Source organism: Anarhichas minor, unplaced genomic scaffold (assembly GCF_050575085.1).
Source record: "Anarhichas minor isolate MPS153535 unplaced genomic scaffold, ASM5057508v1 ptg000074l, whole genome shotgun sequence".
Lineage (NCBI taxonomy): Eukaryota > Metazoa > Chordata > Actinopteri > Perciformes > Anarhichadidae > Anarhichas > Anarhichas minor.
The window spans coordinates 6,385,826-6,457,914 of record NW_027466520.1 but is presented as its reverse complement, the minus strand read 5'-3'; the positions used below and the strand labels follow the sequence as shown (position 1 = coordinate 6,457,914).

Here is a 72,089-nt window from a genome sequence, read left to right as displayed (position 1 = left end):
TACGTATAATTTAATCAATCGCTCCATATTTTTTGTTTGTTTTTTGTGAAAGATTATTTCTATTTCAAGTTATTGCAATTTGCTATAATATGAAAAACCTGCCTGGTAATAAAGTGAAAACCATAAATAACCTTTATGAGGTTTCCAGCTAATCACTGCCTGACATCCATGACCCATTCACTGCACACACACCTTGTTTTCAAGTATTTCGTGTGTCTGCTTTCAATTTTCCAGAACCATTAATGGTCACATTTTTGTATCATAAATGACTCATTTTACTGGGGGAACCCGGAGTAAGATTCCAGGCTGACGGTTGCTTTGCTGTTTAATCTCACAATATCCTGCAGGTCCTGTTTAAGAGCAATGATGACTGTGGATTTAGAGAATCTCCTCGAGGATAACTTGATCACTTTATTTACTTTGTTTAATTTCAGAACGCCATCTGTTTTATTTTTATAGCCTAAGATCAAACCATGAATAGAAAACAGAAATAGTTTCAGGTTTAATGAGAATGTGCTTAAAGAGACGCTATTAGAGCATTTTTACTATCAAGGCTGTGGTTCTTAGCAACATTCAGCATTCCCTCTGGTGCTTTCCTCAAACAATTTTTACTGATTATATAATGAATGACAAAAACATGCAGTTAATGCTCGAGTTTCAGAGAGAAATGCAGACTGCAACACCGCCAGAGTGTGCAGAGTGCCAGCATGGAAAAAGACATTAACACAGTGCACGTGTGGATGTGTGTGTGTGTGTGTGTGTGTGTGCATGTGTTTCAGAGAAGGGTTGCACTGAAGTACTCAGCTGGGAGCATCCAGTCAGTGACCCCTGTCTTTCCAACTGTGTGGAGAGAACTCTTCAGTGTACATGCATGAGTGTGTGTGTGTGTGTGTGTGTGTGTGTGTGTGTGTGTGTAGCGCAGAAAGAGAGAGACAAAGAGAGGGTGAGTTAGAAGTACAGCACAAAGGACAGAGGAGCATTGTGCGGTGGTGAGGCTCCTCAGGTCCACTCCGATCGTCAAAATTCTGCAGCTCACGAAGTCCGGCCTGAGGAGAAGTCCTGAACCACACCAGCCTTTGCGCACTTTGCGCCGACGCACGGCTCACACAGGGCAAGGTGGCCGCCTCGCTGTCTCCGTCTGGTCAAGCCAGGTTAGACAGACTCCCTAAGCCGTGCAGAAACAGCACACTCACTGTGCACATGCAGTCCTTCCTCATTTAGCATTCAATCCTGGCGCACTATCCTCGGCACACTTATGGAAACGGAAATTACAGACATTTGAATTTGAAAACTGATGCGTCCTAAGAATGTTTACAAAAAATATTGAAAATAAATTAGTAAACAAAAAAATAAAAAAGACTAAACATTGAATTGAAAATTATTATTATTATTTTTTTTTAATTGTACTGAATTTGCAGATGTAAACTGCAGAACATGTCAAATGTTATGTATTTGAGCATCTGTGGTCATCGGCATGTGACATTAAACCCTGACTGAATATCTAGTCATTATCTAGAACTAGAATATGGATATGTAGGCAAAGTAAACAAAGTAAGAGGTGAATTGGTGAAAAGTAAAAAAATAACCTAAAAAAAAAATGTAGAAACCATAAATCATGGGCCATTCTGTGCCAGTGCAACTAAGTTGATAGTTTTCAGCAGAAAAAGAGTCTGCCATTCAAAATGAAATCCTAAATATTGTCATAAATCAAGGGTTTTGGAATAAACATAAAAAAATGTAACGTTATTTAAAGAACAACGTCTTTCCTCTCTGCTGTTGCAACCAAAATTTGAAAATAAATTAAAAAAAATTCAGATTTGTCCATGAATCATTCTCAGCGTGATGGTGTTTTCCACAGTCAAGTTTTACGGTGTGCCAGCAGGACACCTTGTCCACGGGGACTCTCCGTAGAACGAGGTCAGTATGCTGCGGACCCACTCATGTTATCACCACCAGACTGTCATGGCTTTCCGTCCCATTTTACCTTGCATGCGTACCTCCTTCCCCCCTCCCCCCCCAACCTCCCCCCTGAAACACGCAAGACAACGAGATGGCACCGCAACAGCTGCATGTTCTGCAGCTTTGTCCATTTACAGCACATTTCATAGTCTTCGTGGATGTATTTCGTGAAATGGAGACCACCGTGGAGCACAAAACATGGGAGGACTCATTTTGTGCAGGCAACTTAGCGAGCGTAGAGGCACAAAACTAAAATGGAGAGGGTGATTTCATTTTTTTTTTTGAAAAGGGGAAGAGAAGGCGGTGGTGTCGAGTGCAGAGTTGCAATGCACTGTACGCCATTCTGCTCAAACATGGACCTGGAGCACCCTCTACCCATCACAAGTCAAAATGCAGGCCGACTCCAGAGTCCTCCCCATTAATTGTCTGGGAGCCAGGTCTCGCGCCTGCTCTCCAGAATTTTAACAGAAACCATGAGAAGGGAAGCTTCTTTAAAGGCTTCATCAACTGTGACCAACCGCCGTCAGCAGTAACCCATGTTATACAGGCCGCGGTTATGACACCCTCAAAGGGCTGCCCCCGAGGAGGCAGGCGACAGGGAGGGGGGTACAAGGGGAACAGGGCCTCAGAAGTTTCCCACCTTCCCTTGAACCGCAGCCGCGAACCCTCGGCAGGAGGTGGACAGGGCCAGCTTTGAAAAATAACACCTTAGTGATCCCCAGTGTTTTGGGGATGGCTCGTGGTCTGCAGATGGCTCCGGATACTCTCACTATGGAGGGATGGGACAAACAGGGGGAAGGAAAAAGAGAGCAGAGTTGCCAGTTAATATATCTAAATATGACCTAATCTTGCCACGTATTTGTATTATTCTATTCTAATAATGCTGTTTCAAGATCGAGCATCTAGAGACTGAAAAAAGAATGTAAAATAGTAACAAAGCTGTCAACGTGCGCACTAAATTGCAAACCAAGATGCTCCACGTTTAGCAGTTTTACAACGGTGCCTCCTCTAGTCATGATGATCTATGTGAGCTGCAATTAAGTTATACGGAAAAGCCGCCATCAAAGTTCACACGTGTCCTGCATGTGGCTAGCTAATGTGTGCGCGAGAGCGCAGACGTACAGGAACGGGAAGCCCGAAGAGTTTTGTACAGGGGGGAATAAATTACTCCGGGCCCGGCAGCAGTGACAGCGGGTTTTTTTCTCTCCAGCAGTCTGGGAGAAGAAAACGGTGCGCTGAACTTTTAACCCCAGGATTCTGAAATCATTTTTAGCTGCAGCTGACAGTCGGTAACCGGCACTTGACAGCGAGCTCACGAAGGGCTGGTGACACTTTTCCTGCGTTCTCAGCAGGGTCCTCAAATGATCCGGCCCTCGGTGAAGGTGTTGTATCGTTTGGCTTGGCTCTCACTATGGAATAGAGCATCTTTCCCTCGTCTTGTTCGGCTGCGAGCATCAAATTAATCAAAAGGAAAATGTCACAGTATGAACGTCCTCTTTTTAGCATCCAGCTAAGGGCCAAAAACAAATATCACTGACAAAAATGAGGGATTTCATTCAAGCGAAATAGGCAGACTTACTCTAGGAATATTCGTTTTCTTCTTAAACTTTCTTCACATGTCTCGGAAGGTTTTGTGATGATTGTGTTACAGTATTTCGTATAACAACTCAGCTTACAAAGTCAGCGTGAGTGCCAGTCTGGGAGCTCGGTGCAGAAGACAGTGCCTCGTCAAGGCTTGTGTTGCCTCCAAACAGCTGTGGTGCCTCTTTTGTGTTATTTGGAGGGCCTGTTGCCCCTGCTCTATTCAGGGCTTTCACACCAGTCTCACTCACTTCTCACTCCCTGGGCTCCTCCTCACAGGTCATAAATTAAGCGGGGAGGGAGGGGAGGCTTGAGATCAGAGAAAAAGATCAGTCAGGACCTCATTTCAGTTCAGTTTTTCTAAAAATCACACATTCTGCGATACGACGGCGCCGAAAGACTCAAAAGTTCCGTAAGCAACAGTAAGACGCGAACCTGCTGAGGGGGGGGGGGGGGGGGGGGGGGGGTGCAAGACAAGTCCGTGGATTAAGTTAAGTCAGAGGATTTGGGGACTTATCCACTTGGGGGCCACACTGCTGTTGACACTATATGCTACTTTAATGAGTGTTGTGGCGTAGTGGTTAATGTGGCCACAGCTCATGGCTCAGAGGTGTTGCTAGGCTGTGCATATGTGTATGTGTGTGTGTGTGTGTGTGTGTGTGCATGAGAAGTTGGTGGGGGGGGGGGTCCACAATATGGTTACGGTGACAAGCGCTGGGATAACTCATACTGCCTCTCCTGTCAAAACAAAGACTATTGGAAGTGAATGAGGCTGGCAGAGGCGTACTTTAACGGGGGGAAGCTTTTGATGCCGCTGACTTTTGTTTTCCGTCATGTGTGGAGATGGACTCCATTCTCATTTTCACTATTCAGAATTCTTTTTTTTTTGATGATGGACATATTGTATTCAGTATGGTCGACATACTCAAGCCAGCAGTGCATACTGTGACAATGACTTAATGACATGAATAGGGGGAATATTGCACAGCTCAGTAGCTGTATTGCGTGCCATTATCCCTTTGTGGAAAAGAAAGATCAAAATTATGAAATATCATGCGACACATGTGGGACCCATTCAGCGGTATCACAAAACTCCCATTGAAAAAGCGGTTAAATGGCGTTGCATGAGGCTGTGTACAGAACCATATGGACGCCTCCACAACTCCTCATTTCATACATGTTTCTTTTGACATCAATAATGCCGCGGTATCCAGTGGCGCTTGGAACACATCCAAAACAATTATAAAGTTGCCGTGGAAACTGAGGTCCTGTGCCAGGGCGAGGCATACTGTCTCTGCTCAGATAACCGCATGGAAAGTCACGGCAAACAAAGCACTTGTCAGGGGCGCAGAAATGGGAGAAATAAAAAAAAGGAGGGAGGGAGGTGAGGGATGGGCAGAGGTGAAGAGACAGAGACGGAATAACAAAAGCGGTGAATGTGGCAATTTTGGACATCCACAGATGATGAAAACATGCAGAATAGATTTGCATTTTTTTGTGTGTGTGTGAGGGTGTGAGTTACAGAGATAATGTATTAGAAAACCCTTGTGATGGGGACGTTCGTAAGCCCTACTGTCCTAACACCCCTATAATAAAAAGTCAGATTTAGGCTGAGAATCTGAGGTTCAGATAAGGGTTCAATTTGGGCAAGTACAGTAGTACTATGCATGCTTGTGTGTACATAAATAAATATTATCATGGCAAACTAACACACAAACCCCTCAGTGACACACGCAATGTTGTGTGTGGAACATCGGGACCGGTGTAATGTATTGTAACCTTATGCTAACCTAATGAACAAGAGGAGGAAAGCGGTGTAATGGAGGCATTTTCACATTCATCTTTAGGCTCCTCATTATGCGCCGAATATGACAACCTCGTTAGGAGTGCACGAAAGATTACCCGTGCGGGTAAAGAGCACCACCTTAACGCCCCCCCCCCCCCCTAAAGAAAAAACACAAACACACAGACATATTGTAAAACAGGTAGGAATGTAGAGAGCAGAGACTGTACAATTGGTGAGCGCACACACACACACACACACACACACCCCTGGTGGGAGTAACTGGGCTCTTGGAGTCAGGAAGACAATCTGACGGGCTTCAAAGACCCCTGACTGTCCGGTCTGTTTATTCAGATGGGAGCACAGAACGCCACCATTTCAAAGTCATTGCAGTACTTTGTTTTGATCTCACTGATGAAGAACATGAAGTTTCGGGGTTCTGGTCGGGCAGTTGGGGGTGATAAGAAGGGCCCTCGACGCTACCAATGGTACAGCTTCATCTTACGTGTGATGCAGTGTGTTTGAAGCGTAATTAAAGACACTAAATAGTAAAAAATGTATAGCTAATGTAAAAAAATACATAATGTGTCTGCACAGCAGAAAACACACTACTTATTATAAATGCTGTGCTTTCCAGGCTATGTGAGGTCACTGTAAGCAATTACAGCAACAGAAATCAATTAAAACGTGTTTTAGTTGTCTGTGCCTGAAGTGTCAGCAGATCTGTGTGCGAGTCATCATTTGTTCTCATTAGCGTTTCTTGGAGAAATCAGTAGCGCTTGAGGAAATCAGGTAATTTGTATTCGCAAATAAGGATACTCGGCCAAACAACGTTGTGTCATTTGTAACAGGGTAGTAAGTGTATCTGTGGGTGTGTACTGTGTGTGCAGCCTATTTCGTTTAACAATGAAAAAGGCAATTCCTGCATTAGTCTTGGTAATGGCCATGAGGCCGAGAATCGTTAGCTCAACACTGCTCTCCAGTGGATACAAGGTATAACAACACACACACACACACATGCAGTTCAAGTGTGCATCAGTTGTGTGTTATGAGGATTGTAACAACTTTTATTGAAAATGTGAAACTACCAATGTCACACTTTAGATTTTATGTGATGCAGTGTAAGACTGTGAAAAGGATTTTTACAATCAGAAAAAAAAGCTCATCTTTCAGTTGTCTTTGAGTCGACATTACTGTTTGCATTGAACTCATCAGATCACAATGGTGAGCCTGCAGCTGTGTTTTACCGTCATGTCTGTATTGCTGGAGTGTGCAGCTGAGTGACATGGAGCACAGCGTTGTGGTTACCGCAGTCAACAGTTTTTCTCCCACTGCACAAAACTATAGTGTCTCTCATAACAAGCAGTTTGCCAGAATAGATGCAACACAAGCACTGCGGGACATCAGATAGTATGAATATAACCTTCACAGAAGCACAGTGCTATTCTTGGAGGGTTGCATTCATTCAGTGTTTATGTTTATGTATTGTGTCTAGTCCATATTTTTGTTGCCATTATTTACAAATGTGTTTTTACTGATGTATACGTGTTGTTGTATGTGAGTCAACTCTTCATATTTACACTTGACTCTTTAATAACAGGTTTATTTTAATGTACTCTTAACTTGTTTGTTTATTCTATTGTACATTTTTCATTATTTTTCCATTATTAAATTTCACACTGTTTATTGTTATGCACCAATCACCAAGCTACATTCCTTGTATGTGCAAACGTACTTGGCAATAAAGCGTTTGATTCATATGTATCCTTATAATCTGCACAGACTCATATTCTAACTGTTAAAATGGGTTATAGGGATGACCACAGGATCATTAAAACTTAAAACGTACTATCTTCTTAAAACATTTGATTAGGGTTGGAAGTCTGCTCATGTTGTCTGTCCATAATAGTATTCATGTGCATGTATAAAAGGACATGTGTCCCCGGAATAATGTAAGAATAGGTTTTTCAGCAGACTGTGACGTGCACACATTTAAACACACTGAGTACTTGATATTCACACTGCAGCTGAGAGTTTACTACACAGGTGAGTTACTAAACGTCACAGATTACATGGTGCAGGGACAATGCTTGTGGTCAATCTCACTGTGCTCACATCTCCCACCAAACGCAATAAAGCTATAATGCCAGAAATGAAAGTGATCACAACACTGAGACATCTGGCAACTAGAATAATGCAAGTGTTTGGTTTAAAGGTTTACATGCCGACCAACGCAGCTATTTATATAGAAATCGATCAACGAAACCGTTAATATCAAGTGCTAAAATTACCAGCATGGTAAATAAACATAAGTAAATAAATATTACAACTACCAGCATGCGAATGGGTTACTGCACAGGTAGGCCTGTGTTTTCAAACATACTTTTAAAGTAGATAGTTATTCATTACATAAAATAGTATTAGTACCTTGCTCAGAGTTGCTCTGAGAAGTTTCCTAAATCACTCTTAAGCTCCTTGCTAGAACATTTTAGGCAGAGTTAGGAACTTTCGGAGAGTATTCACAGAATGTTCGTGAATGCAGCCCCTGATCTTTGGGTGGATGTTGGATTACAGCTTATTCTTTGGGAAAAAAATGAAGAATCAGTCACTATATGTATTTTCAAGGATACAAAAACTAAGTCACAACATTGAGCAAAATGACACTACAATTATCTGTACTAAAATATAGTACATCATGTGTAGATGTAAAGGTTTATTATAAACAATGAAATACATTTGGTAAAAACTGAATGTAGTAATACAACATATGATAATATTAAAATACATTGGAGGTATTATGCTTGCTTGTGTGAGAGGAGGGAAAACTCAAATCTGTCAATTGATCAATACTGTAAATAGTTCTGAAACACGGCCAATAAAACCTCTGTTCAGCTTCTAATGTGGGTTTATTAATCAGAAATTGCAGGGGAAATGTTAATTTGAGCAATGAACAAACCGTGTGTATGTTTTCTACACGGCAGGCTGCGTAATAAAACAACTCGGCCCACACTGATAGTCTGCTGTGTTCTACTATATCTCGTTCTAGCTTTCTGTTGAGCGCTCTTCTACACTGCCGTCTCGTCATTGGCGCATGACAAAAGGGAAGTGCGGTGACGTCAACCAATGAGATTATAGCTTTATTCCGTGGGCTTGGTTCCGGAGTGGCCTGTTATTATTTGGAGTAGCAGGTGAAATCTCGGTGAGTAATCCCGATCGCGATGAAACGGCTGTCTGTTTTGGAACATAAACTGCACAGGCTGTGACGTAAGGAGCCTTTTGTCGGTAGTTCGTCGCTTCTAACAACTCGCCGTCTCCCTTGAATGTTTTAGGGAGGTAGATCCAAACCTCGGGCGCGCGCTCTCTTCTCTCTTTACTAGCGGACGAAACATTCACAGCTTGTAAATATCACACGCTTCTTAAAACAATCAGTTCCAGAGATCCGCACTAATGCCCTACATATTGGACACGAGAGGCGCTGCGCGTGTCGGTTTTAGGCCCGTTTGTTTAAAGCCAAACTGAGTCAGCGCTCTCGTGTTGTTGTCTTCCCGTCAGAAGCCCCCGTCACTTCCAGATACAACCGAGATTATCTGTGTCGCCCACCGTGTCGGTCCCTAAAGAAGCACACGATGGCGCTGTGTCTCACTCTACTAATCATTCCATGTATCAACAGATGTCGTTCCAGGCTGACAACATGAATATGTACGCTGTGCCCAACCCTGAAATACCAGGCTGTCCACCGGGATTAGAATACCTGACCCAGGTAGGAAAGGAAGCAGTTTAAGTCTTTGTTTTCTAAATGTTGGTGCCATTTAGTCCACGACCCACATGGAGTCTGTTCTTAAGGGCAGAGGAAATGAGCAAGTATCACTGACTCTTTTCATTCTCTAATTATTTAACATCATCGTATCAAGTTTAGGATACAATATCATCGAATAGTCCAGTGACAGTAGAGTCGTTGGTCTTAAAACATATTTCACACCCTAAATCTGAATAGATGGATACTATAATGCAGTGATGCTGCACGAGATGGGCCTTTTTTTCCCTGTAAAGACATTTTAATAACATGTCACAGTAGGAAAAAAAAAAAAGGTGTAAATAATTAAATAGAAGAAGCTGCTTCAGTTTCAGGGCCCGGCTATTGTGCATGCTGACTCACTGTCACGGCTCACTTCAATAGAACAGGGCCATCTTTACTGTCAACAATAACAGCTGTGCTATGACAAGTGAACTGGTCCACTGTAAAAAAAAAAAAAAAAAAAAGATCTGAAACCCAGAAGCTGTGGGCCTACTGCAATTCCTCTGTTGGAGTATTTATACACATTAGTGGTGCTTTAGAAGTACATAATGTCCACACAAAAAAAAATATATACAAGACTAGTGACAAAAACTCCACTCCCTTCCCACTACACCCACTGAACTGCTGCATTTAACAGACAGAAATGAATACAGTTGAATCCAGTGCATGTGGTTGTGTTGTTTTCCAGGTGGATCAGCTGCTCATCAAACAGAAAGTTGAGCTTGTTGAAGGTATGTAAACACGCATCGGCTTCTGAGACAATACATAATTCATGCTGCTAGTTATGTTGAGTACACATTGGGTCTGGATAGCGATGACATCTCTTTATGCGTGTTGTTCGTCCACGCAGCCCTCGTCGGCTTCGAAAGCAACAACAAATACGAAGTCCGCAACAGCCTGGGTCAGAATGTGTTCTACGCCGTCGAGGAGAACGACTGTCTGAGCCGACAGTGCTGCGGTCCCTTGCGCTCCTTCAACATCCACGTCCTTGACAATTTTGGACAGGAGGTCATCACCGTCACCAGGCCGCTCAAGTGCATGTCGTGCTGCTTCCCTTGTTGCCTACAAGAGGTGGGTGAGACCACGTTTTAACATGAGATTATAGTGTTCAAGGTGTTTTTGTGTTCACCATTATCAGTTTCTTGCGAGGATGTGGCCACAAATCACACTCTTGTTACAATCCCTCACTCAGCTGGAGGTGCAGTCCCCCCCTGGTAACACAGTGGGCTACGTTAAACAACAGTGGCACCCGTTCTCCCCCAAATTCATCGTCACCGACGAACACTCCGAGCCTGTGCTGAAGATCCACGGGCCCTTCTGTGGATGGAGCTGCCTGCCAGATGTCGACTTTGAGGTGGGTTTATCTAAACACAGAGATCCATTAAACTTGTGAAAACAGAACGGGACACGGTAACATTCTGGCCCTCTGGACATTTTTGAAAGGGATCGTCCTCGTGCTCCGAAGCAGGAAATATGTTTCCCATCAGAGCGTGCTGTAGCTGGGATGAAGCCGCCGCACAGGGCATGCTCTTGTGTGGCACAGTGTGGCCATTGTTGCACGGCTCAGCTGGTTTTATTAGATTGAGCAGTGAAGGGGATTTGGGTCAGTGACACAGACCTTTTTACCAGACCCACAGGAGGGGGAAGTGAAGCATGATATTACCATCCCGGTTCTTCCCTCGCTGCTTTGAAGTCATTACTGGGATAGAAAATTCAAGTTACTGTGGCAGAGGGCAAAAAAAGCTGAAATTGGATGGGATTATGAATTGTTCCATGATCTCCCTCCAATACAACCAAAACCGGTTCAGGGATTGATCTTCATCCTAATGCAACACATGTCTGCATTTTGTCCTCTCTGTAAACTCTTTCCGCAGGTTTTGACGATGGATGAAGTCAGTAAGATTGGGAAAATCAGTAAGCAGTGGACAGGGCTTCTTCGGGAGGCGTTTACAGATTCAGACAACTTTGGTATCCAGTTCCCCATGGACCTGGACGTGAGGATGAAGGCTGTAATGATCGGTGCATGTTTTCTCATTGTAAGTAAAGTAATAAGCGTTTTTTTTTTACTGGGTCTTTAGTTGTTCGTCAACGTCAACAAAATCAAATGTCAGAGTAGCCATTGCCGTGGCTGTTTCAAATGCAGTAGCCTCATATGACCTAACTTTCTTGGGGAATGATGTCGTTCAGTTCAATGCTAGTCGGAGCTTTGTGCACTTACCACTTAATGCACCACTTACTGTAGCCTACAGTTTGCGGGAAAACATGACATGAAAGCATCACAATCACCACAAATGCAAAACAGCTTGTCAGAGCAACTTTCTGCAGTGTCATGACCCACATTTGCTAAAATCTCAGCTTTCTCGGCCAAGTTGGCAGCGACCAGCGATCACTGGATGCATTCTAACCCCTCCGGATCTATTTTAACCCCATGTTGGTATACTGTGTCAATGAAATGCATTTGCTTTGCCATTAACACTTTATTTGTGCTGCTTCTCTCCACAGGATTTCATGTTCTTTGAGAGTACTAACTAGGAGCCAAACAGGAAATCCATGTAAGCATACAAACATTGCTGGAAGAACAAAGCCACGATGATCAGCCCCTAACGTAGAACAACCTTCAAAACAGATCACTTAAAGGAAGTACCAAGTTGCCGAAATGCTAACATTTTGCATGAACAATGAAGCTGAAGGTTTCTTTTAGTCTTAGTTGCTCGGGTTGGTTGTTAAAAGATGTTGCTGGGTTGTGAATGCACAGCGCAGTGGTTTTAAGACGATGTTTGTGAGGTTTACATTATGGTCGCGGAGCCCATCTGGACCCAGAACCTTTCGTTACTACTTTAAAAAAAACTAAAAAAACTTGAATAGTAGGATAACATCCATATACAAGTACATGAAAAGGGAACAACATTGCAAGCAAGTGCTGTTATACAGTTTGTGAGAGAAAGACTCATAATATGCCAAATAGCATCCGTTTAATTTGGTCATATTAATAGTCAAGATGTTAATTTATATAGAACACTATGCTTGTAGCTAACGACTTGTGTATTGTATTCGTTTCTAGCTCAGATATTCAAAGCCCTTATTTATTGATTTATATTTTGGTCTGTTAAACAATTTGTCAACATGCATTAATGTGTGTGTGTGTGTGTGTGTGTGTGTGTGTCTGTGTGCTATGAGTGTACTAATGCGTTTTAACTGAAACATAAACTACCATAGGATTACAGTAATATGATTTATTTAACAAGGAATGGGTTATGGCTCGATGTGTCCCAGTCTTGTCCACATGAGGGAGCTAGCTTTTCATTTAAGAATAACCTGACTCAGCTCAAATGGACAAACTCAATACGTACTTATGCCATAGGTTTTTATTGACTAGTTTCTGATAACATTGTATATTTTCAGACAAACTCAGGTTAAAATGCATGCTACTTTATTGTGGTGATGGCTACTGCTTGCTCCAGGAAATACACACCTGCACCTGATACTATGAACATAAAGATAAAGTCATCTTTTGGAGGATATTTTGTACGTTAAATCATCTAACTATAATGACGTCATACATGTGTCAAAAATGCAAGAGTACAATTAAAAAAGGATTTAATGATTGGGGGCCATCAGTGTGATTAGGGATGGTAAAAGTAAAGTATTGTAGCAAAGACATTATCTATGTGCTACATCAACATTAAGAGCTCTTTTGTAGCATCATGATAATAACATGTGTCCTCAGTTGTTTAGGAAAACTAAATAAAAACACCCATCTTAAGTCATTTTCTAACAGATATTAAGTGTTAAAAGCTTTTAAGGCTTTTATTTTTGCAAAACAAAGTATAACAAACTGCCATTTATTTGGAAGAGCTAATATGTCCGGTGTAGACTTAACTTTTCTTGTGTCAACAGTTTAATTGTGTTTGACTATTTTTCAAAACTTGATTTTAAGACTAAATACTGAAGAATGAGTGGATGGTTCTCGCAGTGGACAACTCTGAGTAAATTTGAAATACATGCTCGCCATTAAGATCGATCATTTGGTTGAATGTATTAACAGTAGAAGATGCTGGTGCTACGTCCTCTGAAGCCCCTTCGATTGTGTTTAAAAGCCCAAAATGAAAGCCAGAATGTGGTACAAAGGGAGCTATTCCAAGTCAACTATGTATTTAAAAGAGCCATACTTTTGCACTAACGCTGTCAATTACTTTTAAGTCATGCAATGAATGAAAAACAAACTCTGTGAGCTTAGCTGGAATTGTGCAAATAGTCCATGGAAACACTTCAATTAAAAAATATATATATATATTGTGATGTGTGCGGTTCTTTTGGGTTCTGATTCTTTAATCACCACCTCCATTCATCATCACAAACCACTGACCCTCAAAAGAGACTTTTTACATCAGTACTAGTTACTCTGGACCTCCAGTCCTTTCCACACAGTTTGACACTGGCACTGTTACAATGGTCAGACCGTGGTCATGTGAAACCACTCCGCTTTGCTCGTTAATTAATTCACCAGCTGCTGTGATTGCCACCTTCACATTTTCTAAGTAACATTCTTAAAAGGCTCATTTAGAAACAGCCTTTTAAATCACACATCAATGAAAAGAGCGACTTGAATAGAGAGTTAAATCCTTCATAGGGGCAGTTTGGAACAGCTCGTACAATACAACATTTGATTAACGGAAGATTAGAAAAGATTCATTATTGTGTAAGTATTCATTCACATGTCGATGGGTCTGATGACAGTGAGTAGTCATTCGTATAACACAAAGAAAGTTAAGAGTTCGGTCTAGACCTGCTCTTATAACTGTTTTGACTGATTTGAGGCCATAGGTCACATGAATACACTGCTCTATCTCAGACAGAGGATGTCTGTGAGTCATGGCAAAGCCACCTTTTGTGATAATAACACATGGCTTGGCATGACTTTCTGGAAGACATTGCACTGCCCTGAGTGCTTTAGTTAAATTAAGCTGTGGTTGGAAAACAATTAGAAGTATGTAGCCAATGTACAAGGAGGGCCAGAGAGGACCTGGGGTAGGGATCGGTTCTTTTTCCATTTTCGTGTGATCATGGGAACATTTTTAGTCCGGCACATTGGTCCAGAGGTAAACGTCTCAGCAACTATTGGTGGACTATCGTGACATCTGGTACAGATATCTTAGTGTCCGGAGGATGAATCCTAATGAATTTCACTTGAGCGCAACTAATAGGTCAAAGTTTCTATCCTGAGAAAAGTCTCAACATCTGCTGGATGGGTTGGCACAACATTTAGTACAGACAGTCATGGTTCCCAGAGGATGAACCAAACACCGTTGGTAATCCCTTCAATTCTTGTCAATTCTCTTATAAGGTCAAATTTCTTATTTGTGCAATACTTTCATTTATGAGCAAATAACCTGCAAAACTAATGGCATCCCAATCAACCTCAGCTGTACTCTGTGTTTTGGTGGTATTAGCAAATAAAAAATAAAAAAGTTGTTTTTTGTGGTACAGGGGATGAATATAAAACTTTAAACGGGTGCATTTTGTATTTCTTTTACATACGTTTTGTCTTTTAATTAGGCTACGTGTTTTATTGCTGTATGGTGACGGGACTCACTAAACTTGTTATGTCCCACCCCTGCCTTCTCCTCATTGGACCTCACGCCCATAGTTGCATCGGCTACAGAGATGTGCTCCTGGTGGACATGCTTCACAGTCCCTACAGGAAAGACATCCAAATTCCAGGTTTATTTTTCATCGCGTTGCAGATTCTCAGCAGCTGTCATAGCCACAGTGCATGTTGGCTGAGCCTACGACACAGCTTTCTACATAGACTGTCACGTAAAGGTAACTTTTAGCCGAGTTTTCTCTTGTTTCCTCTGTTGGAAATTTGTTTGGTACCATAAAGTGTAAACTCTTACCTTTGAACTCCTAGTGACCTCGCTCTTCAGTTCTGCACTGGGAACTTTCCCCGACTACAAGTCAGTACAGGAGCAGCTGTGTTCAGCAAAGATTAATATACAACTACTCAGCGTTTCCTCGTTTTTGGATAGACTGTGGTCTCCACATCCCTTTCACCCTCTCTAGGGGTGCACTGTAACAGGATGTACATTTCTGGATTCGCAGGAATTGTGCAGGCAGATGAAAACATGTTTGGTATGAATTAAAACACCCAGACCACACAAGTGATGCCACTGATGTCATTCCAGCAGTGATTTGTTGGCTTACTGAAAAAAACACGTTTTCTTTTTGTCACAATCGATTTAAAAAGACTTATAATGAAACACATATTAAAACGGTGCAGCCCAAAAACAATGATTGGTAATTTATGTGTTACAGTAAGTGTCTTGATGTCAGAAGGGGTTGGTTAGACAAGTGAGTTTGACGTCAGGTTGCTAACAAACAACAAACAACATGCTTTGCTTCTGTGCTTGCGGAAGTTGGAGCAGCCGGCCTCTTGGTTTAATCTGTTTACACACATTCAGGAGCTGTGGGCTGAGGCTCTTCTGTTGGACTTCTGGGTTGAATTCCTGCACACATCTCGGGTATTAATTTAAATGGCGATATTCATGAGGACCGTTTTCCATAAACAAGTCCTGTAAGGTTTGTGATAACTATCTTTAAACTCTAGCCGTGTTTCTAGCCAACACGGAAGAAAAAAGTATTCTCCTTACTTTTGGAGCCCAACACACACACACACACACACACACACACACACACACACACACACACACACACACACACACACACACACACACACACACACACACACACACCTGCAGTTTGCTCACTACAGACAGCACACAGGATCTGGAATTTCTGATGCTTTCAACCCACTGTGAGAAACAAACGACTGAGGCAACATGTGTGCAAACGCAGCCAAGGAAAACACCATAGACACACAATCAGGGGCAAAGAGAGCAGACGTCTAATATAAAATGGGGGATGGGTAGTTACTTTTACACGAGCATTCCTGAGAACAAATCAAAGACTGGAGACATGTTAGACCTCACCGGTCTCCTAGAAGTGACTTTGTAGGAAACATACTGCTGCTTACGTTACAGTTCTTTATCAACAGACTGGATTGAGGAATAAAAGTAGTTGATTTGTTCTATAATACATGCTCCTTGGCAATTAAAGCATGAATAATGTAATGAAGCGAAATCTAATCAAAACCTAACCTTTAGGTGCTTAAGTGGCTAGTCCTAACAGCATGTGGGACACAGAACCCGAGTCTACGTTGTCAAAGTCCTGAGCTTCTGGGAAAAATAAAGATGCCACCATTCCTGCATTTGAAAACCGCCGTCCAGGCAACCGCTTCCTCCAAACTGTATTTGACAAAGTAAATTAGAAATGTGCAAACGTATTTTTAGGATGATAAAGGTGGCACTGGAAGGACAGCATAATGCTAGGTTGAATCCTCTTCTCCTTGACCTACTTCTGCTATGGTTTTTTTTAACGCCTTGTGGTTTTAACATGGCGGCCTAATGATGACATTCAAATGAAAGGCCAGCAAAGGAGCTTATTATGGGTCATTTTCAAGGAACGCTGCTCCCAAGCACTCGTCTATGCAGTACAAATGCAAATTTATAGGACCGAAAATCACACAGGTTTGAAAATTGCAAACAAATATTCATTGTAATATAATTTGCTGCTTAATTCTTCACAGTAAACTTGTGGTCTTGTGTGTCTAACCTCTTTCCCCTTCTGTGGCCAGACTCTAGGCTGACAGTAAAATCTACTTGCTGTGCTTGTTAAACTTCTTGGTCTCAGATTAAATGCAGTGTTGATGAAACCCCTTCCTAGCTACCTCTAGACCACACCCTGAGCCAATGGATGCCCCGTGGCCTCTTAAGTGGGACCAGCGTAGACAGAACTGAGCCGGGGAAGACGTAAAGATAAATCACCAGGAAGATGAGCGGGTGAGGGAAAGGAGTGCTGCCCCCTTCCATTAATCTGGAGTCGTATTTAAACTTTCTGATGAGTGATCAAAGCATTTGGGATAAAAATAAAAACCCATTCTGGAGCAATTGTGGGTTCCTGAGCAAGGTTTAGAGGACCAAGTGTCTAGGATAAGTGACTCACCAGTGCAATTGCAAAACCATCCGGTTGTACCACTAAAAGAGGGTCAAAAATAGAAAAGTCTAAGGTGTGTCCAAACCACTGACCGTTGTGTGATTTTGGTTTAGATATCACCTAAAGTAGCACACTGACAGACGAAAGGGTCAACATGTCCTTTAGATTATATGCTCGCCATTATTGATGGTAGTCCAAAGGAAGAAAAAGTGAATGAATGGAGGAATAATTGCAGCTTCATATTCCCATCTGTTCCTTTTCTCATGAGTTCTTCATCATATGCACTTCTAGTTCAATAGTGGGCATCTCCTTCATAGTGTGCCTCCCCGATGAATCACGCGTTTCTCCGTTGGGCTTGATTAAATGTAAACGGCGCCTGCAAACCCACCGTCTCCACAGCAGTGCTGGAAATAGAGGACGGTCTGCTGTTGTCATAGAGCTGAAACACTGTTTAGTCTTTATTTCTAATGCGAGGACAAGCAGAGGGCTGGAGGCCTGTGTGTTTTATTTGGCCCTGAAATAAGCCAAAACTAAAAAGCAGACTCCAGAGCACACCACCTGTGCTGTAGGAGGGTTCCAAACAGTCCTTTTAAGGTTTGATAAACAGCTGTATTTAGCTGGAAGTTCATGCGTGCTGTAGTCTAAAGGCTGCTGCGGTCTACTGATACCCAGGCTGATATGGTGTGGGGATAATTATGTGCAGGTGTCCTGATGAGTTCCTGGCTTTCTCCCCCGTCCTCACCCACCACAGCAGTCTCCCGGTCTCTGTATTCTGCAAGTGCCTATTTTTGTGTAATTAAGTGTAATTTTCTCACCCACACCACATGCATCTCACATTAAAACGTGTCAGCAGTGTCACTGCTGCCACCATGAGCTCTTAACACGTGTCACACTCGGGATTTTGCAAATCATAAGTTCAGAAAAAGGTAAAAAACTACAATGTCCTTGTGTTTTTTTTGTAGGCTACAGTATTCCACATCTCCAGGTTCAGGGTATCAAACCGCTCATATAACCTCTGGACATTTATCAGAGGGTAATGAACTCCAGAGGACATTTCCAAATGTACGGTGGGTGTTCAGACTCGAGCCAGTGAAATGAAGCAAGACATAGCTTCTTCCCTTTCAGTTCGCTGCCAAGATGCAGCATGACGTTCTGTACCGCAAACACTTACATTTTCCAGCTGCACCAAAACACAGCGACAGAATCCCAGCTAGATATTTGACACTTCGATGTTATACACTTTCTTTAGTGGCTTGTTTTGATTGCAAATAGTAGGTTTGATACCTTTACAAATCTGTGTTTTTTCTGTGCTTCACCATAGGTAAGATTGCCTTTCTTTGTTTAAAGTTAGACAGCAGATTCAAGGTGGTAGTTTTATCATGACTCACTCATTTCCGTAAAGCGCTCACTTACAATAAATGCCAATTGCATGCTGAATTGCTTTAAAAAAAAGAACGGTTAAAGTCCAAGTCAAGTAGTCTATGTTGTGTTTTCTGGCACGGCTCAACATGCTCTGGGTTTATCGGGGCCTCTCTGGAAAGAAATAATGTATCTCATAAAAAACGTTGCCTTCTACTCCCTCTGCATTCAAAAACCATGTACCCTGGTGATGTCATTAAGTAAAACAATCTGGGCACGGGCAGTGAGCACAACTGTGCAAAGTGTTTGCCAGACAGGAATGGTTTGCACCGGGGGGGATGTCTGTTATTCCTAAAAAGGAATGAGAGAAAGCATTGGTGTGAGGGTCAGCTGACACCCTGACAGACGCAGATACAACTGTTGATGGAAGCTTTTTATGTTGAAGTCTAATGTTTGGTTCCTGTTTTCCTCTTCGTTTCTCCCTCCTGTGTATGTGAGCAGGACTAACATCTGAAAAACGTGTTTTTGGTTTGATGCCAGAAATAAGGTCTGGGGTTAACGCAAGCTTAAGAGATTTTAACGTGTTGTTCTATGACGTACAATAAGTCAGTGAATACCACACTTGTGAAACTTGAAGCTTTTACGTGTCTTGAATAAGGCAGTTGCTAACAAGTGGCTAAATGAGACGACTAAACGCCAGCAGCCGTCATCCCTGCAGCACTCTCGGCTAGAATTGTACTCTATTTTATTAATCTAGTTTATGTTTACCACCGTTAAACTACGATTACGGTCATTATAGCTTTCAACTGTACTGTATTATGTGTTTCATCATTTTATTGTCCAGAGTGCATTGGTCTACAATTTGCTGAATTGTGTTTTTTTTTCTGTCGTTTTCACAGACCACAGTTTATCTGTTGAATTGTATCAGCTCGTCAGTCATCTGTGAAGCACTTTGATCTGCACTAACCTGTAGGAAAGACAGATACAGTTTGACATAACATACCCGTAATAGCTACTTCAGATTTTTTTATATTTTCTGAAACTGTGGTATTTCTACTTTAACTGATGTAAAGGATCCAAATACTTCTTCCATAACTGATATAAATTATGCTAGATAATCCCATATGAAAATCAAAACGTGACTTACTAGTTTTATTTCACGGTTTTCACCGATGAGGCTGAATGGAAAGTCTCTTATGCGTGTCTGAGCATAGTGTAGAAGGGGAGTAGTGCTGGTCAGACAGGGTGCTCAGGGGGGAGGGGACCATGGGGGAGGGATAGAATGAGTAACAGTTAAGGGGAGAGGGGGGGTCAAATACAGCTGTGCTTATGACACTTTCGCGCAGGACGTCCCAGCCTCAGGGCTGAACTCCGTTATCTCGCCTCTCTTCGTGGGCTGGAGCTTCACCGGGAACAGGCTGCCGTTGCAATTAAGAAACCACGCCTGCTGCTCTCTAATTCCCCTGATTTACAGTACTTATACTTCCCTGGAGCAACGACCCATCTCCAGAGCTGCTCGACCAGAAAACTTCACATCCCCTGAAGGACTTTCTTTTTTTTTTAAATTATTATTATCGCGAGAGCGTCGGCTGCGTTACGATCCTGACCACTGCCGAGAGAAGGGCTGATAGTCCGGCGGTCACTCTCGCTTTTTGTCGGGGGGAAACACGCACAACATCAGCAATGGAGTACCTCGTGTTTTGTTTTGTGTTTTCATGCTGCGTGAAGTTTGCAAGTAGCGTCTCCTCTACTGACACACCTCAACCTCTTGCGCCTATTCCCAAAGGTAAGAAACTTTCTCTCTCCCTCCTATTGTTTGCGCCGAACTCAAACTCCGCATATCCACCGCTAACTCCGCACGGAGCTTCGTCAGAGTTTATTCAACACATCGTGAGACTACTGAATAAAAAAAAATTTAAAAAAAGTATTCTACCGCATGACGTTAATTAACTGTACAAGAGGTGCAGGTTGCCCGCGGCTCCCTGTCAAGCGTAACATGTAACATGAGCGTTAAAATGACATGATAATATAACATAAAAGAGCCGTCTGCTGTTTCTCACAATCCGGGTTTGCGTTTGATGTTTGGCAGCGCCTTCTACGTGCACATGACGTATGCGCGAGAAATAACTAACCAATTGCAGGCGAGATCCATTTGTTGACACTCGCTCTAGATGAAAGCCAGAACAGAAGGCACGATTTGCCATAAAAATGCCAGAATGCAGTAGTATTGGATTTCAACAGCAAACAAGCTATTAGGTGCTTGAGAAACAGAGGAGAGGTTGTAAAGCTGATGGAGCAGAGCCAAGAAGAACCTGCTCACGTGCTCAGATGTTGAGGCAGCCTACATGCAGTATAGGCTGCATGTGTAGGTCTAAAGCAGCCTGTTGTGTGCGTGTGTGTGCAGTTTTATTGACTTGTTGGCATGTCCCTCTTTGCTCAATTGCTCTAAATTACCCTCAGATCATTTCAGTTAAACGCAGCTCTTTTCACAGTCCCAGGGCTTCTAGTAAAGACCTGCAAACAACAGCATAAGTGGGTATATGCGTTTCTTTAATGCCAGTGTTGGTGTCAGACGTGTCGTGGGCTCGTGGTGTAAGTTAAGTCTCAAAATCTGGTACTTTTTCTTTTAATGACGCATTTTGTTGCGGGGGAGGCAGTCCAGTATTAGGGCACAACAGCTGCCTTCAGCCTCCACAAGTCGGTTTTGTCCTCTGGTCTGGACTAACTGGGTGTCTCCCCACATATAGCCACATTAACTTCACCGGGGTTAACATGTTTGCCTGTGAAAGTCCTGTTAGTACACCTGGGGGGGGGGGGGGTTGTATCAGGAGGTAAAAGCCATGAAGCTATTAAAAATATCAGGAATTGAATGCGAGGGATATTTGCAGCTGTAAATGAAGGCTTTCATACTTTTATAAGGCCAAGCAAACTGAGTGCAGTGGAGATTTCATTTAATGACGCTAAGAGGTTATTATATAAAAGTATTTTAATTAATTGCATTGGGTTTCATTAACCAAGATTTAACCAGGTGTCAGATTTACAGAGAAGCTTTTAAAGTATATAATGAACTGCCCTTGCTACAATAGTTGATAAAAAGGAACACTTCTTTTTAGAACAATAGAGGCATTTCAGGTTTGGATAGATTTGATTTGGGTAGGAAAAAGAGTGGTATAGTCAATATTTAGTTTAGCTGTGGTTCATTGCGATGTTCTGCAAATAACTCTTTCAGTGTGTAGAACAGCAATACGTGATCTCGACTAGTTTATAATTTCTTTATGTGAAATCATTCTCTAACTACTAAATACGTAGCGAAGCACTAAACAAGCCACTGACTCACTTAGCAGATTATGCAACTTAACTCCATCAACAGTTTGCTGTTGAATTTTAAAATCACAACACCATAAACACATTGCATTACACACATGCCTTGTATTCCAAAGCTTTAGATATTCTTTTGTTTTTCTTATTTTTCGAACCCAAATGGAAGCCTTTTGTTCTCGACTCAGACAAAGTGATAACACACACGACACACACCTGTGTGGGTCGTAACATCTTTATTACACCTATTGTATCAGGTGTAAACAGTGTGCAAACATTGTACCTTTTAGGTGGGTCAAGATGCTGGTCATCATAGTGACAGGGTACTACAAAGCAGAGATAGTGGATAGCAAGGAACCAATGAAAAGGCGAAACAGAATAATGCACACACCGGCTGTATAGAGTTATTTGTATTGAATGCCACCTGTGCAGACGTGGGGAGAGTGTTTCTCTGTTGGTTCAGGCTTCACATTCTGATACCTCTCCGCCAACTCCTCTCTGAGACCACAACGACCCGCCAACGGGTGGAGCACAGACTGAAACGGTGTGATTCAGCAACAAAAAGGGACTGTGGAATAAGGAATGCAGGCCTCTGCCCATTTCTCACCTATGCGCACCTTGCCAGTTGCTGTGAACAGCTGACGTGGCTGTCGGATTGTCGGTTTTGGAAAGTTACAAAAATGGGGCAGAGTAGACCCCCCCCCCCCCCCCCCCACTGTCCAGCCACCTGAAAGGAGCCTTTCACTTATTTCTGACAGACTGTGTGAACAGCACTTCTGAGTAACAGTAAGAGTATTTATCGGATTCTACTTTGAACTTGTTTAACTTGAAGATGCCACTATCTGAAAAAAAAGGTAAAAGCTTAGGTGATCTAAATGAGATCTGTTTTACATCAACACTATCTTACAGAGAGATGTTGACAGTTGCTTGGAAACAACTTTCTGACATTTACAAGGACACACTTCTGGGCGAGTGTGTGTGGGAGACCAAGATAAAGGCCATAAATCAGTATGATCTGCTCTGCGCCACTGTTTCATGGGCATCTTTAGATTAGACCTTTCCCAGACAACAACACTGACGTGTCAGCAGGGAGCATTTTATATAGAAGAAAAGGAAACTCCACCTCAAGTTGCCCTTGCCTTATACTCTGTATCACAGCGCTCTCTATTGCATGTAATTCCAGTGTAACGAAGAAACAAACCCTGTTGGCAGGCCAGACCTGCAATCATGCCTTAGCACGTTGTTGCTTCAGCACCACAAGGTCGGTTCCCTGCCTTCTTTTCAGCCAAAGAAATGGATGCTGTTGTCTGTTTTTGTTTCTTAGACGTCTGTGGTATTCTGCCAACTTTTGAATATATAAGTTGAGCAGGATATCGAGCGGATAGTTCCCATGATGCAATACTCAAGTGACATTTCAGCAAAGTTGTCAGGACTGGAACAAAAATCCCATTGTTCTACTTAACAAGCCATTTAAGTGGCCACCATGTGACAGTGTGAATTAACAGCTGTTGGTCTTTGAAAGACCAATGTTGGCTGAGTCTTGAACTGAAACAGCTGACAGGGCGGACTGTTGAAATTGCCACGTATTGTCCAACTTGTAGAACTTTATTTATGTTTAAGTATGAGGGTACTGAGGCTGGAATATTTACTGTAACGTATCAACGTGATACAGTTTTCAAAAGGAGAGAAATGGCTTCATGAAAATGACACCGTCACAGGAAAAAAATAACTAGGCAGGACCAACTAGCAGCTCTTTACTAGGACGTTTGCCTTCAGGTAACAGGTATTCCAATCATTTCAAATTAGTCTTTTTTTAAGAGCCAGAGATTTCAGTTTGCACTTCGGATCCATTGAAGCCTGTTGAAATAAATCAGCTCGCTGAGGAGAACATGTATAGATGCCAAACCATGCACTTAGGGAGCAGAGCCCTCGCTGCTCGTCTTTAAAGCCTTTCCAGGTAGAGACACAGGAGCCATTTCAAAGAAGCAGCATGTGGCTGTACATAAAAACGCTCGGCTCATAGATCCTTTACAGGAAACATTATCAAAATCTAATAGCCGATATCATAAGATTGTCTTCTGCTTTCCATTTACAGCAATTTCAGCACAAAAATTCAAGCACACGGTTTAAAACCTAAATTGTTGACCTCGAAATGCGTCACGTTGAATTAAACTAGTTCCCGTCAACAATGAAGGATTTAAAGCTCTTCAGAGGAAATGACCGCCCTAACTGTAACGCATGACATGACCCAGATAATATTAGTTGCTTTTTTTCTCCATTTGAGTTGTTTTTGTCGGGTAAAATAAATAAGCTATTCTTGTATCGAAATGACGTGACTGCAAAATTGTTTCCTGGCCCAGTGCTGGTGACATCATGCCACATCCTAAAGGCTCAAGTGCCTGTGGTTTGATGTGTGTAATTGAAAACACAGCTATTTTCAGCAGACGGACTTAAACGCAGCCCGTGTGGTATGGAAATGGTGTGCTTTATCAATTATGGTGACTTTAAAACGTCGCTAGAAAATAAATGCCATTTTAGTTGTGGACAGCTAAGATAATGTCCGACTAAGCAACCTGTGAGCGTTATCCAGTTCCTTTGTGTATCCATCCCTCATATATGGTGACTACAGCTAGTTACAAACGCATGCATACTCACCTATAGCAACAATGGTATGTCTTCTGCCATTAGATATCAAGTGCTACTTCTGTGCCAAAGCCACTTGCAGTTGCATTCAAATTCTAACGCATTCTAAAGCTTTAAAATATTTAAATGTACCGTAGGTCGGGTAGCATCTATGTTTAGCTAAGGGCTGAGTTAAAGAAAGTTTTTTATATTTTTATATATCGATCATATGTAAATATCTAATTCTTACGGAGAATTTACGGAGATGTAGAGCGAGTTTCAGGTCATTGTTGAGCTGTCCGCCCCACAACTTTACTGTTTCGGTTCACTCTCACTGCTCTCACAGTGAAAGAGCTTTAAAAACACAGCATACACAGCCTGCTCAGCACCAAATGTCATTAAAGAGCCAGATATTTCCCCCCAGGAGTTGACAGAAAACCAAAAGCTAAAAGAATATTGGATTTATGTTTGCTAGGTGGCCAGAAACAGGACTCCAAATGAGTGATAATGTTGTTCCATAACTGCTGGATGAGTAGATGAGCAGCTGCTAACAAAATCCCCATATCAAAATAAAAAGGTGCTCACAAACTATTCCCGCTGTCCTCAGATGGGCAAAAAGTGGTTTAATATCGCATGAAGCCTTTATGGACTACAGAGTGAACATTTGATGAAGTTCAGAGCGGTAGTGTTATTTTACAGTTGGATGAATAACACATTTGCACTGTTGGTGAGATTAAACATCCTCCTGGTTCCAGCTGTGACCCAATTTTCCAATTCAAGCACCACTTGAATGCGATTCTGTTTTTCCAATGGAGGTGAACAACAACTTAAAGTTTAAGTAGAGAAAAATGTTGCCATCCAAACTGAAGTATTAAGCAGTGCCAGAGTTAAAGTAAGAACATGACACTTGCCCTTTTATCTTTTGCAAGATGGATGAGGATGACTCTGAGGAATGTTCTGCAGGTCTCTGTGGAGCGGAATACGCTCTGCTTCTGCTCTGATTAAGCCCGTTCACTGTCCAAAATATGGATTGGGACTTCTTCAAAATGCTCGTCTTCCCTTTACTGTTTTGAAAAGTAGGCCACTAACTTATTTGCCTCTTCATTTCTCTTTGCTAAGGTTTTATCTTTCACTTACATTGTACATGTGTGACAGGTCTGTTTCCATTCGTATACCTGCCAACAGAATGTTGTTTTTTCCTATGAATTTAAAATGCAACCTGGCTCAAAATGAGTAATACAATGAGGGGTTCCAGCTGTACAATGCAACAGTGCACATTACTGCTGACATTCTGGCACAGCTCAAAGTCCTGGGAGTCAGCTGCACTCAGCGCATTTAAACAATTCTCTCTGTACCCTGATAGTAACGTCTCCCTTCATTATTTCAGTTCAATGACTTGAGTTAAAGTTAAATTCACATTTCATATGATGAGGACCGGCTGTTAAAGAGGGTGCTCATCCTCAGGCAAATCTCCAGGTTCAGACACGGCACATTGGATCGCACTTAAAAAAGCAGAACTACTGGTCTGGTCTGATTTGCTTATTAGCAATCAAATTTTTTTTCCCCGTATGTTTGAGTAAATGTACTTAATTAGTTTCTTGCTGTACCTGGAGTTAAAGGCAGGCTGAGCAAACAGATGCAAGGAATGAGGGCTATTAAAGAAAAGGTAGAAATAACCTTTGACACAGAACGGGAATGTTACGCGGCGAAAAAAGGGGCGTCATTTGTGAGCTTTCACACTGCGAATAAAAGGCATCCCCCAATCAGGTTGCATAGAACGGACATATTCAAAATGTAGTCTACAGCAGTGTGTCCCAAACTAAACATGTCTGGGGACCCAATTATTAAATATGCATGAGTATTTAAGCATATACAGCATACATGTTAAATACTTCATAATTGAGACCTAGAAGGGATTTTGGCTGAGTTAACACAATATATCTTTTTCATTTCCAGTCATTAACATATATATATATATATATATATATATATATATAAAAGTAAATGTTATAAGTAGGCTACAATTATCAGGAATACGAACATTCAGCCACTTCAACATTGCATCGCTGTCGGTAATAATAGTTTTGATGTAAAAAACATTTATCATGTCCCTGATATGTAAAGGCCTAAAACTGAACTACTTGCACTTTCCTTTGCCCGACACCGTTTGTGAACACTGTTTACTTAGATGAGCAAAATAGAAAGAACAGGTTTGTGTTCACTGTCCAGGACTGTCTCGTTAAAGAGGAAAGATCCTGTTATACTTAAGCTCAAGGCCAGGGAACAGTCCCATGATCGTGCTGTTCGTTCTGCAGGAAATACTTACGTAAGCGTTGCCCCAGCCAGTGAGTCAAAACTTTTGCACGTCTTAGTGGGGAAAGTTTACTTGACGGCTCGGCCCACGCGGTACAGGAAGAGACCGTTTGGCGTGCAAAGCTACAACAGCTCTGTCTGCGCTACATTCCGTTCCTCCAGTGGGCTGTTCATGCAGTACTGACAGGTTTCTGTGTTTACTCTGACTAGCCACTCATCCTCCAAAACCTTGGCTGTCTACAAACCTCTCCTTATGAGTGTTGCCACCGGTCTCTCAGTTATGCTTCGTTATCAATGTGATTGACATAAACACACATCAGAGAACTGGAGGATTGGCATATGATGCAATGTTGTAGTTAGATTGGAAGGTAGGTTTCAAACTATCGTTGTTTTTTTTTCTCCTTGGGGATTCATTTGAACAATGAAGCAGTACGAGACAGCAAACCTTACCAAAACAAATCAATATACAGTCTGCATTTTGAATGAAAAGGGCAGACATCCAGACACTATTTCTAAATAAGAGGCAAAGAGAAATCCAGTGAGACCTTACTACTTTCAATCATGTGAACTCCGAGATTGTTAACATAAGTATAACTTAGTAAATGTGCATTTGAGTAATAAGTGGATGCAGATCATCCTGTGTAACATAGAATTAGATGTCATCTGCGTAGAAGGCTGTGATGGCATGAAGGATGGGTGGAAGTCAGATTGGGTGACGGAAAACCCGAACAAAATCTGGACTAATTGACGACCCCTAATTTAACATGATACGAAATATAGACATAAATCTTGGTTTGCCATAGAATTGGCAGATCATAACCACTCTCACGGTGTTTTGTGTTGTATTTAGAGACAATATGGCAACATCCAGAAAAGGTTTCCTTCCACAGTTCACACGAGACCATCGTGAATCCTGATAGATTTTCTCCACCAAGATTTGTGTGTGGGAAACCCATGAAACAGATTCGCCGACATGTTTGAATAAAAACTTTAATCTAGGCAATAAAAGTCAGCCTCATGTCTTCTAAATCAAAAGGTGGTTTGCATCCCCAGGCTGTATTTAACTAGGGGCTTGCTTGTTGAGATGCACCCATGTGACCTGTATGTTTAGGAAGGGCGGGGATACGCGTGGCTCCATAAGGTCAGGGCGAAGTCACCGAGCGGTACGGTAATTGGTGTAAGCTGTCGGCACGTTTCTCCCCCGCGGCAAACGTCTTCCCTGACATCACGAGAAAGACAATGTTTTTGTTTTCAATGCGCGTGCTAAAGCACTGCAGTAGTTTAGTGTTGTTAGACATTTAAAATCATACTACTGTAAGTGAACAGAGCAGGGATCACAACATGCAGCTCACCACAGGCTTTTATTGCACATATACGTATGTATATATATATATATACACTGGATATGAGTTTATATTATGGGGACATAAGAGTTCACTGAATTTATTGCAAAGAGAAATACAAAACATGAGTCTGGCTGTTATCAATAGAATGTTCCTGGAGGTTTCCAAATATTGCAAAAAAATTCCAGCAGAACATTCTACAGCACCAGTATACTCATACTCAGTCAGAAATGCATGCCGGACGGTCGAATAGTTCTGGGGACATTTTTAAAGGTTTTTTTGTGTCTGTAAGTATTATGAATGGCTTCTAGGAGAGATGGTCTTAAAAGTGTATGGAAATGTGTTTCCCAGATGTGGGACATACTCACGCCTGCTTTATGCTACATCATCCAAAGACAAGAGCACGGACACACCTATGTGGCTCAGGAGAGGCACCACTTCCCTCTGCGTGGTGCTCATTTAGAAACCCAGATCTGTGCTGTCTGTGTCTTGATGCTGTTAGGGAAACGATTTCACATCTGGTACAGAACTTCTGTGTCAGAGGAGAACTGGTATGGCTATTAGAGGCGCGACAGGGCCACAGCCTAGACTGGGATGAGAGAACGGCTGAGTCACATTGACAGGAAATGGATAGAAGGACACTGCTTGTAATGTACTGTAGTGTTGGTACTGTAGTGTATGGGAAGTGGGTGATTTTGATTATGCTGAAAAATAAGGATTTAGAATAGAACCTAGACTCTTGTATGCCCTGAGGATTTCATTAGTTAAAATAATCCCAAAAATTAAACATGAAAGGCATGTCTTGCACAGTTTAAGAGCTGGAATACAGAGGGCACTTTCGGGCCCTTTATACGGCCCTGCTATGTTCTCCTTCATACTTCCAATACTACTTGCAAAAGTCCAATAAATCATTTCACCAGGGTCGAGTGGAAAGTAGTGCTGTATATTAAATAGAAGGCAGATTGGCTCTTGAAACATGAAAAGCAGGATTTGTATTCAACTGGTCCTCTAAAACCATATTAAAATGCTATCAACAACATTTTGCGCATATTTTAATTTCCTTTTGGAAGCTGGAAATTAATGAATACTCCGGCTTCATGCAATAATAGAGTTTGATGAACCGGATCGAGTGATCAAGTGGACCCCCAGTTGCTTTTGCATAACACAGTGGGTGTAGTCTGCCTCTCTCTAGCTTCATGTGAGGCTACGGTGCTAGTTTGTGTTCGGTCTAACCCTTCCTCAAACCTCAGACGTCGGCACTCATGGCCACTGGAAATGTCCCGGAGGTTTGCGGGACTTCTTTTAACCCAGGACCAAAGAAATGTCAACGGAAGAATCCCAAGTTTAAGAATATGCTTCTGTTTTTGAATCAAATGAAACCTAGAGCCGATGTTCCTAATTTGAGATGTAGGTTTAGACTGCTAAACCAAATAGGAAGCAGTTTGTTGACATAGGTCTGAGGTTAACAAGGAGCTTGCTTCACAGAATGGGGAATCACAAACTCACTGTGTCTTTTAGCTGCAGGAGTAGAGCCGCACATCCCTATAATTTGGTAGACAAAAATCAGGTGATGACTTTATGAGTCGCAGCTTTTGGGCTGAATGTAAGATTGTGGAAATTGCTTTATTTTGCAGAGAAATTGCTCGTCCTGACTGTTGCTACAGAGGAAACAGATGGCTTCCTGCGCTTTATGCAGTCTGCAAACTATTTCAAGTACACTGTGAAGGTAAGGTTTTCTCCTCATTTTCTAAAATGATGCCCGCTAATGTGCAGTTTGTCCCGGCTAAGGATGCCACACACACACACACACACACACTCACTAAGCAGCCAAATGTTTCCAACACACACATCCCAAGATTGATTAGGCCTGTTAACGGGAACAATGGAGTGCAGCAAGCTGCAAAGACATCCATCTTAAAGGGATATTTCCTTAAAATAGGTCCAGAAATCCCCTCTGAGGTTGAAACCAGTGGTAATAAAAACACTGGGTTTTAGTGCACCACCCAAAATTGTGTGGTCCTCAGCTTCAATGTGTGACCCAGCTGCACTTGTTTGTATTCAATCTCCTGCAGACACACACTTGCAAGCTACTCTGCTAGCTTTTTTGGGACACTCACTGAGACTTTTATAAATACGAGTTAATGTTGTCATCTTCCTGTTATTCTTTGCTTGGTTATGCCGTTGCTTGGTGTGGATCTTTGTACAGCAAACCCACTGACACTACATTAGTAAACAAAGACGAACAGGGAGCTGATAATTTGACCGCAACTTAGGTTCTACCTCAGTTCTGCAGGAAACTCGGACTATGTGGATCATCGGTATGCAGCTGCCTTAAACTCCAAGGCTCACACTCTTATCTTCATCTCTCCACACAGCTGTGTGCTGTGTTATTTCAATCACAGGAACATTGTGTGGAACTGTATTTCGGCAGCACTTACGCAAATGAGCTGTTAAAATGTAACATAATTGCCCTGTTTTTCAAAGCAGCTTTATTTTCTTCTCATAGATATTAGTGGACACATCTTACTCCGCCCTATTCGAGGACAGTTCTTGGAAATGTCTCACATATTCAAAGTGATTTTTGTTTTCTCCCACTGGCAGAATTGCTAACTGGTTTTGAGAGATAAACAAAAGAAGAGTGAAGGACTTTAGACAGTGGGGATTGTTACAGTGCTGCTGGGCTGCCTTCTGGGGACGTTTGGTGTCAACGAGGCTCTGAAGCTTCATGTGTTCTGTCTCAGGTGTTGGGAATGGGAGAAACATGGAAAGGTGGTGACGTGGGTCGCTCCATCGGCGGAGGGCAAAAAGTCAGACTCCTGAAGGAGGCCATGGAGGCTCTGGCTCACCAGGAGGACCTTGTTGTCCTTTCCGTGGATAGGTATGTTGATGAACAAAGATATGTTATTGCTTTTTTTGTGTTTGTTCATCCCTTACAGTCATATTCCCAAGCGACATATTACCTTTAAATACTGCAGGAAGGTGAAGTGCCTCATTCTGATTCCAGATTTTTGCAACTAACAAGTAGAAGAAAGAAAAAAGACGAAATACATTTGTTTTTCTTTGCTCACTTATGTGCGTTTGTTACTATTTTTAGAGATTGAGCTTTGCTCCAATTTAGCTTTCATTTAAAATCTAGAACATTTCTTTAACAAGAAAGAGAGGCAAAACACCTTTAATTGCTAAGTAGATGTATGAATTAAAAATTTAACTAATTTTCACAATCACAGACTGTAATAATTGCTATGAAAGTGACACCTCCTCAGTGAGGTGCTTCTGCACAGTTCTAACCCCCCCCCCCCCCCCCCACACACACACACACATTCTTCTAAAGGCATTATTACAGAGCAAAGGTAAATATACGAGTGTCATTTTCACATGCAGGTAGCTGCAGTTTTCAAAGCCGATGGAAAGTTTTACCGAGTTAATGCGAGTGGTTTCGAATAATAACAGCTTTTGCACGCCATATTTCCTCAAATGGAGCAGAAGATGATGATACTTAGTGCACGATGTCACATGAATAATGTAAGCTATAATTGCTGTGCAAAGTTGTCACACCCTTGAAACAGGTAGTTGGATCGTTTCTTCCTTTAGAGTAAATAATTGTAGTGACAAACTGCACTTCATAGAAGAGGGAGCTATTCAAATGTGTTTTAAAATATATAATCCTGCTGGTTTTCACAATGTTTGATTCAGTCACAATCTCACATTCTGTCCTACATGCAACTCCTTTCCCGAAAATGTAAGTGAAATTAAAATTCATTAACTGTGTTGTTGAGCTTCTGAGCGTGGGCTGAAATTCCTAAAATAAAATAAAAAAAGATTGCATGCAATTCAAAAGCCATATAACTCAAACGGAGACTTTAATTGTCATTCACAGCTAAAACATTTTCAGTCACTACGTACATTTGGAATTGGCGGAAATGTGTGATTTGTATAAAAGGACGTTTGGGCTTTAAAATGGGAAATATAACCAGTTGAGTTAATGAGGTTAGCTTATTACCCAAACACCACACATTTGTAAAGGCAGTATGAAAAGGTGGTGGTTCCCACTTTTAAATCCATTAGGTATGTTTCTCCTAATATCACAGTTCTGTTGTAGAAGCAAAGACATGAAGCAATCTTAGATGATAATGTAGGCAGCGAATGTAAGACAGTCCAGTTCACTCCCAAGCAACATCTGTCTTGATTATTTCCGTATTATTCACTTTTTAAGCATGATTAATGAGTTAACCAGAGACAGAGGGTAGTTGTATGAACATCTGTCGGCCAGATGTGGATACAGTAGAGCACACGGGCTTCTTCACCCATCTTTAAACTTCTCATTACATGTCTGACCGAGGTTGGCTTTCACTTTCCATGCAACCTTCTATAAATTGTGTGCATCTAACACAGAATTTCTTTTTGGATTGGTTTCCACATCCGAACAGATGTATTTGAACAGCAGCCTGCTTTAAAACAAGTCACCACGAGCCCTCTTTAAAGGATTAAGCACAGCACCGCTGTCTGTCACAGAACTGCGTGTTAATGTCTGTCAAAGCAGGACTCTCTTGGTAATACCTCACGGTACAATCCAGAACCGCTTGCCTATACAAATGCTTACTCGTGAAGAATGTTCACTGTTTACATTTAAATGTTTATCCATCTCAAACAAGTAGAAACCGAGGTTGTGAGTCAGAAGCAAGATAAAAAACAGACTTAAAGAAAGCTGTCAGACTGCCCCTGAAGGGGAAAGACGTGATAATGATCTGTTGTATTCTATCTTCACTCCTCCCTTACAGCTATGATCTTATCTTTTCTGGGGGACCAGAAGAGATTCTCAGGAAGTTCCAGCAAGCCAATCACAAAGTGTTTTTCGCTGCAGAGGGACTGGTATGGCCGGATAAGAAACTAGCTGACAAATACCCCTCAATCCGCAGTGGCAAGCGCTACCTCAACTCTGGAGGTGGGTCTAACAGATTCTAAATATGATCAAAACATGTTTTGACCTGTTGAATCCCGTCCGTCATGGTGGCTGACAAGATACTGGCTGAACACATTGTTATGTCCGCCAGGTGTAAGCCTGGATGGAGGTTATGTGTTGGTCGTGTGTGTGTGACTGTGTGAGTGTGCAGCTCTGCTTACTCATCAATCTTGGATGGTGTGTTTGGCTAACGGCTAACGAAACAACCAGTACACACTCTGCCGAGTACCTCTCGGCCGCTGCTCTGCCGCTCAGTTTTATTGGGGTTTTTTTGGGACGCCGTGTTTGGCTATCCGCTAACTGATCTACCAGTCACATTGCTGTACCGCTGCTAAGCGGGCGGACTGCGACTTCGAGCCCATTGCGAATGTAACATAGCAGCGCTGCTTGTTTTTTAATTTGAATAAAGCCCGTTACAGCACTGGTTGCATTCATCCAACCGCACAATACAGCAATAGTTGTTGCAGACCCACATGGCAGAGAACTGCACTCTACTGAGTGCACCTTTCTGGTTTGGATAATGCAAACGCCACCCTCAATTACGCAACCATCTGGTGACGAAAAGTAGATGTTAAATTGTCACCCTTGTCTAGGTGTATCCCTTATATGAACATCATATTTAGATTCCACAATCTAAAAGTTGATAACCATTTAATTTCTGTTATGTGCATAGCGATAGTATGTTGGGGTAGACTAGTGTTAGAGTAACCTGGAGGTTATCCCAGAACTCCTATGGGTGGGCATGGCTCTATACATTCCACCTTCAGCTGTCAAACTTTGAAGAGCTGCAGGCTTCGCTGGAATTCAGGGGGCTGAGCAGCCGTGCAGCAGGCTCAGTGTTTTTGTCTAAAGAGTAAAATATAAAACCCACAAGACTTGTATTATTATCTCCTGCTGTAAAATGGAAGTATATTTTTCCTGTAAACTGTTTACTTGAAGTATTTCCTGTCCAAGGTGGCAGAAGAACACTCGTGTGTATATTAGGCTAACTTCAAACTTCCTTTTCAACCATTTTTTTTACTATAGATTTCTTTAGTGGTCACTATTCGGAACTTCATATGAAGATGTTTCGAGGCATAATATGGTTGTGACATGAACTACATGAAAGATGCTCAATGAGGGAAAAAAGTACTGAATATGTGTTTTTTACAAAAGGAACATCAGGACATGGCCAGTTGCAACCTGCCAGTCGTTCAGGACACTGAATTACTGCCTTCCCTGTGGTCATCAGTCCGGTCTGACCTCCCGCGTATTGGAGCCCAGCAGTCTCAGACCGATCACAGGCCGTTTTTAGCATTCACTGTCATTGACATGGCATGTGGATTTGTCTTGGCCCCCAGAATGTGCCACAGTTTGTATAAAATTGCAGGCTCTGTTTGTGTTCCTAAGGCCACCGCCCATGTGACCATTGGGGGAAAATTGTATGGCATCTGGACACACACACTGCTTTGTCAACGAGAGTGGAGTAATTCAGGGACGGAATCAAGATACAGAAGGGTTGTGTGTGTTTGATTAGGTATATTAAATCTGATCACAAAGCAAACGGATGGTGGTTGTAACAAGGGGCGTGGCAGCCATTAGGGCGAGCATGAAGCAAGAGCTATAAATTAAACAGTTTCTGTCAAAATAGACACACAGCAGAGCTATAAAAGAGAGAATTCTTTGCATTGGCTCAAAAAGGCATGCACTTCCCAGCACTCTCTCCAGGATTTTAAAGCCACTGATTTGAGGATACGCCACCGGCAATATGATTATCATAAAGTCTCAGAATGTCCTTTAACTTTTTTATTGCTACTGCCATTTAGATTATGTCATGTCTATCCAACGACTTGTTTACGAGATCTACGGCTTTGCTTTTTCTTTCCCTCTTTTTTTTTAATGATGGAATGCAAAACTCGGCACACCAGCGACATACCCAAACCCTGCAATCTGTCACTGTGGTCAGTGTCCTTGAGCAAGAGAAGGGAAAAGAGAAGATGGGAAAACTCGAGGAGAGATAGCCATGAGACTGTACATTTAGAGAGGGTGTGAGATATTGTACCGGCACACACCGTCGGGAGACAAATATAACGTACAGATTGCAGCTTTCTTACTGACCATTATCGCACTCCGTTCTATCTACAGACCGTGTGAAGAGAGAGTGCCGGCCCATTTCTTGTGTGCTTTGGGTTATTGCCAGAAATCGCTCTGGCAGTATACTGTAATTGTCACCCAACAGTCTGTCCGGACCTTGTAAACGACTCTCGACCCTATACTTTACCGCTGGATGTGTTACATACTGTTTATTACTTGCAGGTATTATCGGCTATGCCCCATACATAAACAGAGTTGTTTCACAGTGGAACCTCCACGACAACGACGACGACCAGCTCTTCTATACCAAAATATACTTGGATCCTTTACAGCGAGTAAGTACCTTGTGTCAATGCTTAGTATTAAAGTATATATTCCTATAAAACGGCTCTTGGATGACTAAGATATCCTTTTATATTTCAGCAAACTCTCAACATGACTCTGGACCACAAGTGCCAGATTTTCCAGAACCTGAATGGGGCCGTTGGTGAGAAATCACAGAAACCAATCTGTATATTATATGCCAAAACTCAATTATTTTAAACCACAGTTTTCTGCTGGCTCTTGTAATGTATGTTGTTTTGCTCACGCGCTGTGAACGATTAGATGATTTCAGAGAAGTTGTAAACTTGGAGATTTACCCCAGCGAGTTGAAAACCTCCTGAGCTCCGGCCCATGTGGCAAGTCGATTTTCATAACCTGGCCTGAGATGTCTCTTGTTCCTCTTTTTTGGCAGATGAAGTGCTTCTCAAGTTTGGAACAGACCGCGTACGAGTTAGAAACACAGTGTACGACTCGCTGCCAGTGGTCGTCCACGGCAACGCAAACACCAAAGTGAGTAAGAAGCGATGCAGTCAGACACACCTAACAGAGCGTACTATGGCACAGCATAGAAACGTTTAAGTTAATCAGCCTCATGGACAATAGCTTTGCGTCGAGTTATTCAACTCTTCTTTTCCATTTATTTTTGATTTTCATCCAATGAGCATGAATCACCAAAGATTTCATTGCACTGCATGCATTCCCACACATTGAAGAAAAAATATACAAACTGTTGTGTGATACTTGCCAGTAATCCTGGCCAGGAAATCCAGCTCATTATGTCTATGGAGGATAGAGGTCTGGCCAAAGCTAGGCCACAATAATTCTGTCAATATGTCCCCCACTTTATTTTCGCAATGGCTCTCTGTAAATTAGAGTGATGGACTCAGCGAGTAGAAAAGCCGGATGTCTGTAAGATACCATCATCATTCCGGGGAGGTTTTTTTCCTCACTGCACCGTCAGCGCCCGTCTCTGGCCTTCGTTGGTAATGAACCAAACCATTGAGTCATTCTTCCCAGAGAATTAGTAGATCACAGAACCTCCGTTAGAGCAGGGGTTCCTACCATTAGAGCTTCCTCGCTAGATTCCTGACAATTGGTTGTACTTTTTTCACAGTTTTCACGCTATGACCAGTCTGGTTACGAATACGTGATCACAGCGATAGTGTCTGCAATAAGAGATACTGAGAAGGGATAATTACACCAGATCATGAAGTCTCAATTCTACAAAGAGAGATATTTATAGCCTGTCGTCTTAAGTCTGACAAGTTATTCTGCCAGCTCACCTAGCTCCTCCCTAAAAGAAGTGGATTGAATACCCGCAGTAATATTCCAAGGTATTCCAAACACATCATGATGAAGATCAAAGGGAGCCCTGCACTGAATCACAGAAATATTTGGAGTTTTTGCTTATGCCGATATTAATCTTATGTAACCTGGCATTCACCTGCTGAAATCTTTCCTTTACAGATGTACTTGAACTATTTGGCAAACTATGTCCCCGATACATGGAACTATGAGCACGGCTGTAGCCACTGTGATGACGACATTGTGGACCTGTCCCAGTTAAAAGTAAGTTATTTTCTTAGTATTTCCTGTTCTCTTTTGTACATTTCTCAAATTGCTGCTATGGAAAGTTTGTACTAAGCCAACTCCTTGTGGACACAGGAAAAGAAAGAAACATTGCCTGGTCTTCCAGCATGAACCATCTATCTATCAGTGACTGTCTAGACAGTAGGAGTGGAGCCCAGCTTGTGATAATTCACCAGATATGCAAGACTGTTTGTGCTGCACACACTCCCTTTCCTACAATAATAGGCTGTGTACCCGTTGGTCCTTTTGGACCCTTTTAAAAGAGCATAAGTGCCAGGGAAACTACTCGGGGAAGAGGAAGCAGTGCACTGCTGTGGTGCAGGATATGGCTTCTGGGGTTTCGACAAGGGCTCATTTAAAGGGGAGTCACTGTTGACCAGCCTGCCTTTTAGTGGGCTTCTCAGTGTGGGTTGTACCCGCAATAGAGTTATAGTGGTTACGCGGAAAATGTGTGGCAGAGTGCAGCCAAGGCTGGCGACGTATAGACAGCAGGAATGGCAAAAAGATTCGTCTGTGAGGCTGCGTCTGTTATGAAAACGTACTTCTCTCATTGCGAGCCAGTGAGGCATAGAAGAGTTCCCAGTTAGTCTATTCTATTATCGCTGTTTTTATCTACTTTGTTTCTGCAATTTAGTTTGGCATAAATCTGCCCAAAAGCGCAACAAAATTGGTCTCCGCAATCAAATTTGTATTAAAGTCTTGGCTCTACACGAACAGCACAATGTAAATCACAAAATTGGAGTCACGAACCCCTCAACGTTTACTCCGTTTCTGTCGGCTCCTTAAATAAATGTGCTTAAACAGTTTCACTGGAGCCGATTCAATACAAACCCAGCTACATGAAAGGCATCTCTGTGGAAGTTGCTCTCAGTGACCTTCCGTGATGAACGAAGGAAATTGCTGCCTCTCGATAATAGGCAAGTTAGCGGAGAATCTCATTCCGCCGTGCCACTCTGTGTGTTTTGGGACAAAGCCGTCTGTAAGATCACGTCATGTGGAAACACTGGTCAAACTGCGTCCAGGCCTTTCTTGTGGGCGAAACCCAGAACACTGGCTGTCTAGCTTGGTTCTTCGTGTCCTTTGCTTTTGGGAATAAGCTACGGCCTTGCAAAGCGTGCTACTTCTACCCTATACTGAGCAAGCCAGATCCCGTCACTACCTATTTTGTCTCTAAAGACCATGTGTTGCTGCTGTCTGCTTTAACACACACTTTAGTCGTTCCGTCCCCCGCCCTTTTTGCCACTCCTTTCCTTTCGCTGCCTGTCCGTGCTATGTCCACAACATCTTAGGTTCACATTGGCAAGATGCTCGGGTTCCCCCCCTTTTTTTGTGCCTGAGAAACAGTCATTGCGGAACACGCAAATTAGACGGTTGGGCTCAGATCCCTTTTCATCCCCGGCCCAGACCTTCGCTGTGAACTGGTCAAGAGGACGAGGAGACCAGGCGGGCTTGTGTGGGCTGGAGCTGTCCTGGGAAAATGTTTCCTCCTCTCCTCTGAGTGTCGTGCTCTATTTCTCTTTATATATCTTCTTTGCCCCAACTGTCTGAGCCTTCATTTTGTACTGTCCTCACATCACACAAGAGACACACGTGGCAACCGCAAAGAAACAAAAAGGCAAAGAAACATACTAATAGTTACTGGATGTAACTTAAGTTCTATGAGTACAAGGAGGAGAAGAAGAGAGATGGTGAGAGATGCCGCGGACGAGAGACGTGAATCATGACCAGATTGTCATAGTTTATAAAAAATATATAATATCAGTTAACTTACGTCAGTAACTATCAGCTGCCTGGATGTAACTCGAAAAACTTCCACCTCAATGCATTTGTTCTGCAATAGAGTCTGCATCACAGAGAAGCTACTAACGGACTAATAATAAACAGATAATAAACCCCTCTAACGCTGCCCCCATGGCAACCCTCCCGTTCCACAGGAAACACTGAAGAATGCCGTCACTGACAACATCTGTTGCAGCTTCACTCTTTGCTTATGTCTGACGTAAGGTGTCAAATCATCCATGATTTATGTTAAACAGTGCGCCTTCGCCAAGACCTGTTGTGTGAAATAGTACTCATTTCTCTGCTCTCTGTTTACACAGGAGTATCCCAATGTGTTGGTTGGAGTATTCATCGAGCAGCCAACTCCATTTCTTCCTGAATTCTTCCAGCGGCTGCTGACCCTGGATTATCCCAAAGATAAACTCAACATTTTTATCCACAACAATGTGAGTGTATGCAGCTGATCTAGACATCTACCCTGCATGGCTCCATATACGTGGCTTCTAACCCATTAATATTGGCTCCCTGCTCAGGAGGTTTACCACGAGAAGCACATCCAGAAGTTCTGGGAAGAGAACCGAAATGTGTTCAGCTCTTTCAAGGTTGTGGGACCAGAAGAAAATCTGAGCCAAGGAGAGGCCAGGAACATGGGCATGTATGTCTCTACATCCGTCATCTCTCAGGACCTGTGGTTTGAAATGCAAAATTGATGAAACCAGATGATGGGTGTTTTTGGCCCCAGTTGATCACAGCCAAAAGGAAAACTAGCATGTAAAATGATCTTTAAGCCTCTAGATGGTGCTTGCATGATTTGTTTGACATAGCAGTCAAGTAAGTGTAATTCTTCCCTCTGAGTCATTCTCCATGAGCTCCCTCTCTCATTGATCAGTGTTAGAGTAACTAGTCTGTTGTCACAGTGATAATTCAATCTGTGAGACCGCATCACATAGATCTCATCACAGCACGGTACGCCTTAAAGCATTGTTAAGGACAGCCCTATAATGAAGAAGCCTCAGGTGTATTAGCAGTCTCTAATCTTCCTAAAATCACATTATCCACCGGAGGCCAAAAGACAAGTCAGTGAGCAGCCTGACTCTGCAATTAAAAATGACATCTTATACTTAGGAGTTAATGAATTCCACCATGTGACCGTGATTACTTCATTGAACTGTAATCAGCCCTGGATTGAATAATCACCGCTTTCTCTTTCATTAGGGATCTCTGCCGTAAGGATGCCACGTGCGACTACTACTTCAGCCTGGATACAGATGTGATGCTCACCAACAGACAGACACTGAAGCTCCTGATTGAGCAGAACAGGTAATCACATGGTAGCTGGAATAGAAACCGCGCCGGAGCTCATTCGACAAGCCTCCCTTGGTTGTTGTGATCGTTGAACCGTTGAAAGTGGCAAAACCGCAGGAACATTATAGCCGAGTGAATAAAAGTTTTAAAAATAAGCCGCTCGGGCTTCCCGTTTGTGCTCGGCCACATGGGAACAGCGAGAGAGTCTATGGCACTAACCCTGAAATGCCACTTTACATTATACCAAAAACATACAGGCAAACCCCTTGTTAAGAAACCTTCCCGTGAACTATGTCATTGTGGCTGTGGCGCTGCACTGTGACCTTGGAGTCACGCAGCGTAAAAACCCCTTCTAGGATATTTAAAGACAGCATGAGAATTCTCTGCTGGCACTGAAGTTGCGGGAGGAACATGCCAATCTATCGCAACTCAAAGAAAGCATAAGAGAGTCGTAGCGCATCCATATCAAGCAGCACTGTGATTTACGGCTCAAATATTTCTCTGTCTGCCCAGTTTATTTCATGGAAAAAGCAATCCCTTTCATTGTGGTTTGGGTTTGCTAAAAGAACAGCAGTGGAAAAATCCAGTGTTACTGTATGCCATGCAAATTCAAAGAAATAGACCAGATTCTAGGTAAAAAAAACCAGCCTTCTGCAGCGAGCTGTTATCCTCTCTTGAATCCAGTTGTGTGTGATCTGCGACTCTGGTTTACATTATGCGCTTCAACGATCTGCTGGTGACTTGGCAGTGATCATATCTTTCCACAGAGAGATTGGTCTCCTTGATGCAGCATCACTGCAAAGACCCAGTACATTAGGTGGCTGGCTTTCTGTGAGATGCCACTGACTTTTATCTGCTCCGACAGAATTACCATCTCTCCACTCTGCCTCCTGCTTCCCTACAGGAAAATAATTGGCCCCCTTGTCACTCGTCACGGCAAGCTGTGGTCCAACTTCTGGGGAGCCTTGAGCCTGGATGGTTATTACGCTCGCTCTGAAGATTATGTCGACATTGTGCAGAGGAAACGTGTGTAAGTCACAAGTGCCTTAAGGCTACACACACACACACACACACACACACACACACACACGGCTTTGCATTTTTATGGTTCACACATTGGATCTCTCAGCGTGTCCATGACTAAAATAAATCTTGTCCTATTGCGCTGAAGCGGTTCTCATCCACGTTTAGCCATAAACACCAACACACACACGATGCCTTTATTATGAGCTACATCCTAGGATACATATGTGAACATGTCATTAAAGCCACAGTCAACCTGAGCGGAGATTTAGTGCTGGGCATCAAAGCCGTAGTGTGACATAAGTTGAAATGGCGACCAGATGGTGCAAAGGAGTAAAGCATTAATCCACCAAAGTGGAAACCACAGATTTAATCACCCGCGGGCCTGTGGGGGTGGGAGACAGGAAGGGATCAGGTCTATAGCAGCTCCTACTGGTTGGTCGGTGTGTGCGTGGGCCGAGAGGGTTGGGATCTGGAGATAGACTATAGTGCAAGTGGAATAGGCCGTAACAAACTGGGACAAAAAGACGGGAACATTTCAAACACAAACTTCTTGATAAATGCTTGTAATTATAATATTCAGGACACCTTTTATCACATTTGACATGCGCTGCCCTTATCGTACCACATAGTTCACCAATATGTTTTCCACCAACTCCTACCACACACACCTGTAGTCGTGGATGTCATGAGGATTACAATAAAAAGCAATCTCCTGCAGCACTCCAGGAACGCAAAGTTTACAGTAAAATGAGCACATTGTTTCTCCGTGTCTTGTCGTTTCTAGGAGTATGTGGAACATTCCTTTCATGGCACACGTATACCTCGTCAAGGGCACTGCTTTGAGGAAGGAACTGAAGGAGAGGAACCACTTTGTGCTGGAGAAACTAGACCCAGATATGGCTTTTTGTAGAAATGCCAGAGAAATGGTAAGAATACTCGACCGCCATCTTAATGGATTCATGCCTCGATAGTGTACACATCTTGTCACGTTGTAGTCTGCACTGTGTAGCGTCTATAATAACATGTCAGTATTAGGACACGTAGCCCCTGTAGGGGACGTATATACTAGGAAATGTAATTCTGTATTCACATAAAGAAAAGATTCACACAACGAGTTTAGAATCTTGACACTAAAAAAAGTTTACAGCTCAACGGAAACGTTGAAAAGACGGGCAAGTATACGGGCATGAACCTCCTCTGTTTGTGGTTGCTCTATGGTGCGTTTCAGGTTCTCTGCTCCCATCATCCTTCACTTTCTCTTGCCCGTATTGTCATGTGACCACAGGCAGTGCAACCCGTTGCAATGCAATGTTTGTCTTGTCCGTTAAGTCTTTGTTATCTGTTCCTCCAGCTGTGTTTTATCTCACTGACATGTCACCTGTGCTCTAAACTAAACATCTGCCATGTCTGATCCAAACTTGGCGTGCTTTTGGATTGCTTGGCCTTTTTTTTTCCCCCAGCATGCATTCCTCCCATGTTAACCCACGAAAACATCAGCTTCAGAGGGACCCTTGCTACTTGTTCATGCAGGCATTTGTTCTTCTCCTCCTGAGTTGCTTTATATGCAACACATATATATATATATTTCACCTGTCACCCCGTCTGTTAATCTGAAACAGTAATTTATGTTATTCTATTTACATGATGCTTCTCCTTCATTTTAGACCAGTCACAGAGAAAAAGACTCCCCTTCTCCGGAATCATTCCATATGCTCAGGCCCCCAAAGGTTTCCATTTGTTTTGATATATATTGGTGGAATTCATAAAATGGAATATTGATTTTCTGTCTATGCTGCTGCCTATATCCTTACGTAAAAAAAAAAAAAAAATCAGGATGTCTGGCAGATGTTTGGAAATTGATGTTGATTTTTTTGCTTTAGTTCAGGTCTAAAGTCAGATATTTGTTGAAGCTAGATAAAGAAAAATGCCTGTTTTTTTTAACAATACATGAGGAGATCAAGAAAGAGAAAGAAGGTTGGAGAGTGGATTCACATGCAAGTCCCCTGTCCTGATGCTTTACTCCAAATGGCCAAACCTTCCAGGAAACGCGTGTAACCATCTGCTCCCTCCAAACACACCGACTGATCTCAGACTAGGCTCCAACAATATTTATTTTCACTCACGGAAACCATCTGGACTAAATCACAGCATTCACAAAATGCGTTTGTGCATTACAAATTCAAAACTCGCACCAGGATTTTGCTAAATTACTTGTAATTTGTCTGCTTTTCCCCTCACAAAGCCTAGTCTGATAGTGAGTCCAAATCCAGCCCAACACAGCACCCCCCCCCCCCCCCCCCTCCCCCACGCTTCACTGTAAAGGAAATGTTATTCCTGGACTTGCTTTGTCCCAAGCTGCCCAACACCCCTCTATCCCTGTTCTACCACTCCTCTCACCTCACTGCCCCCCTCCCCTGTTCCCAACCCACCGACATCTTTCAGCCCCTCCCTCCCACCACCCATAAATAATCTTAGATTATTTATATGGTATTCGTGTCTCTTTTGGTTCTTCGTTGACCCTAATTGATTTAAGTGTGTTAAAACACACTTGAATCGCACTTTATTTCTTCATTTTTTTGGGGCAAATGAAGCTTTGAAGTAGTTTGCCACAGGTAACGCTTTGTCAGGTTATATGCCAGTGCTAATTGATGAGTGTTGAAGTTGTAAACAGTCTCAATAATTATGACCTGCCGTGTGTTGATGTGCATATATTATGGCTCTGCAGACATGGATCTGTTAGAAATCCTGCCAGTGAGACATTAAAGAGATTTCAACTTTTTGTGGAACTGACTGAACTTTTCCCGTTTGCCGCAGGGAGTCTTCATGTACATAACAAACCGGCACGACTTTGGGAGGCTCATCTCCACAGCCAATTATAACGTTTCTCATTATAACAATGACTTGTGGCAGATATTTCAAAACCCCGTGGTAAGTCATTATGATCTCTCATCATTGTACGTACACAAAGAAAAGCCATTGTTTTTTTTTTGTCTGAATAGCTGAGATAAACAGCAGCCACCTGTAAAGGTTATTAGCCATAATGGAAGGATTAGAGATGCGGGACGATTTTGTCGTAATGACCTCAGCGTGATAAGACTCCTGACTGATAAGGCTTTGTGATTTACTACTGTATTTGGCATGCTGGGACCTGCCCTGTGGGAGAGGGGATTAACTCTGAGGTATGTAGGTCAGCAAACAATCCTAAAAAAAATGGCAACTAATCTAAAATGATTCATCCTTACAGGACTGGAAGGAGAAATACATCCACCAAAACTACACTCAAATCTTCACTGAGAACAACATGGAGGAGGTTTGTATTAAGCATGTGTGTGTATCTGCATGTGTGTGTTGGGAGATACAGACAGAGACGGTGAAAGAGAATGACCACGCAGGACAGAAACCTCCACATCTGTTTTTAACATACCTCGTACTACATTACAGTCACTGCAGCTCGAGGTGAAGGTGAAGGTGTGACTCTATTCTCAGCGGTCTCTTTGTGTCTGTGTGTGTGTGTGTTGCAGCCGTGTCCAGATGTGTTCTGGTTCCCAGTCTTCTCAGAGAAGGCCTGTGATGAAATAGTGGAGGAGATGGAGCACTTCGGTTCATGGTCTGGAGGCAAACATGAGGTCAGTACTGTTAGCTCAGGTTTACTGAACACAAGAGCTGGAGTCAACACACTGCAGGCACACGTGCATTTCTTTGCTAACAGCTCTGTGAGGCTATGCTAACACGCTCACAGGGGCAACTCTAACATCTTAACAGGTATAAAAGGTATAATGTCAACGTGTAACAAATGTTTTTCATTTGCTGAATTAACGGAAGCTTTCTTTTTCAAATTAAATCCTATTATCTCTCAACAAATGAATTATTTTAGTGCTAAATAACACCTTTCTAAAGTTGGTGACAATAGGTTGCCCAACTATTTCCCTGCCACGGTTTCACACAGGCAGCACAGTTGGAAACACCAGGGCACATTTTCTCAACCCCATTTGCTGTAATTTATTCAGCAGGCATTAAAAACATACACTACTTTGAAATTGCCTGAGTTAGATAATTATCACTGGATGAAGCCTTGCATGTCTCCTTGTGGTAAAGTGTTTGTTGTAATTATTCCAACCCAGACACCAACAGAAGGGAAATAATCCCGCATGTTGCCTTGTAAACTTAATTGTAACAGCCATGTCTTTGATGTCTGAGCTCTTACTTTCAAAATACCTTTCACACCATGTCATGGAGGGGGGGGGGGGGGGGGGGGCAAATGTTAGCCAGATGTAGGGGGTAGTAGGTACTTTCTTGCATTTTGATGTCATAATTTTGTGAAGACATGCACACACGAGTGGTGTTCAGGGTACTTGTACACACATGCTCAATTTTATTATCATTCTTTCCAGGTCCATAGTTTGAATATAACCAAATAAATGGTTATGATGTTGTGTTTTATGTTAATGGTGTCTATTTCATGTGGCCTGTTTTATGTAGTTTGAAATTGGTAATTAATGTGTCTAAGAAAGTTTGTCTGGGAGACTAAATATGTACAGATACTTTGACTGGCTCTGGGTAAAGGCTGAGCTGGATGGCTCATTAAGCCTCATGCAGGAAGACAACAGTGCAGCCTGCGGTGTTAAAAACACACACACAAGCACACACACACAAGCACACAGACACGTCGTCATTACACTCTGCGATCGCACCACATTCGAGGACGGTGGGTCATTTGTTCCGTCGTCACTCACACCGCATCGTGCTTTATTTTCCTCTACTTTCTCTCAGGACAAGCGGATCTCCGGCGGCTACGAGACCGTGCCCACGGACGACATTCATATGAGGCAAATCGGCTACGACAAAGAGTGGCTGCACTTCATCCGGGAGTTCATATCGCCCATCACGTTAAAGGTTTACTCTGGCTACTTCACTAAGGTCAGTGTGAACTCGTGGAGGAATAGAAGAAAGATAAACACCGCCTCTGTCTGCCCCAAATCTAAAAATTGAAGTTACCTCTTTCCATGGAACCTGTTTTTACATGTGAAGTATGTGAATGAACAGTGGCTGACAGCTTTTCCATTGAATATGATCAATGATACACTGACTGTCAGCTAACTTGATGTATTCATGCACTTCATCACAGGGTTACTCAATAATGAACTTTGTGGTAAAATACACGCCTGAGAGGCAAGCGTACCTGAGGCCCCATCACGACTCCTCCACCTTCACCATCAACATTGCCCTCAATAACAAAGACATAGACTTTCAGGTAAGGACTTGTCCTGAGGGAGATGCATCGCATACGGTGCATTACCTCAATCCATCAAATTTGATTACAGCGTCTTCCTACTATCCTTGATAACCCCGTTGACTTGTTGCGACGACCATTAATCTAACACTCAAATTAAAATCTTGACCATTATCTTTGCCTTTTCTATCAGGGTGGGGGTTGCCGTTTCCATAGGTACAACTGCTCCTTAAATTCACCCCGGAAAGGCTGGAGCTTCATGCACCCGGGACGGCTGACTCACCTCCACGAAGGCCTGCCCACCACCAACGGCACCCGCTACATCGCAGTGTCCTTCATCGATCCCTGAGCTGATCCCATTATTCTGTGAATGAGTCTTTTCACTTCGCTTTGCTTTCTTTTCCCCGTCATGTTTGTTTTGTTCCGTGTCCCAGATGTTTTGCTGAAGCTATTCTTTTTTTTTTACAAAACCAGAGCTTTAAAAAGGAATAAATGATTGCATGAAAGGAATCTCTGTCAAACAGAGTGTAGATGTGAAAGGAAAGTAATTCACACTTTTAGGGTACACAACTGTGCCACACTCATTTCAGATCATTCTTTTAATTCTGAACCAACAACCGAGGTGGAATAATTGGTGCTGTAGCTTACCCGGATTTTCACATTAGTAATTTACAGTTTCATAACTTTGCTAGCGTTTAGCTGTACCATGCACGGACGTTTGTGTTTCAGGTAAAATGTCACTGAAGACATTTATACGATAAAAAACCGGTCACTGATTCAATGACTACTGGTGCTTATCAACACTCCACAATTCTGCATTTGAGATTTAAGTAAATATTTGTTTGAGTGCAACCGTTTCTCTACCATGAAACAGTTTGGATTATATTTGTGATTTAAAGTTTGATACGTGCCCCGAGATGAATAAATCGAATTTTGGAATTTTGCACACCAGAAAAGCAAGACAGCAGAATTCAATATGAATTCTGTTTGAATGAAGTTCAATATTCTCTTTTACTTGAAATATTTCTCGTCCTCTTTTATTGGAAACTGGTAACATTCATTTGCTTTCCTGAAGACATGTCTGCGATATTTTTCTGAGAGATGTGTATGAATGGATTTCGAAACTCAGCAAGTTGTTTAACTTATTGTCAAAATGTAATAAAAAAAAAAAGTCTATAAAAAAAAAAAAATCTTTTCTCATTTACCATTCTGATAGTTATTGATTTTGCATTCAATGCAAACAATAGTTTTATCTACACACTCTGCTGACAGTGACTCAACAACTCAGCGTCTTCTTTTGTTGATACTTCTGGCAGAAGGAAGGCAGAGTCTGGAAAAGATCACTCTCTCCGCCACAGACAGCCTTTCATTGTGTATCACTTCATCTGTCGGGTTGTTCTCTGCGGAACACGTCACATGTAGAAACAATCAGGCCGGGTCTGACTGCAGGGAGCAGCACTGGAGTGTTTGGGGCGTGGTGCGATGATGTACATCGGTGCAAATGAAGTTCAGTTTACTTTAGGGACTCACTGTAACCATGTGCCCTCATGAAGGTGCACAGCTGGGGCTTGTGAGACCGATGACGGAACAGAGAGGGAAAGTATGGAAGGTGGAGCATCGGTGCTCTTTTATTTATATCTGCTACCATTTCAAATCAGCCAGCAGGATTTAGCAACGGGGACAACCTCATGAAACCTGATCAACTGTTGAATACTGGAAACAGATGAACTGTGAGCAGATACAAGCCTCTAACTCTTGTTACCACCCAGAAAGTGAATACAATCTCAACCTAAGATCAGTACTTCACTCGTGAAACATCATCTAAGGTCTCACCTTCCTATCAAATCCCATTCGTTTTTAGCACCCAGAGTCTCTGGAGACATGCCCCCCCCCCCCCCCTCTCCCCCGCCCTTTAGGACCATGTGTCTACCCTGCATCGTTTGTGCTCCCCGTGAAGGCTGGATGAAGGCTGAATGTCTGAGTAGCTGCTACGAGGCAGAGAGGAGGAGGAGGAGATTTAGGTCAGCATGGGGGAAAGGCTCTCTCCTGCTGAAAGAGCCCTTTGTGGCCATCGTTCCCCCCGGTCTGCCCTGTGTTCAGACCTTCTGAAAGGTGACATTGATCGCAGCCAGGCATGCAGGAAAACCTGTATACCTGCTAAACTAGCAGGTTGTCTCAAGAATGGCTTTATTAAAAAGGCAGACAGAGAGGGAAATGTTTAAGCCTGGTTTATTTCTAAAGGCAAATAGAGAATAAAGCAAGCCGGGTTTTTTGAAAGTGAAAGGCAGGTTGTTTTTAGGATTTGGTTGTAGGTATTTGGAAAAAAGGAAGGTTTAACTCCGGAGTGCATGTTTTTACAGTCAAAGCTGAACTCAGCAAGAGGCCCAAAACTCCCTGTTTTATATAGGCATGCTTGGGGTCACTGGGTGTAGAAATGGGAAACGTGATCCTTTACCAAAGTAAATGCCAGTGTGCCACTAACTGCAGGGTGCCCAGTGACAGATAGTGATTTAGCTATTACTGCGGCTCACAGTCCTGCCTAAACAAAGGATTTAAAGTGTTTGCAATGAGGTGAGAAAGCGAGCGCCCGAGGCCGGTCGACACATGGTCGTATCTGGTGTCCGTGGTTTGAAGGCGTTCAATGCTATGTGGCATTCATGAGCCGTTAGTCTATTAACCTGGCCAGGGCCAACGCATGAACCCATCAGTACCAGCTTCTGACCTGGTATGTGACACAAGGAATCTGGTGAAAAGTCAAACAGTGTATCATCTATCACGCTACCATTCATTCCGACTGAACACATAAATAAAAGACAGGTCCACAAATATATACTTTCAATTAACTTAATTGTAAATTCCTTTATTTTAATTTCCTTTCTTCCCCCTTTTAATTTCCTAAAAGGGCCGGGCCTTGTTGTTTTGAGTATCTTTGACACCAGGGTGGCGCTGATGGGTTTTACATCGTTTTTGACACGATGGAGGTCGATGGAACTGACAAAAAAAGCTGCATCACGCTTTGACTACACGTTGGTTGACCGTTAAAATACAGAATATCATCAGCCGTATCCATTCACTCATATATTTTCCTTTTAATGCAATAGTTTTGAAACAGATACTCAGTGATAAAATACTGACTCACTTGAAATGTAGTTTAAGACATGAGAAAGCCATCTGTGCAGAATGCAATGCAACATGGCCTGCTTCAAAGCACATGAAGCAGGCCAACTGTAGAGTGTGTTTGATGTATGCATGGCTCACTCACTGTAAACGTATATTACATTTGGAGTAGAGAGCGGAGGGGTTGGGGGGTATCTGGGTTCAGGCACAGTGGAATTATGAGTCAGGCATTAGTGGAAAAGTACTGGGATAGAAAGCAGTGAGGAAAGATTCGATAAAGCTGGTCACAGATGCAGTTGAGTGTGTGCATGTGTGTGCATTAGGTTTGGGTGAGTTTGTGTGCATTATTTCTACTTGTGTGTGCAGTTCAAAGGATGTCGACTTTATTAGACTTTACATTTCGTACAAATGAGACTTCAGGGAACAACGTCTTCTAGGAGCCGTGTGCTTGAGCACGATACATTTCATACAGGAATGTTTGAAAGCTTGAAACAGGACCCCCTCTGTGTAATCTGCTACTTGGCCGTTAAAGACCAAGCGTCCCCATTTATAACATTCCCTGAAAACTGGGTACGATGCAGCACAAGCATGAGGCTTGCTGTCTTGATACTCGTTTGTTAGAAAGGTAACCAAACCAAAGGGATTGAGGATTAAACAAAGATGTATAAAGACAAAAAGGTGTTTAGGGCAGTTACTTGCACAATGTCCATAATGTCCATCATTACAGGCTAATAAAAAGGCCTCGCTGGCAAATACAGCACTACAAAACTGTTCTGATTGCAGATAGATTACAACAATCTACATTTAACTTTTTCAAATTTGCTTTTTGATTAAATTTCCGTCACCATATGGCAAGTTCAAGTGCTTTAGCAGCTGAAGAGAAAGATCCTTTCAGTCTTTAATTCTAACAACTTTAAACCACCGTCTCTGGCAACAGAACCAGTCCTCACACATTGTAAAAAGTGTAATGGGCTCTTTAAAATGTCCATGGGAATGTAGCCTATGCAAAGTCCCGCTTCATGCTAATAATCTCTGTGAAACATGAATGGATTCAGACGTGTCAAGGTAAAACCTGATGGAGTGAATGTGATCTCTATTGTATAATTTCACCAAAATAGTACATATTATCACGAGCCTGCCATCATGTCTATCTCCCAGGTACGTAATCAAGCATGTCCACAGTCCACAACACCAATTACAGCTGATTGTACGCTTGGAGGCTATCAGCACACTCCATTTTTACCAGCCAGACTGTTTACCATCTCAGAGTAAACTGGGTGCAAGTACCATTTAGCCAAATTACACAGCAACGCTCTGCAAAAACAATCAGCAGCCCCACACCCCCAGACGGATATTGATTTATGGAAAAGACAAAAGCGGAGTGGAAGACGGGGTGGAGGACGGGGAGTTGTCAAAAGCCACAGAAGCTCCGTTTATAGTACGCTGTGAGAAATAGAAGTCACACAAAGTGCCTTTTATGAGCTATTACGGGGTCGTCTGAAAGATCCCTCAGTGTGTTTAGTCTGCTGTTGCTCCTTCAATTAGCACTTTGCAAGATGAACTGCAGATGAAAGAATGAGAGTGTAGAGTATTTGGGAGTCAGGGTGTGTGTACGTGGAGGCTACGTGTCATAGGTCAATACGGTTGTAGGGAAAGGAGCAACAGACCCCCAGAGCCCCCGTGTGGGCACAGCTTTCCCTCTGTGAAGTCTTGATGCAATATCAATGGTCTGCAAGAAGAGGTTCTGCAAATCAATCTCGTGCACGCTATGATGCAATGAAGAGCAAATAGTTGTATAAGCTATGAACCCGCAAGCGAAACTGATATTCTGACTTGACTGGTTGTTATAGGCTGCTGTCTCAAATGAAATATGCCGTTTGTACTGATTCACAACGATGATTGTTCTTGGCTTCACATCCAAGCAGCAGGTAACTTTGCATTTAGTGAGAGACCGTTTAAGCACGTTCATAATATCATTTGGGAGAGTGTTCACATGAAGAAATGTTGCCCTTTGATAGGCACCACAAAGGGATTCAATGTCTGTCCTAACGCTTCTTCTAGACAAGCGTTAAAGCCCGGATGTCAGATGATGCTACTGTATGTTTGTTGATGTCTGTGACAGTCTCCGGTATGTTTACATGCACCCTATTTCCGTGTTTGGTTGCGTTTGTGTTTGCAGTGGTGGGGATGGCCACCCACGCTCACCATGTCACATCATGGGAATCTGGCGTTTTAAGATAGTTTCCATTTATGATTCATAATCTTCCTGAAATCTTTCAACCTATTGGAGAAACCAAATGAAATGCATCAGAATATTTAGCATACACTTTCAACACCATAAGATGTGCAGGGCCAAAGTATTATAATCAAGAGTAAAAGTTATTTTACTCAAGTTTACAAAAGATGAAAAAGCTTTTATTCAACATATAGTAGAGGACCAAGTATCATATCTTTCATATGTGTAGTTTTTGAAATGGATGTACGAAAACATTTTGCTGCTAAATAAGATAATTTAGTTGATGTTTGGATCCTCCCCAAATCTTCAAATAGCTAATGTGTAAGCTTCTCTTAAAGGGACAGTGTCTGCCTCCTCGCATGTATCTCTGGAAATAACAATCAGGCATTTAAACATGGAGGTCTATGTGGATCGGGTCTCTCTTGGAGCCAGACTCAAGTGGCCATTCGAAGAACTGCAGTTTTTGGCTCTTCTGCCAAGAGGTGGTCGCCATCAACAGTAAACCATAGTAGCTGTAGACAGTGTGCATTCTAAATGTCTCTAATGATGTGCAATAATTTGTGATACTGGTAGCCTCTCCTAAAGTTGAAGTGATCCTACGTGATGTGATGCGTGGAGTCTACTACTAACAGAGGGTTCAGTCTCTTATGCGGCTCTTCAGTATCTCAGAAACTTGATTTCCCTGATGAAGCCTGAACATATTTCTGAGGCTATGTATGATTTTTACCTTCTTCACTGCAGCGGGATGGAAGAAAGACCTAACAACACACCATAAGCATCTGTAATAAAAGGCATTTGACAAAGTAAGCGGTGCAGCCTGCGGGCTGAAAGGGAAATAAATGAAAATTCAGAGAAGACATTACCTAAAACATCTAAGACGCCCTCAGCATAACCGTAGATTTCAACAGCACACCGACATACTGTAGCAACCATCTATCCGCTGTAATACAAGAGTGGGAGTAAGATGTCTCACTAATCTGAATGTGCCACAGGGGCATGAGCCAGGCTTATCCAGAAACACAAAATGAATCAACCGCATTCATTTTTTCCGTGTCTGAGTCTATATTTATGCCACCAATTCAATAGTGGATGAGCAGATGCAGCGGTGCAGCCTGAGAAAGAGAAAAAGAGTTTGTGACACGAGAGCATTGCCACCGTCGCTCTCGACCTCACGCCACAGAAAGCCATCCGTCGGTATGATAGAATTGCAGGTTCCAAGTTGTGTGGCTCTTTTTGGATTTGTACTTAGCACATCTTCTTCGAGTCCTATCAGGAATACATGTCCTGAATGTGACGAAGAGTCCCTCGGGAGTGGGGCGTGTTTGTTTTGAACCGTCCCTGTCAACCCGTTGCCCTCCGAGGAGCCAGAAGCAACACAGTGGCAGACTGGCAACGCGGTGACCACAGCACATCAAGGAGAAAACAGTGGTGATCCACCCTAATCCTTTCAGTTGGCTCCAACTTAAAAAGACCAACCACAAGTGAGGGATTTTCTTTCTCCCCTTGAATACCTCTCTTGCATGTACAAAGGAAAGCTCGCACACTGGATGTTGTGGTCTTTTTTATTTGTTTACCCTTTTTTTTTGCCAGTTTTGCCCTAGAATTAAAAAAAAATGCATAAAGATATCCAGTTGTGTTTTTTTCCATAACCAGAGCAGGAAAGTAATAGCAACTACAGAATGGGTTTTTTTCGTCAGCTTACTACTGAGGTGTTTAACTCAAAACCACAGATGTCAACCTGATGGTGGTTTTGGTAAGAGAATTAAACGGATTAACAAGATAACTAAAGTGGTGGATCGAAAACTGTCATTGCCCTCCTTAGTCTGGCTAAAAAATAAAAAAAATAAAAGGAAATGATTGGACCGGTAGCCGCATGAGTCCATTTAAAGGGTTACTTTTGTGTTTTCCATTTTTACCAATTTTAGCCATTTCTGAAATTGCTCAATACAAGTAGTTCAACATGGTAGAAGGGAATAAAGAACAAGAAGCAGGACTACTGTATCTTCACTCATTTCACAAACACAATATCAAACTGAACAGATGGAAAGCCAGGCCTGCGCTTTCAATGACAAAGTGCAGTTCATTTACAAGGCTGTCCCCCAAATAACTGCTCACAAAGCAAGTGTTTTGTATCGCAAGAAATAACTCCACCTCAAAACTGCAGGCAGGGTACAGTTTTATAAAAGTGTCTCCTCTCCCTATCAGAAAATGACTATTGTTCATATCAGGTATGTCATATTGTTTTTGGTGGCAGGAGATATATCTGTCAGGTGCTGCCCCGTGTAATATTAGGGTTGGTTTGATACAATTACAGAGTAAACCCGGACTCCTCTCTGGAAGATGGCAGAGTACATTTAGTCTTTGAAGGTCGGGGGTTTGGTTGAGAAGCGAGTGTGGAGCACAATGCCAATGTCAAATGCTGGTCATTATGGAGCACCCACGAGGTCAACACGTATATTCTCTTCTGTCGGATGTCCTTCTGTATCATGCTTCTTCCCTTTCCACCGCTTTCTCCAGTGCTGTGAACGCATGCGAGACCGTCAAACTGTTTAAAATGGCCATAGCATGCCGTTTGATATTTGCTAGTGCGTGGCTTGGAAGTGAACGGTAAGCTCATTCATGTGGCAGGATTCTATGATGCCTATGATTCATAGCAGGAAACATGCACACTGCGAGCATACACATGTTTCCACTTTTGTACATCCAGCTTTACTAATGCAAAGCCTGACACACAGGGCTTCAAACCTCCAACCACGCATACTGTTGCTCTCTACCGGCCATCATTCTGTCACCGAGACTTGATAACAATTCCCCAAAATGTCTCTGAAACGTGGCAGCATTATGCAAAGACCCGATCACTTCAAGCTGCTGCACCTGAACCTCTGTGTCGTGTCGTGCAACGCTCATCTCTATGGTTTATAATAAACCATCAATTATAATAAACTGTGATTCCCACTGTGCAGCTGGACATTTTTTAAGATTGGAGTCAAGGTTTCCCCTCAACCAGAAACATAACAACGCTCTTGAGATGGCCTCACAATTCATTGCTTGTCTTTATGCTGACGTGATTATGAAGACAGGCTCAAACAGCTGCAATATGGTATGTTGGGAAACTCATCTGTTCTGGTTGGACATCTCCCCAAAACCGTGACCTCACACTCACATCTCGCAGAAACACACCATTAGAAGGGTTTCCCGCGTGCCATTTGGGAGTGTGTACTGTGCAGTATTTGTGTATTCTAACTGTCATTATCGAAGATCAATTTCTGTGTATAAATATGAGCAATAAAACTTGGTTTCGAGTACGCACGTAATTTACATTCTCATGGGTAGAATACTGCCGTGGCATTACTCACTGTATGAAAATCTCAACCACAATGTTAAAGTTATAATGAACAACTCGTAAATATGAAGTTGGTTTTAATCGACTGAAGGGTTTTATAGTTTGTTGTTTAGAATGTCGAACTCAAACGAGATGATTTTCCTCATGACCTAAAACATTCAAACGCAGAATACACCGTAACTATTAAGGAAATCATTACACCACATAAGTGGATGTATACAGGCACTATATTCTGCAAGAATGTGCTGTAGGCAGGCAATACTACACTAGACCCTCTCACACAGAGCCTTTCAAGGCACTCATTTGATGTAGTCAGTAGGCTGAAATAACTGGGGTCAATCAGTGGTTGCAGTTTGTTTGCCTACGTGCATATTCACACACACTTTCCTATCATTTTCACTCGCCCAGGAAGCCGGTTAAATGTATATTCATGGCCAGCCAGCTATGTATAGTTGTGTACTCAGCAGTGGGTTTGTTGATTGCCTTCTGTTCCACCCACCATGTGCTGCTTCTGCTTCTGAAATCTCACAGTCCAACTCCACACTTCAAGGAATTTCCTTATTGCTGCATGTGCGGTGTGTAGGTTCAGTGGTTTACTGCTATAAGTTTCACTGGAAGGAAAAAGAATGTAAACAATGATAAAAACTCAAGGAATGTTAATTCAATTGCGATGTTTGTACAGTAAACCTGAGCTGGCTATTTATTAATTTGCATAGCATTCTTTCTAACCGCATTGCCCAATGCAGATATCCAGAGATATTATAAGAAAAGTGTATGTATGTTGGAAGGGAAAGGCCGGGGTCATCACAATTAGCAATAATGATGTCAAATGCCATGCCATGATGGACTGAAAAGCATTTAGCTTGCAGGGAAAACCCCAACCCATCAATCCTGCATGTCGCTCTAAACCAGTGCCACACTCACAGGAATGCATCGCAGGAAGTGACACAATTACAGCGCGCTAACGAGGCGCTAAAATGTATTTGTTGTGTATAAGAGAGCTGTGAGAAAGAATCCAGTTTGTAGTCGGAACCTTTGACATGCCGGATCAAAGCCGTGGCTGGTTTTTCATGCAGAAAGAAGAAGATGATGGAAATGGGAGTTGACAGAGAAATGGAACTGCGGAGGTGTCTTTCCTCATCGAGTTACCGTGGCACTGCCAAGACAGTTGTAACTGCCAGGGGTCCAAATGTAGGGCACCGCTGAAGCCCAGCCTGAAACTAATGAGTCATGGTAGTTCAGGCAAAGGTGACATCATTTCCTCTTAGCCTCAGCTTGGAATGTGACCCCCCTCCCCCCCTCCTGCCCCCCTTCCTAACCCACCATCCGGCCGCCGCTGCTGTTATGACTGGATGCGACAAAGCTGTGAATTCATCTGCGGAGGAGACACCTCGACCTCTGAGTGGAAGTCCAATAGCACAAAAGCAGGAACCTCCCAACTCTTGAGGATCTACAGGAAAAGCAGGCATTATAATAAATATCATTTCACTTGAGCCACTTTAAGCTGCATAAAGAAAATAATAAGAGTCCTAAAATGACAGCATGATTTGGGTATTTCTCCCGCCGACTGCTATTTGCAGAGATGCACCGTAATCCAGACTTGTCAAATTGCAGGGTAGTGCCACAAAAGAAATAGGCATTAAGTGAGTTTTTCCTCCATTATGTCCGAGGCATGGATGAAACATAAAGCTAAATGCCAAATTGAATGGTGCTATTACCCACTGATGAAATACCGTGGGATTTAAATGGGACCATGTCACTCGCAGATGCAGAACTGAATGTGAACACCAAGAGTGAAATAAACTGAAGGCATTGTTGAGTAGAAATATATTCACAGAGAAGCAAAGAAATATTCCTGCAAATAACGTCTAGAGTTAACTTCCCCTGATCTGATATTGTGACTCGGTGCTGATGAAGACGGATACGTTCTCTGGAAGTTTAACGTTGTGTGTGAGGGGGAGCTCTGTGAACAGTCGGAGATTATGGCTGGAAACGCTCTACAGCCTCTCCATTTCCACTCCCATACTTCACTGACCAGATGTCTGTCCTACGCAGCCAATCGTGCAACACTGGAAGACTAAACATTCACTCCCAGGAGGCTTGGTGTTTCTAAGAATCCAGGGTAGATAGAGATAATGGTGGTCATTGAAATTCTATTTAAGTGCAGGTTCAAAATACTTGTTCTTGTTGTACTGACCATCTTTAAGTGCCTGAAGGAAGAGCAACAGATGGGAGGTCTGTTCATGATCTGTAAAAAATACTCAAGGGTGGTGATGTTGTTTTGACATGTGGGAGATACTAAATAGTCCCAGTGGCATAATACAAAGCAAACTAAATCAGAAACACCCTTCACCCTTGTTCAGACACGAGTTGTGTCCACATGGTGTCACAATCCATTGGAAATGAACTGCAGATTAGAATGCGTCTCAAATGAGCGTTTTCATCAAACTTTATTTTCCCAATACAATTTTATATCAGCGTAACCTGAAACCACTAATGCTACATGTTTGTGCTTTGCCTCTCAGCATGACAATATGAATATATCATATTTAAATAAATAAAAACTTTAGAATCCTATTTTAGACTCAATATTCTGTGATGAACTGGACAATTAAAAATAGGTGATCTCTAGTGCATATATTTTCTTGTAATCATCTTAATTACAAGATAACTAACACTGTACTATAAGACCTAGTGAATGTTGTCCTATACTACAGTGTAAAGCTGACCTATTTCTAATGTCTGCCAGCCTCCACAAGGTGTCACTGTGAGAGTGACCCTCTGCAGAATCCCATCCTTCTCATGCAAGAGCCCATTTGCAGGGAGAGATATGAAGTATATATGCTTCAGAAAAACAGTCTGGATCAGAAGCCTCATCAACACTTGCATTCGACAAACGCTCATTCATCGTAAGTTGACTGAAGTTGATGTCAACATCATTAACAACAAAGCAGAATTTCAAATGGAAAAGAGGAATATTTGATCCCCGAGATGAGACGCTGTGTGCTTGAATCTCTTCCTCTCTTCTTCCCCCTTGTGGCTGAGGATGGGACACAGAATCGGTCCACATGAAAGAGCCGCTTTCTAGATTTGCAAGCATGTGTTTTAAAATGTGTTAATTCATGCCGCTGGGTACTTTGGCCAACAGAATATGCTCGTGAAGGGATTTCTGTACAATAAACATGTGTATTTCTTTACATAGAACCTGCTGTTTGCATTGATTTTGTGACTCAGATGTATTTTGTAATAACAATGAAATAGTCATTTATAATTGAATGTATTGCTACTTAGAGAGCGTTCGCTTAAGGGGGGGGGGGGGTTAAGCAAGTTTGTCTTCAGACCACACGGCAGCGGCAGTGAGCTGCAAATGGAATTTCCAAACTCCCGACCTGCATCCCAAAAAACCCAGTTCCACTCTGAAAACTAGCTGAGCTCCTAATTGACGATGTGGGTTTTGAGTTCCTGCACCGTTCATCAGGAGCAAACTGGGTCATAATTTACAAACATCATTTAATAATAATAATGCCAATTCATTAGTGCAAGACCCAAGCAATCTCTTTCATCAGCTGAAGAGGAGAATGCCACTGGGGCTTGAAAGCAGGTCGGGGGGTGGGGGGGGGGGGGGTTAAACAGCAATGCATATTTGCCGAATGTGGCTGCCTGCCTGGCGGATTGCTGTGCCTTCAGTGAATTTGTGATCAGAAATGAGCTTCATCTGCAAAGTAAAAGCAAATGTTTTCACGAGGCACTGATCACTGATGTCTTTGACAAAAGCATAAAGAAAGCATGTGCTCTTATCTCTCTCTCTCTCTCTCTCTCTCTCTCTCTCTCTCTCTCTCTCTCTCTCTCTCTCTCTCTCTCTCTCTCTCTCTCTCTCTCTCTCTCTCTCTCTCTCTCTCTCTCTCTCTCTCTCTCTCTCTCTCTCTCTCTCTCTCTCTCTCTCTCTCTCTCTCTACAAACTAATTGAATAGGCCCATATCTTTGTAATTTACTTAAATCCGCAACATATTTCCCTTTGGAGATGGAAACGTATTGCCGTCAGTAGTTTGAGCAGCGGAGAGAGGGAATAGTTGGGAAGTGTCAAAGAGAATTGTTATTCAGCGCGTCCTGCTTTAAAGAAGATCAGAGGAGACTGCACAAGTAGAAGAAGAGATGAATGATCACGGAGGAGGCTTGGTATTTCTTCTCTATACGTTCGTGTCCAGGGAGATATGACGGATGTGTGAAATAACCGTGAGTCGAGGTGTTGGCTGGACGGCAGAGGAACAATAGAATGTTCTTTTTTTTTTCTTCTCAAGGTTGGTCCCGTGTCACCCGAGGATAAGGACACTTATCTACCAAAATTGCGGTCCTGAGAGACATCATCAGGTGGCAAAGGAACGGAATTGCTTCTCATCCTGCTCTTTGTGTCTGATAGATGATGACACCACGAGCACTTTGCTCTCACAATATTGAATCAGCTTATGTCGTATTCACTGTGAATGGTAAAAAAGCAAACATGAGCACCCCTCTGGTGTTCTGATCAAGAAACAATGATACAGCTGTTATTAGGGCAGAAATAATAATATAATCGTGGTCAGAATAAATGTATTCATGTACAAATCCTCACGCCAGCTAAAACATTCCTCCTGATATCATACGATGTCAATTCATACAAGCTAAATGCACTTCAGACAGCCGAGAATTCTGTCTGTTCGGAGAGTCAGGAGAGGAACTCATCAAACTCAGATAACGTGCCGTCCTCCGCTTCGTCACCGGTGCTGCTTCCAACACTCATCACTGCAGCCTGTACTCTCCAGTCAACGGGCCATCACTCCACACCCGCTGATTAATCCACTGGTATCAGTTCATCTCTAAAACTATCATCGGTAGAACCCCCACATATCTCCGCTCACGACTCGTCATCTCCAACAGCAACGGCAATTTACCATCGAGCAATTTCATCAACATGCTCATTCTGAAAGTCTCTCGTTCCAGCTTGCTGCTCCATGCAAAAAAAAAAAAACGTACTTTTTTATATATTGTACATATGATGTTGTAATTTTTGTATGAGATGGTTTGAGATGCTTCTATGTTTTATTTGTTTGTAACGACTTGCCTTCTGTTGCTGCCTTTTTGGCCAGGTCGTCATTGTAAATGACAACTTGTTCCCCCATAGACTTATCTGGCTGAATAAAGGTCAAATAAAGACACATTTTAAAAAACATTTTCTGATGATCATTCTGACCATAATAAACTTGTCTATTCTCCAACCTAATAACCTAACTCTTGTCCTGGTATAATGATATTTTAGGCTATTCATGCCACTATGTGTGGGGAAAAAAACTTTTTTAATCAAACAAATATAAAGGAATTTACTTAATTTCATAGCTTTAAAAAAAAGCAACAAATTGTTATAGTGGTGTAGAGTAGTGGTAGATGGATAACATATTATGTAAATATTACTGACAATTAGATGCAAAGGTAGCCTGCGTAAAAATGACTATGAAAGGCTTGTGTCTCAGGAAGAAGATGTGCTTCAACATGTTTGATAAATAAACTATTCTCACCGGTAAGTAAACTTAACTTAACATAGAATTTCTGTGTGGAAATTGTTACCTAGCTTTTTTTGAGTAAATGCCACTCCAAATTTCTTTCAGTCTATTATGCATTATGTATCTCAATGTTGAAGCACGCTGAAATTTGAGAGTCCTTCTGAAGAAGCGAACAACAGGACAATGCACAAGGAGAATTAATTCAGCCGAGAATGAAACCCCATTCAGGTCCAAAGACACCTTTCAGTGTCTCGGATTAAGTCCCACATGGGACCGATAGATGAATTATTAACAGTGGTGAGCTCTACTCTCCGTCCACTGCGTCCACACAGTACCAAAGTGATTCCCCACCATGCCGTCAGGACGATGAGGTCATTGTCACAGCCACCAGAATCCCGACTGATTTCATGACCTTTCAGCTCGTATTTGAATTTTGTGGAGTTGGAAAGTTCTTGTTTAAATCGTATATGCACTAACTTTAGCATATTCTGTAGTTCCTTGGTAAGAACAATGCATCTAACTGGTTCTTCAGAGTATTACAGTACATTTTGTGTGGGTGAAAAGGCATCATGTGGTTTAAAGGGAAGCAATATCTGGCGTGAGGAATTTAAGAGGAATGTGGGAGGTGGAACATAATTTGAGACATCACCTCTCCTCTACCTCTGCAGGCAGCTGCCTGTAGTGCCATATCTTACCGTATTCCCATTACATGCTCTCTCTGCGCTCTTCCTCTGGTGAGCACAGCAGAGTGGTAAATAAGAGGGACAGGGGGAGAATGAAGAACAGCAAGAGAGAGAGGGAGAGAACCCTCCCCCCCATAAACGCCGTTGTCAGTGCTGGCTGCAGGAGCAATTCATCTCAGCCAGAGGAGGCAAAAAAAGGAGAGACGCACAAGTACAAAAGCTATCAAGATGACAAGACTTCGCCGGTGCAATTTACTAGGTTTCTGCTGCTGCCAAGCATATAAACGCCATGATAAACTTGTTATTGTGTGTTGGGAGCATATTGCTGATATGAGGCCCGTGTCGGTAATTGTCGTAATCATCATTTTCAATAACATCCGTTTGGAAGCTAATGAAGAGAATATAGTGTGCCGTCTTAGAGCACACACACACACACACACACACACACAAAATGGTACCCATTTGTAAGATTAGTTGGAGTTATAAAAAAAAAAAAAGTAAACAGGAGGCGCTTATGAGCATAACTAACATAAGAGAGTCCTACTTTGACAATTCTGCAATTCCAACTGAAGGGACGCCACAGAGGCGAGTCAGAAGAGTGATCAGGTGGTTGGCCTACCGAAGCATACCATTGTAATGACCAGAGAGTAGAGCACCACCTTCATTCTACAAACACAGCCCTGCATACTAGCACACCAACCACAGAGACTCTAACTATGCACCATCCACGCATAGAGAAGTAAACTCTCTCCCACCAATGCGTTCTAACTGCTGTCTTTATGATCGTTCTAACAATGCATCAGCTTTATTATGACATTCATACTTACACCACAAGCGACGTATTGTTTCACAGGATAAATCTTTATTATACTGCAGCAGTCTCTGCTAATGCAGCTGTTTGTGCATATTACTGGATTTGTTAATTATTTGCAATACTACTTTTCTAAATGAAATCCCAAAGTTAATTTGCCCCCCCCCCCGTGTCTGATATGGTCCAAACTGCCACACTGGGAAATAATGTCACACTATCATTTTAGAATGCAGGATGATTTTCAAGGTTACCGATATGAGCTGCTTTGTTTTCTTTTCTTATTGATAAAACCAAGATGGTCCCCGTCATGCATTCTAACAGCACTTTGTGGGATTTAAGGATCTATGGCGGAATCCATCAGAGTTGTGCAGCAGAGTATTAGATATACTAGTGTACTCGTGTAACAGATGCCGTCCTGTCACCGACATTTCAAAGGAAATACGAATCCTGGTCTGAAAATCCTCAGTGCAACTTCACTGCTCGTGTCCCTGTGACAGCTGGGTATGTTTTCTGTTACATCCGAGGAAGTCGCTGATGACTGTGACATTGATTGACTAATTTCACAGGACATCAAATAAGGCCTCGAGTTTGACAAGTGCAAGCAGCAGACACGGAGAGAAAGGAGCAACTGAATGTTAATATAGAATAGGTAGACAGGTTGTAGTTTGTGTGACTTAGAGGCTTTGTGAACTATGAATGAACTCTGGGTTTCAGGGGTTTCAGGATTCATTTCACCACTCTAGATTCTTCAGCGCTATGGACAAAACCTCTGGCCATGATGAGCTGATGAGCTGCTACATTATCAGATGATTGCCGGCTTGACTGTGAACTGTGGAGGTGATGCAAGTTTATGAGCATTAAATGAATATAAAGGGTTATGAAATAATTAAACAGCATAAATAGGGGGTAAAATTATAGACATAATAAAAGAGTATTAAAAAAATACAAGAGTATCTGCATTATTTATTTAAACTGAGAAAAACAAGAAGAATCCTGCAGAAAAGAACAGAAACACACGGCGTATAGAACACAATAAACACAAATCACAACAAAGAACCAGCTGAGGCATGAGGTAATGTATATATAGCTGTGTGTGGAAGAGGGAACTGAGAAGGCAGATAGGGAATATCCTGTTTAGAAGGGCAAACTGTCACCTACATTTAGACTGTATATAGATTTATACTAGTAAAAAGGATTCTGTTCAGAATTGTACAAGCGCCAGTACAAAATCCATGAAAATACAATTTATCCTAAAGAATTGAATGGTTAACCGGAAAATCTGAAATTGCCGCGTCAGTGGAGTAATTCTGTTGGAACACCACGCAGATGGAAAGTGTCAACTGTTCAAATATTAAATCTTGCTTTATATGTGATTTTTTTAAATATTTTAAAAAGCAAAGAAATGTCTTTTATTCAAGGTATTGCAATTTCATTAAATTCTAATCTGATCCATATTAATAAAATTAATGAGACACTTGCAATCATAATCTCGACAGGTCCAACGGTTTGGGCACCATGGGAATTTGTTCCCATAACTTCAAGGATTCATGTATTTTCTTATATTTGCATAAGTGAGCCGGGACTGCATGAATACCCCGGTTGTCCTTGTATTTAATTTTTTATGAAGAAAATAAAGAGGTGGAGTACCGGTAACGTGCATCTTAAAAGCCATTGAAAGCTCATTCGTATGTCATAAACATGAGCACGACACATGTCTAGTCTCATGTTCACACAGGAGAAGTAACAGAGCATTCACAGTAAAAAAAAAGAAGTGTATTGTAGCAAGTTGCTGTGCAGCTTGAATTTTCAAGTAACAACTGAGTCTCAAATAACACAACACAAGATGACACAAAATGGAAAATACATCTTTATAAGATTCACAAAGAGTTTTGTCATCGTGTGTAAACAAAACTGGGTTTCAGATGAATAAACCACAGAAATGATTTGCTGTCAAAATGTATTCCCACAGCTAAAATATTCAACTTCAGAACAGGAGCAGTGGAACAATTCATATTTATATGCATCAGCGCATAAAGTACATATAGTACATACATAGTTTAATGAACACTAACTGTATATATATATATATATATATAACCTCAGATAAAAGATGTATCTGTCCATGTCTTCAATTATGAATCAGAATAAAATATAAACTGCTACTTATTGAACTAGAAATCAATGTGCATATTTAACTTAGTAACTGTGTGTGTGTGTGTATAAACATACACATATATGGTTTCATGTTTTCCACTTGCTTAACTGATGAAGTAATATCCATAAGCAACCAGGTAGAGGCGCATAGCCGGACCTGCTTCTGCAGTAGTAGATTTCCTTCTATGGAAATGAGATGCATGTTATTCAGCAAGGCCGGGATCAGCTGATCGAACTTCTCCCATAATTGGGTGTTTTGAAGATGCCGCGGAGGTACTGGATTTCCCAGGGACGCGAGCAATGGAGGAAATGATGTTTGCAGAGGCAACGCAGAGCCCCCTTCTCTCAGAGGTGCTCAACCACTTTACATTACAAAAGACGGAAACAGCGACAGGGAAAACTAATTATTCACCTGATATTTACCATTCAGCCAGACAATCTAACATAGCGGGTTGTTTTCGTAATTTTATGTCTCCGCATTTGATAAGATACTGAACACAGAGCTGACTTTTAACAAGGCGCCGGCACCACACCGCCTTACCGCTCCTCATGAATCAACATTCCACCAGAGAGGCAGAAAAATGCATACCAAATAGCAAATCATTATTTCTGCTTTTCACAATGCGGAAAATGAGGGGCATAAGGTTTTTCTTTGGTGGCAGAGTAGATGGGAAAAACATTTAATTTCATTTATTTTCCTTGCAGCTTGGAGCTCAGCTCTCATATCAAGTTACTGTATGCTTCGGACAGATCTGGGGGAGTAATCATTCACTGTGCTTTCACTTCAGCGGTGCATTTCAGAGGCAGCCACGCACTATAAACTGTGTCTCTGTGATTCTTATGTCATCGGACCAGTCGCCTCAAACCCAACCTAGAGCACAACCGTATTGCTTTCCATGAAGCAAACAGGGATCGCTCACTGTATAACAGTTTTACAGACTTAAGAGAGAAACAAATGCTGAACATTGGACTAGTAGTTCATTCAGCCTTGACATGAAAATTTCTACTTTTCTTGGTTTTGACCTCTCAGAAATATCATTTGCTTTGAATCTTTACTCCCCAGTTAACTCTTAAGCACCTAACACACAAACTTACATCACTGTGCAGATGCCACTGGTTACTTGGTTGTTTTAGATACAATGTTAGGTCTTGCTATGATACAACATGTCGGCACAAGTAAAACATGTCGGCACAAGTAGACTCCTTGCTCTGGACGTAAAGAAGGCTGAAGCATGTAGGGGGAGAGGACGGTCCTGCCGGTCTTTGTGTGCTATTTTCTCCTCGATTGTTGTTGTTCAGCACTTGTAGCCTACAGGTACATGTAGAATGGGAAGGTTGTTCTTTGAGATATTTGTCCTGCCAGCTAAAAAAAAAAAAGTGACAGTGGCAGAGGAAAACACCAAAGTGCAGAAAACATGCTCAGGATGCATCGCTCCCATTGCAAAGAATTCAAAATAGACAAAATGGGAGTTGGTGTGGCGGTTGCTTGCCTTATCTCCTGTGGTTGGCTTGTCTGCAATATTGCGGTTATTGTGACAGCCCTAATGATGGCTCTTAAAAGGTTTTGGCCAGTGGCAGCTCACTGGTTCATTTGAGCAAAGCTTCCCCAATGCTTTAATCCTCTCTTCTGAACTGCTTTTTTTTTTTTTGTTAGACAGCTACAGTCGATGGTCAGACATGGTTAAGCCCTCATTTCGACCAATTTGGCAGTCTGCTGGAGTCCCGGAGACGTGGCCAATCAGTGGCTGTAATGGAATCGCTAATTAGCCTGATTGTGTTCAGCTGTGCAGCTTCGAGTCTGTAATCAATATCTATGCAGCTAGCCTGACTTTGCTCTGTGGCGTCTTTATTGTTCATGTTACAGGTTTTTATGATTACATGTAACGGTTGTACGCCAACTATTCAGATATACAGTTAATCTAGTATCATTACCCAATTACTGTTGTGTAAGTTGTATTCACTGTGTTTACTTTTGTTCAAAATGTGCAGTACAGCCTAAAGTGGTGTACAATGACAAAAAACCTTTGCATCTTTTATGCTGCTTCTTCTGCTTCTCAAGCTCCAAGATCTTATATACAGGCAGCTGTATGCTGCACATCGAGTGCATGTTATAATTAAATACAAAAGCACAATGGTTCATCCTAGAGAGACTTCAAGGCCCAGCTCCCAGCGTTGTCATGACAAGTACGCGTCATCTTGCTATGTGTGGAGATATTTAGCGCGCACTTTTCTGTGTGTTCACTGCTTTTCAAGATTCATAATAAGACCTTCTCCAGAAGTGATGGTCGCAGTAATCATGATAGTGAATAATTAACTATTAACTATCACCCCTCACGGTTCGGCACACATGTGAACCGCGGATTAATTGCACCTTTTTTTTGTTTTTTTCGGTTTAATCATCATAGTGTGAAATAAAGTTGTACTGCCGCTCACACTTTTCAGGTAATACGTCTCTAAATATATATATGCAGAGTTACAGTGAAGTGATATGAAGCAGTAGTGTGTTCACGTGAACGGAGCATGTTAAAAGCATTTGACGGTGAAAATCATGGCAAGCAGAGGAACTTGCCCCCCCCCTCCCCCGCATCATTTACCCACTTCAGTTCAGTTCAAAGTATTTTATTTTAAAGATGCACATCTTTTAAAAAGCTTTCTGTTATGCATTATATTTTTTTAATCTAGTCCATATTTTACTTGAAATGAAAGATCATTTATTCATTATTAGATTGTGTATTATTTATAATTCATCCAGTTCAATTTGAAATCTGACGATGAATATTTTTGAGATATTATTCAATTGAACTTTCTATGTTTGAAATGACAGCCAGTTGTTGAGTACATACAGACGTTAACACAACTGTTACAGTATTGTGATGTGACGGACCTTTGCATGAGGAAATTCTCTCGAACTGGACCTCGTTGAATTGTAATGGAATACGCATGCTCTAGTAGTGCACACACATGAAGTGTGACTGCAGTGAATCTCTACCCTAATCAATAAGTGCATATCTTGGAAAGTGCCTTCTGGACATATGTTGATGTATTACAAACAGTCCACGTGCACAGAAAATAAAAAAATATAATAAAAACACACATTTGCATTATTATTGCTGCGTCAATAGTACAAGAAACATGGAAGGTAGGTTACTTTTAGAGGGCTGAATGTATAAGAGATTACCGTTGGGGGTCTCGTCCAGCAGACACACTGTGGCTTGCTAACAGATGGCCACTCTGTCAGACCTGGACTGTGGGTCAACATTATTTGCATAAACTGCATATCAAATCACTCTCTGAGCAGGAGTCGCTCAGTGTGCACTCACCTGTTTCACTCATCCTCCAAGAGAAGTTGGTCATATTTGTGTGCATGTGTCAGATTATACATATATATATACACACATATTATATACTATAACTCCCAGTACACAGCAAGCAGTTCATCTGGTTTTACTAAATGTTTCTCATGTTCATGGGTCAAATTGGCAAAATTGTGTCAAAATAAGCTGTACTCTTCTAATCAAACACCATTAATCTCCTCAAACTATTTTTTCCCCCCCACGGTAAAATGGTAAATGTAAGTGATGTAATACATTTGCCCAAAGTAAGAGGTTTAACAGAACAATCATTTGTTCTGTCAAATTTGTTAAAGCCATAAATAGTTTCCCAGGAACTAGCTCTGAGAATGACGACGCTTCTGTCAGCATTTCTGCTAAAATGACTTCTATGAAAATAAAAAAAAAAAAGGTTTTCAATTTTTCATGACTGCGGATAATAATGATGAAAGACGTGCTCTTTCCAGGGGCTGAAGTGCAATATATTCTCCCTCTTTGGACTAACTTTTCTTTCCTGTCGTGGTTATGGACAATAACATTTGTAATGAACTCACTTCTCCCTCCCGCAACTTACTGAGAAAGATGCTGTGCCTTGACTTGAACTTCCCTTCCAGGTTTCCCTCCACTGCTCCTCACCAGCGGTGTTTTGTGGGATAGAATGTGCTCGTATTACACCCGCTCACCTCCATATATTAAACCAGGGGAAAGTGATTTATCTTCTTCCTCTTGTGGTTCCTTTGAGCTGACTCTCTGAAATAACAGCAAACATAAATAGGGGGTATAAAAAGGGGCTCTGAACGCTTGAGAGAGTGGATTACACCATGAATCAGTTTATTAACAGTGGGCCATGGAGCAGTGTCAGCGCGGGGGGGGGAGGGAATTTATTCATTCATAAAGCAGTGTTTACAGCATTTATCTTCACCCGAGAGCAGGCCTCTAAAATGTAACAAAGCACCGTAAGACAAAGATGTGGCGTGATGAATCGCAGGTTTCCGGTGTCAAGGCCGCCAGCAGACGGAGGTATTCCTGCGATACCTCCGTGAGGTTTGGTGAGGAACAATATCATCTTCGGCACAATGGATAGCGGCAGACAATGCTGCCATTGTTTCCGCAGGCTGATTGCATCTGGTTCACACAATGTAATCCTCGGTCATAATGAGGAAGACGAGAATGAATGCGTCTGTAATGTAATGTTGTGTTGAAGATGCAGTTACACACAACAAAAAAATTAAATCTATATTCTTCCTCGAGCATAACGCACACGAAAACACATAACTATGGCTCATCTGAAGGGAGTTACAGACTGTAGTATGGAATATTGTTTAACTACTACTGGGTTTTGTAATATGCATGAGCTACATCTTAATGAGATGGACCCCTGGAGTGTACAATATGGACAGAAGAAAACCGTTAACTTTGATTTTTTTTCTAGGTAGGAGACGCAGCCTTTGAAGTTGATTTGAGCTTAATAACTCCGGTTGGATCTCTTTAGTGATGGGCCATTCAAAAGAGAGTGTGGACGTTTGAAATTAAAAAAAAAAAAAAGGTAAATGATGTCCATACCTGGGCCACAACGGAATCAATCAGGCTGCTGGCTAAAAAATAAAAGCCCAAATAGCAAAAGTGAGGACGGTTCATCATTTTTTATTTGACCTTTATTTTACAAGGAATATTTTTCATTGAGACAAAAGAAAAAAATCTGTTTTTCAAGAATCGGTGTTCAAATAGCTCTTAATCCTGCTTTGACAATCTTCCATGCTAATAAAAGAGTCTCACTCTCACACCGAACGGGTTCAAGGCATGACGTACATATTTGTCCAAGGTTGCAGCTTCTGATAGTTTTATGAAGTCAGTTGAGAACATAAACAAGGAGGCAGCTCGTATAATATGGCCTTTACAAAGTGATCCATTCTTTGGTTGTATAAGGAGGACAAATCAACCTGCTCATGTCTCTCATGTGGCGTGAGATGTCTCTCATTCATATGACTCTGGTTTGTATACAAACCAGAGTCATATGAATGAGAGACATCATTACCATAAACATGGACACTGTAGCTTATTTTAAGTCAGTCCCATATAAACTGTCCTGATGCCCTAAATACTCCCTATAAAGCACCAGATGTGAATTAATACAAGGATGAAAATAGTCCCCAACAACAGTTTAAGTAAAAACTATTTTTTGTTGGAAAATGATCCAATCTATTCTGACGTTTTGTGACCTTTAAGTATAGAAATATCAGACTTACATGTTGTTGGTTTTTGGTCTTTTTATAAGATTTGTTGGCAATAATAAAAATACAGAATAAGATGAGCCTCATTTTGAGCATGTCCATTATTACATGGTACTATTTTCTTGAGATAACATCTTCAATCTCTAACATCTTAGGTCATCATTAGCAACACAAGAATGTTGCCCCCACACTGAAGCCACCGAATGTCACAATCAAACTGGAGCTCTCATCTCTCAGAAAGTCCTCCGAGTGTGCAACAAGAAAGCAGAGAGACGGTAAAGGCACTTTGAAAGGAAATCCAGAGCAGATGGCAAACTGTGGGTGGTGCCGGCCATCTCCGACATGGGCATTCACGCTGGGTGAGACAGAGTCCGTGGCTGATTGCTGTCTATCTGACCCACTGGTTTGTTGATTGCTAGCAACACGCTGGAAAAATCATTATTTCTTCACAAGAGGAAAGAAGAGAAATCACATTTCCCTTTCTTGTTTTGAAAGAATAAGACTATAAATGCTACATTAGGTTAAGTGGCCCTATTTATACATTGGTGAGGTGAATGATGACATTTAAGGCACAAATTATGCTCCAACAAAGACTTTCATAAACCAGTATGCCCATCTAAAAGTCCCTTCGCACCGCTGCATCATTACAGGCCATTTAGGAAGCTAGTATTTGTTCTGTACCCTTGATAAAAGTGAAAGAAGGCAAATGCATTATGCCTAATAACATCCCACGAGTACAATAAGTGTGGTCAATCACTAGTGCTAACCTGCATAAGCACTGAACTCAGACCTGGCCAATTTACTGAGTGGAAAACGGTCGCTCCACACAAACCTGCCTTTTCTTTATAGCGCCTGTATTCAGCCCCCAGTCACAGGTTACAGAGAATATTAAGGTTGGTGATGACTCACTTCAGATCATTCTAAACCCAAAATATTGACCAATTTTGACCATCAATTTGCCAAAAAATGTCAGTGATGACAGCTTCCCTTTCTTTGAAGCTTGGACCAGGCCAAACTTAATGGTGGTATGAGTCAACATCTGAGTAGGCAGTACGTCAGTTATCCAAAACATTCCTATGAATTTTCATGAATACATTTGTAGCCTTCACAAAAGTCAAGTGTATGCTCTTATTATATGTATATATGCAAGGAGAAAAACCGATCCCATCAATTTAAAAAACAAAGTGGTAAAGTGGACATATGATGCAAATTTTTAGTTTCTACTAGAACAGATTTGCATGCTTTAATGTTCAGAAAACATAGTTTGTCCTCTTGACTGTCAAACTACACCTCTGTACTCACTTTTTGTGCTCTGTTTTAGCGCCCGTCTTTAATTAATCAGTCCTGTTAATTGAAACGAACAACACGTGACTAAAGACAGAGTGAGTTTGATGACATTTTGATATGCCCGTTATCCACTTGGCATTGACCAACGAGAGGCTAAATTATTATCTGATACAAGTAGTACATCAACCAGACCGCCACGGCTCACTGCTCATTAAATGCAACTCCACACAGCCACGTCCAAGTTGCACGTCTTTCAGATTGCTCAGTCACATCATGGTGAGTATCGGAGCCAAGTGTGCTTTCAGTATTGACTCATTCTACATCAGTAATCAGCCAAATGGGGTTTTCAGTAATTGAAGCAAAAATAATGTTGCTCTTTTTTTGGGTTGTTTGCAGACAGATACCAGACTTACTGGGGCTGCCGTTGGAGAATAATTATTTGGCCTCTTTGTGCTTAAACATTTCTCATCTGATAACATTGAAAAATGACAGAAAAGCACTTTTGGGAGTTAGAGAAAAAAATAGAAAAAAACCATGGACTTATCCTTGTCAAATGCTGCAATAGCTGCGGTATTACATGGCAATGGGAACTTCTGCAAGGTTAAGCATGCAACGATAAACAGGCAAATAATTCACAGTATCTGACATCTATTTTTATTTCCACTGCAAATCATTTCCACACTGAAGAGATGATTAACACCTAAAACAAAAAGTCTTGGGCTGGAGCAGTGTGTTGTTTTATGTGCTCCTGTTGTTCCTGCTGAACCGCGAGGCACCCCCTTGGCTCCCGGCAGCTCATTTTTCCTCGCTTTGTTACCGGAGCAGGGAATATTGATGCATGTCACAATCGTCTGCATTTTGTCAATATACAGAAAGAAAGAAAAAAATGAAAAGCGAACACGTGGGAAATATATCCTTACACCCCGGGAACAGCTGCCGTGGAGGACAAAT

The 72,089-nt window shown here is 42.0% G+C and overlaps 2 protein-coding genes across 4 annotated transcripts; both read left to right on the top strand.

Annotated features, from left to right (window-relative positions):
* Positions 1 to 8,484: 8,484 nt before the first annotated feature.
* LOC142937680 (phospholipid scramblase 1) lies at positions 8,485 to 13,410 on the top strand. Of its 2 annotated transcripts, XM_076080729.1 has the most exons (7): positions 8,485 to 8,522; positions 8,994 to 9,083; positions 9,808 to 9,850; positions 9,970 to 10,190; positions 10,312 to 10,473; positions 10,994 to 11,155; positions 11,622 to 13,410. In XM_076080729.1, exons 2-7 carry the CDS (start codon positions 8,994 to 8,996, stop codon positions 11,649 to 11,651), a joined length of 708 nt encoding a protein of 235 aa, XP_075936844.1. In that variant the 5' UTR covers positions 8,485 to 8,522; the 3' UTR covers positions 11,652 to 13,410. The 2 variants fall into 2 exon arrangements, with proteins under 2 accessions (XP_075936844.1, XP_075936843.1); XM_076080728.1 differs by lacking the exon at positions 8,485 to 8,522 and having other exon boundaries at positions 8,945 to 9,083.
* Positions 13,411 to 20,015: 6,605 nt separating this feature from the next.
* plod2 (procollagen-lysine, 2-oxoglutarate 5-dioxygenase 2) lies at positions 20,016 to 46,959 on the top strand. 2 transcript variants are annotated; one of them, XM_076080462.1, is made up of 20 exons: positions 20,016 to 20,316; positions 29,761 to 29,852; positions 30,868 to 31,004; positions 32,905 to 33,068; positions 35,382 to 35,494; positions 35,583 to 35,646; positions 35,896 to 35,993; positions 36,951 to 37,052; positions 39,173 to 39,298; positions 39,386 to 39,507; positions 40,068 to 40,172; positions 41,062 to 41,187; positions 41,968 to 42,109; positions 42,848 to 42,910; positions 43,998 to 44,111; positions 44,428 to 44,493; positions 44,705 to 44,809; positions 45,954 to 46,100; positions 46,309 to 46,434; positions 46,607 to 46,959. In XM_076080462.1, the coding sequence occupies exons 1-20, from the start codon at positions 20,214 to 20,216 to the stop codon at positions 46,760 to 46,762; spliced, it is 2,271 nt and encodes a 756-aa protein (XP_075936577.1). In that variant the 5' UTR covers positions 20,016 to 20,213; the 3' UTR covers positions 46,763 to 46,959. The 2 variants fall into 2 exon arrangements, with proteins under 2 accessions (XP_075936577.1, XP_075936578.1); XM_076080463.1 differs by lacking the exons at positions 20,016 to 20,316; positions 42,848 to 42,910 and having other exon boundaries at positions 29,802 to 29,852.
* Positions 46,960 to 72,089: the final 25,130 nt, after the last annotated feature.

Coding starts and splice junctions, on each gene's coding strand:
- LOC142937680 (XM_076080728.1), top strand. CDS start 8,982: ATGTATCAACAGATGTCGTTCCAGGCTGACAACATGAATATGTACGCT. Junction 9,084..9,807: donor GATTAGAATACCTGACCCAG/GTAGGAAAGGAA, acceptor GTTGTTTTCCAG/GTGGATCAGCTGCTCATCAA. Junction 9,851..9,969: donor GAAAGTTGAGCTTGTTGAAG/GTATGTAAACAC, acceptor TCGTCCACGCAG/CCCTCGTCGGCTTCGAAAGC.
- plod2 (XM_076080462.1), top strand. CDS start 20,214: ATGGAGTACCTCGTGTTTTGTTTTGTGTTTTCATGCTGCGTGAAGTTT. Junction 35,994..36,950: donor ACGGCAACGCAAACACCAAA/GTGAGTAAGAAG, acceptor TTTCCTTTACAG/ATGTACTTGAACTATTTGGC. Junction 40,173..41,061: donor CTCCTGATTGAGCAGAACAG/GTAATCACATGG, acceptor GCTTCCCTACAG/GAAAATAATTGGCCCCCTTG.